The sequence below is a fragment of the Brachyhypopomus gauderio genome, chromosome 2 (genome assembly GCF_052324685.1).
Source record: "Brachyhypopomus gauderio isolate BG-103 chromosome 2, BGAUD_0.2, whole genome shotgun sequence".
In the NCBI taxonomy this organism is placed as follows: Eukaryota; Metazoa; Chordata; class Actinopteri; order Gymnotiformes; family Hypopomidae; genus Brachyhypopomus; species Brachyhypopomus gauderio.
The window spans coordinates 33,079,557-33,151,645 of record NC_135212.1 but is presented as its reverse complement, the minus strand read 5'-3'; the positions used below and the strand labels follow the sequence as shown (position 1 = coordinate 33,151,645).

Genomic DNA, 72,089 nt, shown 5'->3' with positions numbered 1-72,089 from the left:
AGAGAGAATACACTACCAAACATATTCATTAACACGTTTGCAATATAGGTAATATGTCCAATCAAATGTGTTTGTGAAAGCCTGAGGGGTGCCTGTGTTTGTGCTCTGAGCCAACTCCACCTTCATTAAACCCAAACCAGCAGCTATTTTTAAAAATGCTGCAAATTGTTGGTGGTCTGATATTGTCTGTGTGTCTCCAGTGTCAGTTGCTGGAACAGAAAATCTAGATTTCCAAAAAGTAATCAAATACAGTGTTGAGAATATAACACCAGAATAATGGGCAATTATAGGGCAATTACAGTGGGCTAAATATTGAATCATCTGTTTCATACTGTATTACTGCTTTTGTGAAATGTGAAAAATGTGGTGACAATCAAAACAATCTGGCTTTTTACCAATGATCGTGTACTCCAGCATTTCCCAACAACTGTCCTGCAGGACATAAATGTGTTTTAAGAAATCATCAGGTGTGCCTTCGCGTAGTGTCATGTGCTCGTCGTTGTTTGAGTCTGCACATTGTGTTTCTGTGCAAAGTGTTTTTCATGCGCTATATGCGCTGTATGTTAATAAAGAAGCTATGCGTCAGTGCCAGCCGGAGTGATATTTTGCCTCGTCCTTCCAGCAGCACCGAACCTCACACTTGCAATGCAATTGACACTATTTTTTCCACGAGGAGTCATGGTGCGGGAGAACCCACATGCCCAGACGGTACGTTCTCATCTGGATATGTGCATGACTCGTGGGGGACCTGGCGTAGTATGTGTCTTGCGCCTCTCTCCCTGGAAGATGTTGAGGACGTGTTCTTATTTGGAACTTTGATCGCAGTGGCTCTGCTGATTGGATTAGGCCTTGCCCTGGTGTATCGGGAAATTAAAAGAGTGGGGTCAGTTATCGAACGCCCACGCCAAGTGCCCTATATGATTGATGCGGTGGGTAGAGCTGTTGGAACACAGACTGTGACTGTTGGAAAAAGCTTGGAGACGATCGTGGATGGAAGCAATGCTCTACGTGCGAAGTTGGATCAGTTGGGAGACAGCCGAGTTTAAGAGGAGTTCGTGTGCTCAATTCCCAAGGACGAGCTCCTTGCTAAATTCTTCATCCTCGTTATCTGCATTGGCGCCCAAACAAATTTCTCCCAGAAGGTCGTCGTCTTGGTTACCTGCTCCTACCCCCACAGAGACTGTCAGAGATGGCTCTCGCCTTCCACCGCGAACTTTGACACATAAACTCTGTGCCTGGCCTCTGGCTCCCCCCCCCTCCTCTCTGAATGGATCACGCCTCTCACTGCTTACTGTCTGTGTTATTGATGCTGTATGTGCTATGGGGATTTTTTGCATGCACACAGACTGTTGTCCTGTTCGTGAGAATAATCTGTGGTCATATTTTTTTGTCTCCTCCCAATGTTATCTCTATGTTTATCCCCCAGTCTGCGTAACTGGCGGCGCACTGGTTGCAGCGGCTGCTCTGGGCTCTGGTGCTTTAACACTGGAGTTTGGGGACATGCACTTCCGTTCAGCTGTGCACTTGTGTAAAGTCTGAATGACAATAAAGTTGACTTTGACTTTGACTTGCCTTCAGAGTTGTCATGCTTAGATTAATGTTTTATATCTTTTAATAAATTAATAATTTTAACCACGTTTGAGTCTTCATCCATTTTCAGAAAATGTGCAAACACATGTTTGCCTATAATATTCTCCTGATCTCCTAATCTCCTGAGACAACCCTCTCCTTAGCTTTCTGTGGTCCATGTTCCATGTGATACACACCATGATACCAAAGAGCACAGTGATTTAAATGTCCCTATTGTCACATTTTTTTCAATCCTTTCTATGTGTACCATAATTTTTATCCATACAAGTTTCGTTAGATGTTTAAAAAATATTCTGTTGAACCACAATTCAAAAACAATGTCTGATTTTCATTGATTAGTTGAGTTGAATTGAAGTTTTTGTTTATTATTTTGTCAGTTTCAAGTTAGTTCAGTGACTCATTTTCTTTCTTTAGTGGAATGGTATCAATAATTTTGTCCACATCTAAACTGAAGTGGCTACTTGGGCTAAACATAATAAAGCCTGGACAGGATACTTTCTGGGCGGTCTAATGGAGTATGGGTTTATACTAAAAAGTATGTGTAAGATTATGTGCAACTGAAGAGTATGTGCAAATGGAAGTGTGTCAAATCTCTTTTCTATGCCTCATCTTTTATATGGATTTGTTTTTGTTACAGGGCTGCTTGCTTGGCTGGTCAAGTAGGTCTGGGTGCCAATAACCCAGTAATCTCCTGCATCAGGACAAAGAGTGTTATAAATATCAAGAGGAACAAAGACTATTAAGTAATTCTGTGGTCTCTGAGTCAGGTAATAACCCACAAAAATATCATTTTCTACCCTATGAGAATGCTTTAGGATTAAGCCTGTGTGACTCATGGAAAATTGCTTCCCAGTGGAAAGAAAGACGTAACAGGTGTCAGGACATGATTCGTCCCTGCAGTGTAGGACCCATTAAATAAATTTTCATGTCCTACAGGAAATTACTCTTTTTACAGAGTAAATGTTTAAGCATCTTGGCAATTGTAGACCCCTGATCAGTTAGGCCTACATACATCAACACATTTCGAACATATGCACATAACACAGTCTCCATGACATGAATAAAGCTATGAGTAAAGCAAAGTGATGTATTCTAAATAGAGTATTGAAGTTATTCTCAATATTATCCAGTATCACCAGACTAACCAGTAGGCTATAAAATAAATTAGTACTACAGATATTTTGTTGTATTTAGTAGCAGTTACATGTCATTATTATAAAAGTGTTGTAAAATGCGAGTTTCAGCAAAATCCAAGCCATTAGATCCCAGTGACAAACAAGATTTAATTAATTAATTAATTAATTAATTAAATCAATTTTACCATGACTTGGAAAACCAAGAGTGTAAACACATTTATAGTTTGTTTTTTGGTTCAAAGTGATACTGTAAATTTTTTGAAAAGGCTGATAATCATGATTATGAAAGTGTTTTATTTCATTAAATCAGTTCCTATGCACAGGGCATTGTATGCCTTTTACATGGCTTCAGACTAACTACTCTGTCACGGTGAGTAAGGGAGGGGAAGCTGAGAGAGGAGTGAACATGTAACATTTTATAAACATAAAGACAAATGAGACTATTCAAAACCCGGCAATGGAAGATAAAACACGGAGGTTGCCTGGTCTCTTAGACAGGGATGGCACCGACTTGCTATCATGCACCATAGCCCATAGTCTACTAGTTAGTCGACAGAGTTGTAATAGGAGCTGCTGACAATTCAGAGTCACGACCAGGCCACAGACAAACAGGTTAAACCAACTGTCAGTGAGCTGCCAAGAGGAGTCACCCAGTTCCAACAGAACTGAGACTGTGTCTGTGCCTCGGGTTAAATTCAATCATAGGAAAATTTTAATAGTCTGTTCTAAGATTTTAACTAATATTCAAACCTCACATCCGTTATTATTAGTAATATGATCGATCTGAAAATTGACATACTCAATATTCAATCGTCAATTCTATAGCAGCTATTGAAAACAAGATTATAAGTGACCAGAACATTGATGTTCTGTGTCTCACAGAAACCTGGATTCCATCCTGTGAATATTTATGTAACAGAATGGACTGTGTTCAGGGTGGGTGTAATGCCTGGGCTGGGACAATAGGGGAGCTGTGGCGCTGAGTGACAGGAAGTGCCCAGTCTGAAATGATTGCTCCCCTTTAAACAATCAGTAAGGGATGTGAGTGAGGTGTTGAGAGTGGGTTTGCAGGAGAAATAGAGCTGGGTGTCATCCGCATAACAGTGGAAACTAATGTGGTGTCTACGAAAGATATGGTCAAGGGGAAGAAGGTAAATGATAAAAAGAAGGGGCCCCAAGGCGGAGCCCTGAGGCACACCTGAAGCAACAGGAGATGGCTGAGATGTAAATGATTTAATCAGAATCAGGTTTATTGTCCAAGTGTGTTCACACACACAAGGAATTTGTTTCCGGCTGTTCGTGTCTCCTGTGCGCGAGAGTTTACAGATATTTTACATATAACTTACAATACACAATAAACAAAAGTTTACATGGTATACATAGTCTAAGGACATTAGTGGTATTTAAAGTGGTCACATAACAATGTGAAAACAGTATATATAATAACTAGTGCAACAAGCACTGTAAACATGAATGATCATGGATAAGGTGCAATAGTGCAGTGGTTTTAGAATAGAAGTGCTAATGGTTGTTTATGGTGTATATGATCTGGGTGATGGGTGTCTGGTGATCAGCTGTTGATGAAGGTGATGGCCTGTGGGTAGAAACTGTTCTTGTGTCTGACGGTCTTAGTGGACAGCGTTCTGTAGCATCTGCCAGATCGGAGGAGCTGAAACATGTGGTTACCCGGGTGTGAGGAGTCTGAGATTATTTTCTCTGCCCATTTCCTGGTTCTTGAGCAGTACAAGTCCTGAATGGAGGGCAGAGAAGCACCGATGACCTTCTCAGCAGTCCGCACTGTTCTCTGCAGTCTGTTCCTATCCTGCTTTGTGGCTGCTCCAAACCACACTGTGATGGATGTGCACAGGATGGACTCAATGACTGCAGTGTAGACCTGGATCAGCAGCTCCTGAGGCAGATCTAACTTCCTCAGCTGGCGTAGGAAGTACATCCTCTGCTGGGCCTTTTTGAGGATGGAGGTTATGTTGGGCTCCCACTTCAGGTCATGTGAGATGGTGGTGCCCAGGAACCTGAAGGTCTCTACAGTAGACACGGGGCTGTTGAAGATAGTGAGGAGCAGCAGTGTTGGGGGGTGTCTCCTGAAGTCCACTCTCATCTCTACAGTCTTGAGCGTGTTCAGCTCCAGGTTGTTTTGACTGCACCAGAACATCAGTCGTGCGACTTACTGTCTGTATGCAGACTCGTTGTTGTCCTGGATGAGTCAGATGACTGTAGTGTTGTCAGCAAACTTCAGGAGTTTAACAGATGGGTTGTTAGATGTGCAGTCATTAGTGTAGAGAGAAAAGAGAAGTGGGGAGAGCACACATCCCTGAAGAGCACCATTGCTGATAATCTGTGTGGAGGACATGACTTTTTCCAGCTGCTCCTGCTGTTTCCTGTCTGTCAGGAAGCTGGTGATCCACTGACACATGGCAGGAGAGACATTGAGCTGGGAGAGTTTTGTGGACAGAATGCCTGGGATGATGGTGTTGAACGCCGAGCTGAAATCAAGAAATAGAATTCTTGCGTACGCCCCTGAGCAGTCCAGATGTTGCAGGATGAAATGCAGACCCATGTTAATTGCATAATCCACTGACCTGTTTGCCCAGTAGGCAAACTGCAGAGGGTCCAGCAGGTGTCCTGTGCCATCTTTCAGGTGGGCCAGCACCAGCCGTTCAAAGGACGTTATGACCACAGACGTAAGAGCAACGGGCCTGTAGTCATTCAGTCCTGTGATGGAGGGTTTCTTGGGGACTGGGATGATGGTGGAGCGTTTGAAGCAGGAGGGAACTTGACACAGCTCCAACGATCTATTGAATATCTTTGTGAAGATTGGAGCCAATTGTTCAGCACAGATCTTAAGGCAGGAAGGTGATACACCATCTGGGCCAGGTGCCTTCCTGGTCTTTTGTTTCTGAAACAGTCGGCTCACGTCAGCTTCACATATTGTGAGTACAGCTTGAGTGGTGGTGAGGGGGAGAGATGGAGTAGGTATTGTAGGTGGTGGGGTGAATGTAGATGGTGCTGTAGAGGTGAGAAGAGGTGTGAATGTGTCCTGCTCGAACCTGCAATAGAAGTTGTTAAGGTCGTCAGCCAGGCCTTTGTTTGCATCTGCAGGGGGGGATGGTCTTCTGTATGTGGCCAAGTGGAACATGACTTTTATTTTCTTCCCTTCTGTGCATAAGTTAATACGGGCTTTTATTTTGACACACCTTGTTCTGTTGGTTGGAACCAGCAAGAGTAGGAAGTTGCACAGCGCGATTTGCGAGTATGGATTCAGCAGTGTGATATAGAGCTCCATTTGAACAATAATCCAGGTAAAATATTTAATAATCCTAATGGAGTATGTTCAGAAATATATATATTACAACCGGTTAAGCACGATTTTATTTCTTTGAAGATCGGATGTTATCTTAATTGCGTTGATTTTCGCGGATGATATTCGCTAAGGTTTCGCCATGTGGTGTATGTCTTAGGTGGGTAGTTACTTGTTCCCATATTAAGTTCTGGGAAGCTGATTCAGGTACGGCAGTGACGACTAAACCTGTATTTAATTTCTTTATTTTCTTCATGTGTACATGTTCTTGATGTTATCCACTGTGGTACACTTTCAGACAACGTGGTGTTGGGAGTGGCTATCCGGCAGAGGTAGAGGCCATTGGTTGTATAAGGGTAGAAGTAAGTATAGAGGCTGTATTGTGCTAATAGCTACATGAACATGTTCACTGTATTGTATTTTATGGAATAATGTTGTACAATGCTCATGGGACGGTGGTGTTCTCCTCCAGACCATTACCGTATTTCCTTTGACTGTATTTTATTTTGTTTTAGTCATTTAAAGTGTACACATCACTTTCATTTTGTAGCCCCTTCCGACCACTACTCTTACATATGTGTAGCAGTCAGAATAAACCCTCCAAATAAGGTTTGTGTGTCTGGTGTTAGTTTATAAAGCAAAGGTAGGACGCACCACATGTAGTTGGTAATGTGTTGAAGGCCTCTCCACACTGATCCTGGGTCGTTGGCTGAAAGCTGTTTTCTCAGCTTTCCAGAATAGCATTTTTTGGCCACTCTGATCTCCCTGGTTTCTGGCCTTCTTGTACAGAGCTCTGTCTAAGCCTCTGCCTTAGCCTGACAAAGCTGGCTGAGTTTGGTTGTAAACCATGGCTTGTTGTTGCTGAATGTGTGGTAGGTTTTTGTTGGAACACTGTCAAGTGCTTCCTCCTTTTTAGGTTTAAACTGCAGGTTTCCCTCACTTGAAAGGGTGGCTTGCTTCAGAAGAATTTAAACTGGACTTCACTCAATGACCAAGAATCAACTCTTTCTTTTCCTCTTTTATTTGAAAGTTGTTGAGTCACAATAGTAGCAGTGAAAAACCTTAAGCACAAACAAGAAAACACAAACCGAAATTAACTATGACCAAAATTAAATACCCAAATCAAAAATATTTATAATGCTGTCCAACGTTAATTTTTAACCTTACATTTCTAACATTTTATAAATTCCCATTTAGCAAATTTATTCATCAGCAATTTTTAAAACACACATTACTCATCAATCAATAAATATCTCAATTACACCATACATTATTTTAAATATCATGATTTTAGTCATAGACATTTAGTCTAATTGAAACAGCACTTTCAAAATTAATCAAAAGGCTTTTAAAACAATTCCTAGCTCACCGGCTCCTTCTTCCTTTTGAACCAAGTCTCTTAATCCCACAGTGTCCATTTCCCCAGCATTTCCCCACAAACATTGCTTGTTGCCCTGTGAGTGAAACTGTGAGTGAAACCTTCAGGCTAATCATTAAATCATTGTCACCTGGGACAGGACAGTCTGTTGCTTCCTGGCTGGGAGACACACCCAGGCCTAGATTCAGCCAGAGAAGGGCGGGGCCTGTGGCTCAGCTCAACAGTTCTTCACAAAAACTAATATAGGATGTGACAGTGTCAGTCATTTCATCCAGATTGTCCGTAGCACTCCAGTCAGTGCAGTCAAAGCAGTCCTGTAGGTCTTGCTTAGCCTCTCTGGTCCACTTCTTCACTGTTTTCACAACAGGCTTTACAGCTTCTGCCTGTAGGTAGGAATAAGGTGAACCAGACAATGATCCGATAGGATCGATATCGGAGCGATAGGCATTTTTCAGAACAGTGTAGCAGTGATCCAGTGTGTTATTATCCCTGGTGGCACAATTAACATGTTGTTTGTATTTTGGGAGTTCATGGTTAAGTTTTGCTCTGGTAAAGTCTCCAAGTATGACGAACAATGAATCTGGGTGATTTAATTCCAATCCAGTTATTTGCCCTGCCAGGTTTTGCAGTGTCGTTCACGCTTGCTTGGGGAGGAATGTAAATGCCGACGAGAATGAATGAAGAAAACTCCCGCGGTGAATAAAAAGGTTTGCAGTTAATAAACAGAGTCTCTAACAGGGTTCGTACGGTCATGAAAAACCTGGAAAAGTTATGGAATTTGAAAATAGCAATTTTTGAAAAAAAAATTTTGGAAAAAATAAAAATACTCAAATGTTTTGGAAAAGTCATGGAAATTTGCTTGACACAATAAATGTTTGTCGTTCTGATAACCGGAAGAAATATATATATAGCCTTTTTTTTCATTGTGCGGACCGCTAATGTAACTTCACACGTTAGTTCGTTGCGTTAGCGACGGACTCCAAACGGAGCTGTAGATTGTACTTTGACATGTAAATCTGCGTAATGCTGATAAATGCCGATTCAACAATGGCTGCTTCAGTTGGACAAATACAAGCTGTGGTTTGAGAAAGACAAGGACGCGTGCAAAATGTGCACTGTGTGGTTAACCAATCGGTTAACGATGGGGTTAGAGACTGAAAAGTCTGTCGTAAAGCAGTTTTCGTCGTTAAGCGTGACCCTAGATTTAGATACGCTTTAATCATAAATACAGTATAGAAAAAAACTGCGTGCGTACAACGCGAGAAAGAGCGATCGCGTTGTCGAGATGGGCTACGGTGGAGGCTGCGCTGCTTCAGCTTATCATACACTATACACCACTCCACTACACTCCACTGTGCTGCCACTGCACCTTCGCGCACCGCGCAAAATTACGAAAAGTCGGTCGTAACTCCAGTCTGTCGTTAACCAGACCCGTCGGTAAGCGGGGACTCACTTTTAGCCCGGATACGGCTTATAGCTACAACATTTTCCATTAAAAAAACTTTGTAGGTGCGACGTATATTGATATTGAAAATACGGTAAATGTTTATTTTTTCAATTAAACCACGTGGCTTTTCATTAATTTATGATATACTGTGGAATTTTGGCCTGGATTTTTTCTTATTTTTCATGTCTACACATATGTTTAGAGAATGTATAGTCATTGAAATTTGCCTGAAAGTCATGGAAAAGTCATGGAAAAGTCATGGAAATTAATTGTCAAAAAAGTGTATGAACCCTGCTCTAAGTTGGAGCTGCAGTGTATGTTCAGCACCGAGACATCTGAACACCATCTATCAGTGATATAGAAACATATTCCGCCGCCTCTCGCTTTCCCCGTCAGCTCCGTTACGCGGTCCGCACGGTGAAGATGAAAGCCAGGCGGATGTAGCTCGCTGTCCGGGATGGACTCACTGAGCCAGGTCTCAGTGAAGCAGAGAGCAGCCGAGCGGGTGAAACTTCTGTAGTTCTTGTTGAGGAGAAACAGTTTGTCCATTTTGTTGGCCAGAGAGCGAAGATTCGCTAGATGAATGGCCGGGAGAGCGTTTCTGAATCCCCGCTGACAGAGCTTCACATCCGCGCCAGCTCGCGTCCCCCGCCTGCATCTCCTACGCGCTCTCCACAGAGCTGCCGCTCCTCCAACTATTAACTCCAGAAAACTTTCTGCGTTATCGAGAACTGGCGAAAAACTTCCAGAAGTGGATTGTCCAATGCTCAGCAGTTGATCTCTGGTGTAGACAAGTGGGTTTGAGCTGCATAAAGCACACAAAACAGACAAAAACACACACAAAACTAGAGAGTGCTGTGACGAGGCAGCCACCCGCAGGGCCATCTTGCATCTTAAGTTGAATAAACTGTGTGTGACAGGAAAGATATGATTTGAACCAACTTCAGTTGGTCAAAAGAAAGTCTATTGAGGAGGGTGGTGTGACAGATGGTGTCAAATGCTGCACTTAGGTCTAGTAGGATAAGGATGGAGAGTGAACCGGAGTCAGCTGCCATAAGGAGGTCATTGGTGACTTTTATCATAGCAGTTTCTGTGCTATGGAAAGGGCGGAAACCAGATTGGAACTGTTCATACAGGTTGTTATATGATAAGTAAGTATGTAGTTGAGATGCTACTATTTTTTCTAAAATTTTGGAAATGAAGGGTAGATTAGAAATCGGTCGTAGATTATTAAAATTAGTTGGATCTGCACCAGGTTTTTTTTAGAATTGGAGTTATTACTGCAGTTTTTAAAGAAGCAGGAACAGTTTCAGTGGAAAGAGAGGAGTGGATAATGGAAGAAATGATAGGAACCAGTGAGGGAAGACAGGTTTTTACTAGTACTGAGGGGATGGAGTCTAACTGACAGGTAGATGGCTTAAGCTTCCGGATGATGTCTGAGATTTCAGAGATGGAAGGAAGATGAAAGAGATAGAAAGAAAGAGCAGGAGGAGAGAAATCTGAACCTGCAAAACAACGTCATCTAACTGTAACCCAGGTGTATATAAATATATATCTCCAAGGTTGTAAATATTCATTGATACTGAATATGGCTTAGTTATAACTAATGAGAAACCCCATTCTTTTACCCATATCATTATAATTATTAGATCAATTTAGATTGTAGATATTAATTAGTGGCGTATTTTAAGGTGCTTACCCCTTTAAGAGAATCCATGCGTAGTTAATAGAGTTGCACCGAGTGCGCGTGCGCAAAGCACGAGCGGGAGAAAAGACACAGATAGCGGGAGAAAGACGCAGATGGCAAGAGGAAGACGCGGATAGCGAGAGAGAAAAGCGAATAGCAAGAGATATTCTGAAATTAGACAGCACTGGAAACAAGGCAACAGTTAGAGCATACTGTAGGTTCGTTCTAACTGAAACCTTAAAATCCTGACACTGCAGACAGAATATTCTGAAACCCGAGAAGTTGGCCAGGTTTTTTGTTGTGCGATTTATTCAGTTTCCACGGGCCTCCGAGTGTAGTTTGCGGCTGCAGCTGCACCATGTGGACCGTGGATGGCGAGCCAACCCAAGAGTGATTCATGAATGTATTGTTCTAGCATTCCTATTCCTTCAACACGGTAGGAGAAGAGATTTTTCTTGATTTTGGATCATTTATTGAGATATTCGTCTCCAAGGAGTATCCAGTTTTTTTTCCTATTTTTGCTGTTTTTTGGAAAAGGACAGTTATTCTCCATATTTTTTTTTCCAATTGACTCTTGACACAAGGACTACAATTTTGACCCTCTGTTATTTTAATGGGTTCTTAATCAGTGGGAGAAAAGAAATTGTCACAGAAGACATTGCACATATTCAACTGTGAATTGTGTTGTAATTTGATTGAGGTGGAGTAGCCTACTCGTGAGGAAGCCCTCAATAACTTAAGGGGGGGAAGAGTATTACTTGTAGATTGTTGCACAAGGGTTATGTGATGGAAACATTGTGAACTATTTTTTTTCTTTCAAGGGGAATTTTCATATGTTGATGTAAAGTACCTAGTATACGGTTGCTTTAAGAGTATGCTATTAATAGCCAGTCACTTTTGAGAGGTAGCCTAATTTACCCATACCCACTAAACCGATAGACAGCCAAAATACACTATTTAATTAGATAAATAATTTTAAGTAAACATAGGATTTTAGTCCAACTAACATAAGGAGACAACTTAATGAAAGCTAGATGAAAGGACATTAATAAGAGATAAAGCAGGTAATATATATGTTAATCTAAATTGATAAGAGTCTTAATTTGAGTGGGTAACTGGAAGGAGTTTTACTCTGCAGGACAAAGGTTGGGCTAACTCAATTAGTCATCTGTTGCATCAATTGTCATTGTTGCTGTCAGTTCCTTTTCAATACAAAATTGAAGCTCACTTATTGAAGCCATTTATTTATCATCTTGGTGTTCTGAGTTTTACCACTCTACGATCCTAGAACTGGTCCTGTAGCTCACCCGCTGGTGAGGACGATAGTATATCTCGTATCTCATACATGCTACATAAAAATTGGCGAGCCAGCCAGGAGTGGTATTAGCTTAGCCAGTAGGACACCAAAAAAATTTATTTTATACCTGCCTTGAGATGGAGACTATTCAGGCTGAAAATGTGAAGATACCAAACTCACTCTTAGTGAATGGTATAACAGGCACAGTTACTGATGAGGAAGTAATTGACTTTTTGAAGCAGTATGGACAGATAGAAAGAATAATTTCAGTAACTGCTGCAGAGTTTGGCCCTGGTGGAAGCGTCGTCGTAGAATACACATATGGCACAGCCTTAGAATCCTTACTTCCGTTACTACCATTCACCCTCCTCAGTAAGACCCAGACTACCGTAACGTACCATATTAGGTCCTTGGCTGCAGTCTGCACTTGTGATGCCGGTACAACCACACAAGTCTTCCTGAGAGAGCTAAAAAAAATTGCAAAGGTGAGTGGTAAAGACTATTCATCTGTGCTGAAAGATGAACTCTTGCGTATAAGTGATACCATTGAAGAGGATTCTGAAACTGAGAATGATTTCTTGCCAAAAATTTCCAGTGATTCTGCTTCCCACACTCAAGAGGATGTGGAGCAAATCAGTCCTAAACCTAGTTCAGTACCCTTGATTGAGTCCACCGAATGCCAGCAACTCTTACCTCCATTGGATTCCAAGAGCCCAACTTATCCTGCTCTAAGTCCTAAAGAGCTTAACCCACCTGGATTACAGAAAGTTGTTGTTGAGCACGTAGTACGAAGTGAAGGGTCAGTATCGCAGACTCATGCAACCCTAAGACTTCGCCCTTTTTCTGGGCGCATCCCGCAACCAAGCCATGAAGTAGATTACGAGACTTGGCGCTCAAGTTTAGATTTTTTTTTGAGAGATTCTGAATCTTCTGACCGATACAAATCTCGTAGGTTGCTGGATAGTTTGACTTCACCTGCTGTGGACCTTGTCAGAGACCTGCCTTTTGATTCTTCTCCAGAGCTCTATCTCGAAATTTTGGATTCTGCCTATGGTACTGTGGAGAACGGTGATGACCTCTACGTAAAGTTCCTTAACACTTTCCAAGATTTTGGTGAGAAACCCTCAACTTACTCCAAAGGTTGCAAGTGATGCTGAGCACTGCCCTGAAGAGGGGGTGCATAGCGTTGAGTAATCCCAACCAACAGCTACTTAAACAGTTCTGCAGGGGGTGTTGGGATGACGGGTTGTTGTCTGAGCTACAACTCGAGAACAAAATTCAGAACCCTCCCACATTAGCACAGTTACTGCTGATGCTGCGGACTGAAGAGGATAGAAGAGCCTCAAAAGCAGGTCGAATGAAGCAGCACTTGGGTGCCACAAAGCAGAAAGTGTCTTCACATTTCCAGTTTGTCCACACAGAGGATGACAACATTAGCACACCAATAGCTGTGGATGTGAGTACTGACACAAAAACAGAGGTACAGGATTTGAAGAAGCAAGTAGCTGATCTGAAATTGCAGCTTGCCCAGATGATTCAGAGAACCAAAGAGAAAGGGTCCAAGAAACCAGCTATCAGATCAGATCCTAATGAGTCCTCAAGTCTGCCACAGAGGACTCAAGTAATGTTGCCAACTAGCAATAGTGTAGCCACCCAAAGTAATAGACCCAAGCCTTGGTATTGCTTTAATTGCGGTGAGGATGGCCATGTTAAGACGCAATGTAGCAATGACCCAAATCCTTCTCTGGTAGCTGCTAAGCGAAACTTGCTAAAAGAAAAGCAGGCTGCATGGGACAAGCAAACAGGGGCGGTGAGTCAGACCAGAACACCTCAAAAGGTTTACGCTTCACTTGGATGCTCTACAGCTAATCAGACAGCCACCTTGCCAAAAGGGTTGGTTGGAGCTAAATGCACTGCAGAAATCTGTATAGCCCAGAGAGAATGCAATTGTCTGCTAGACACTGGATCCCAGGTGACTACTATTCCGCATTCCTTCTATGAACAGAATTTATCTCACATAGCCATTAAACCCCTGAGTGTATTGCTTGAAGTGGAAGGGGCAAATGGTCAGACAGTTCCTTACTTGGGGTATGTTGACATTGATGTCAAGTTCCCTAAGAGAGTTTTGGGACAGGAAATAGAAGTGTCAACACTAGCTCTCATTGTCCCTGACCTAAGATCTGGATTGTCTTCAGTCCTGATAGGGACAAACACTCTGGATATCCTTTATGAACGGTATTCTGCTTTGAACGTCCCAGAACTCCAACTACTGCCTTATGGTTATAGGGTAGTCTTGAAGACTCTTGAAATTCGAATGAAGAAGAAGGTTCAACTCAACTCTAGGGTAGTGAGGTTACATAGTGATGAGCCTCATGTAATTCCAGCTGGCCAGTCCAGTGTTGTGGAAGGAAGCATCAGGTGTAGCGCAATTGATGAGAGCACACAGGTGATTATAGAGACACCCAGGTGGTCCTCCTTGCCTGGTGGTGTCCTAGTTCAGAGTGGACTAGTAGACCTTTCACCTATGACACCTGTTTATGTCCCTGTAATCCTTTCAAATGAAACAGGACACAATGTTGTTATTGCACCCAAGGCTGTAATAGCTGAGATAAACTCTATCCAAAGTGTCAAAGCTCTTGCGTCCCAAACATCTGAGACCTTGAATTCAGACTGTAAAACCAACCTTGAATTTGATTTTGGGGAATCTCCTGCACCAGTTGAGTGGAAACAGCGGATAATTGAAAAGTTAAATTCCATGCCAGAAGTGTTCGCTCAGCATGATTTGGATTTTGGATGTACTGACAAAGTGAAACATCACATAAAGCTAAGTGATGAGACGCCTGTGAAGCATAGACCGAGGCCTATACATCCGCAAGATATTGAGGCTGTAAGGAAGCACTTACAAGAGCTTCTCAGTGCTGGAGTCATTAGAGAATTCGAGTCGCCTTTCTCGTCCCCCATCGTGGTTGTGAGAAAGAAGAATGGTGATGTACGACTTTGTATCGACTATAGGAAACTCAACCTCCAAACTGTGAAGGATTCATACGCCTTACCTAATCTAGAAGATTCGTTTTCTGCATTGACTGGTTCCAAATGGTTCTCAGTCTTGGACCTCAAATCGGGGTATTATCAAATTGAAATGGAGGAATCAGATAAGCAAAAGACTGCATTTGTATGCCCATTGGGTTTTTTCGAATTTCACAGGATGCCACAAGGGATCACAAATGCCCCTAGTACCTTTCAAAGACTCATGGAGCGTTGCATGGGTGACTTGAATTTGAAACAAGTCTTGGTTTTTCTGGATGACCTCATTGTTTTCTCATCAACCCTGGAGGAACATGAAGAAAGGTTGTTGCGTGTGCTGAATTGTCTAAAGGAATATGGTCTGAAACTTTCTCCCCACAAATGCAAATTCCTCCAGACATCAGTTAGGTATCTAGGCCATATAGTGTCTAGTGAAGGAGTTGAAACTGACCCAGAGAAAACATCCGCCCTTAAAACCTGGCCAAAACCCACAAACCTGAAGGAACTCCGATCCTTCTTAGGATTTTGTGGTTACTACCGCAGATTCATTAAGGATTTCTCCAAGTTGGTCAAGCCCCTTAATGAGCTCACAGCTGGATACCCTCCCGTGAGGAGGCAGAATAAAGTTCAAGTGGAGCCAAAGACTTATCACAACCCCAAAGTGCCTTTTGGTGATAGGTGGACTTCAGATTGTCAGGTAGCTTTTGACACTATAATCGAGAAACTGACGACTGCTCCTGTGCTTGGGTTTGCTGACCCCAAAATACCCTACATTCTGCATACTGATGCAAGCACAATAGGGTTGGGTGCTGCTCTTTATCAGGAACAGGAAGGGTTTAAACGAGTCATTGCATATGCAAGCCGTGGATTGTCCAAGTGTGAAGCTAGGTACCCAGCGCACAAGCTGGAGTTTCTTGCTCTCAAATGGGCAGTAACAGAGAAGTTTCAAGACTATCTGTACGGTGCAACATTCCTAGTTGTTACCGACAGCAATCCACTCACCTATTTGCTCACCTCTGCAAAGCTTGATGCCACAAGCTACAGATGGTTATCTTCACTGTCCACATTTAATTTCCAGTTACAGTACAGAGCAGGAACCCAAAATAAGGATGCGGACGGATTGTCCAGACGACCTAATGGCTCATTACCAATGGATTTCACTTCACAGAAGGAAGTTGAAAGAATCCAGCAATTTGCAAAACGACATTTGGAAGAGCCTGAGATTGAGTGGCTAAATGAAGGTACAATCCGAGCCATCTGTGAGAAACACTTGGTCCATTCTATAAACAATACTGAATCTGGGTCTACATCTTCAGGTGTTCCCTTGGTTTTGTCACTTGCTCATCATCCTAGATCTATACCAAAGAGTTTTGAGGAAGAGAGTTGTTTGGACGGGGTTCCAGTTGTTCCTCAAGTCTCAGTTGAAGAACTATGCGAAAAGCAAAGAACTGATCCTTGTCTCCGAGAACTGATCTCCCAGATGGACTCTGGAGAGAGACCCCCTCCATCAATCAGACAGGAACTTCCAGAATTCCACCTGCTGATAAGGGAATGGAACAGATTAGAATTAATAGATAATATTCTCTATAGAAGAAGACAGGACGGAGCACATACCTCTTACCAACTCGTGTTGCCTGAGGAGTTCAGAGTCATAGCTTTGAGGAGTCTACATGATGAAATGGGACACATGGGCATTGAACGTACCTTAGATTTGGTGCGGTCCAGATTTTATTGGCCCAGGATGTCTGCCGATGTGGAAAAACACATTAAGACCTGTGACCGTTGCGTTAGGCGGAAAACCCCACCGGAGAAAGCCGCTCCCTTGGTAAATATTGAAGCCAAGAGACCACTTGAGCTTGTATGTATAGACTTCCTCAGCCTGGAGCCAGACTCAAGCAACACGAAAGACATACTCGTGATAACAGACTTCTTCACGAAATACGCGGTGGCAGTTCCTACACCGAACCAAAAAGCTGTGACAGTTGCCAAGAGCCTATGGGACCATTTCATTGTTCATTATGGTATACCTGAGAAGATCCATAGCGATCAAGGACCTGATTTTGAGTCCCGTCTAATAAAAGAACTCTGTGAACTTGCTGGTATCCAAAAGACCCGAACAACTCCTTACCACCCCAGGGCTAATCCTGTGGAACGCTTCAACAGGACCCTCCTGAGTATGATGGGAACCTTGGAGAACCACAAGAAAAGTCACTGGCGGAACTTCGTTAAGCCACTGGTGCATGCCTACAATTGCACCAAGAATGAGGTGACAGGATTCTCGCCCTACGAACTTATGTTTGGAAGACAGCCAAGACTTCCCATTGATCTAGCTTTCGGCATACCAGTCAACTGCCAGCCAGAGTCACATTCTCAGTATGTGAAGATGTTGAAGTCAACTATGGAAGCGAGCTACAAGGTGGCAGTTGAGAATGCGAAAAAGACGGCACATCGTAACAAAGTTCGGTTCTATAAGCATGTTGTTGCCTCATCTCTAAGCAAAGGTGACAGGGTCTTGGTCAGGAATGTGCGTTTACGAGGCAAACACAAGTTAGCAGATAAATGGGAACCAACTGTACATGTAGTTGTAGATCAAGCTGGAACTCTACCTGTGTACACAGTGCAGCCTGAATTTGGAAATGGGCCAATGAGAACACTCCATCGTGATCTTTTACTGCCTTGCGGGTTTCTTGCCTCCACTTCCGATTAAGCTGAAGTAAAGAGAAAACCCGGCAGGCCAAGGACTCGTCAAAGTTCCAGGAACACACTTCCAGTTGAATACAGTGAGCCAGATTCACTGTCTGCATCGGATGAGTATGACTTGGCCGAGGTCTACAACCCCGGCGAATTCACAGTGGAGAGAATGAGAATTGAGTGCGGTTCTGGTAATTCGGAATCTGAGCCTCATACTTTCTCTACTGTGATTAGTCAGGAATTGCCTGTACGAGATACCAGGGAAGAAACCCCAGTTGCTGTTCAAACTGAGAGTGATTTACCTGGGTTGAGAGAGCCTGAATACCCACCTATAGGAGACCCTGTTGAGGAGCTCTCAGTTGATGAAGTAACTGAGAGGCCTGAACCTGAGATAGGAGAAAGTAGACGCTTGCATGTGGAAGGGCATGCCGATGAAATCTTACCTATCCAAGATGATGTTGCACGACTCCAAGATCAACCCTCCTCTGATCGAGAAGAGACAGATGATGACCCAAACAAGGATAGATCAGAACCCAGACCTTGTATTAGAACCTCCTCAAGAAACAGAGAGCCCCCTAGGCGACTTACTTACCCAACATTAGGGAATCCTCTGATTACTGTAGTCCAATCTCTGTTGCAGAGTTTGAGTACAGCCCTTACAGATGCACTCATAGAATTTTCTCAGGATTATACAATACAGAGCTATGATAATGTTGCACAGGGACGTGCACAGAGAAAAGGGGGGAGGGTGTAACCCAGGTGTATATAAATATATATCTCCAAGGTTGTAAATATTCATTGATACTGAATATGGCTTAGTTATAACTAATGAGAAACCCCATTCTTTTACCCATATCATTATAATTATTAGATCAATTTAGATTGTAGATATTAATTAGTGGCGTATTTTAAGGTGCTTACCCCTTTAAGAGAATCCATGCGTAGTTAATAGAGTTGCACCGAGTGCGCGTGCGCAAAGCACGAGCGGGAGAAAAGACACAGATAGCGGGAGAAAGACGCAGATGGCAAGAGGAAGACGCGGATAGCGAGAGAGAAAAGCGAATAGCAAGAGATATTCTGAAATTAGACAGCACTGGAAACAAGGCAACAGTTAGAGCATACTGTAGGTTCGTTCTAACTGAAACCTTAAAATCCTGACACTGCAGACAGAATATTCTGAAACCCGAGAAGTTGGCCAGGTTTTTTGTTGTGCGATTTATTCAGTTTCCACGGGCCTTCGAGTGTAGTTTGCGGCTGCAGCTGCACCATGTGGACCGTGGATGGCGAGCCAACCCAAGAGTGATTCATGAATGTATTGTTCTAGCATTCCTATTCCTTCAACACGGTAGGAGAAGAGATTTTTCTTGATTTTGGATCATTTATTGAGATATTCGTCTCCAAGGAGTATCCAGTTTTTTTTCCTATTTTTGCTGTTTTTTGGAAAAGGACAGTTATTCTCCATATTTTTTTTTCCAATTGACTCTTGACACAAGGACTACAATTTTGACCCTCTGTTATTTTAATGGGTTCTTAATCAGTGGGAGAAAAGAAATTGTCACAGAAGACATTGCACATATTCAACTGTGAATTGTGTTGTAATTTGATTGAGGTGGAGTAGCCTACTCGTGAGGAAGCCCTCAATAACTTAAGGGGGGGAAGAGTATTACTTGTAGATTGTTGCACAAGGGTTATGTGATGGAAACATTGTGAACTATTTTTTTTCTTTCAAGGGGAATTTTCATATGTTGATGTAAAGTACCTAGTATACGGTTGCTTTAAGAGTATGCTATTAATAGCCAGTCACTTTTGAGAGGTAGCCTAATTTACCCATACCCACTAAACCGATAGACAGCCAAAATACACTATTTAATTAGATAAATAATTTTAAGTAAACATAGGATTTTAGTCCAACTAACATAAGGAGGCAACTTAATGAAAGCTAGATGAAAGGACATTAATAAGAGATAAAGCAGGTAATATATATGTTAATCTAAATTGATAAGAGTCTTAATTTGAGTGGGTAACTGGAAGGAGTTTTACTCTGCAGGACAAAGGTTGGGCTAACTCAATTAGTCATCTGTTGCATCAATTGTCATTGTTGCTGTCAGTTCCTTTTCAATACAAAATTGAAGCTCACTTATTGAAGCCATTTATTTATCATCTTGGTGTTCTGAGTTTTACTACTCTACGATCCTAGAACTGGTCCTGTAGCTCACCCGCTGGTGAGGACGATAGTATATCTCGTATCTCATACATGCTACATAACTCTCTCCAGAATTTTTCTTTCTCTTCCACATCACAACCTACCTGAGGAGCATAAGCACTGATGACATTCATCATCACCCCATCAATCTCAAACTTTACACAGATCACCCTGTCACTTACTCTCTTTACCTCCACTACACTCTTACTAAACTCATCCTTCAGGATTACCCCTACTCCATTTCTCTTCCTGTCTACACCATGATAGAAGTGTTTGAAGCCACCACCAATGCTCCTGACCTTGCTCCCCTTCCACTTGGTCTCCTGTACACACAGTATATCTATCTTCCTCCTCTCCATCGCATCAGCTAACTCTCACCCTCCTGCTCTGCCTCCTCTCCTTCAGCTTCAGAACCCTCTTACCCCCTCTCCTCCTCCTCCTTGTCCCAACAGTAGTCCAATTTCCACTAATGCCCTGTTGGACAACAGCACCAGTGGCGGTCGTTGTTAACCCGGGCCTCGACCGATCCGGTATGGAATTTCTGTTTTTGATCTGCATCATTTGATTTGGCACAGTTTTTACACCGGATGCCCTTCCTGACGCAACTCTCCCTATTTATCCGGGCTTGAGACAGGCACTAAAATACACTGGTGTGTGCACCCTAGTGGCTAGGTTCTTAGCAGGTTATTACAAACAGTTTTCAAGTCAAAACATTATTCTAGGTGATGTTACATTTGCACATAGGACCCCTTGTTCGAAAGGAGCTTCTGAACTCTCTCATCCATTGAATTTGTCAGGTTTTGGATGGTATCTGCTTCTATTTTTTTTGCATAAGGATAGAATACTCTCCTAGAGCTGTTGCTTAGATGTGAAATACCTCCCGCCATCATAGACACTCCTTTTGATGATGGTCCAGAGGTTTTCAATGGGGTTGAGGTCAGGGGAGCATGGGGGACACACCATAAGTTTGTCCCCTTTTATGCCCATAGCAGCCAGAGATGCAATTGTGTTCTTTGCAGCATGAGACGGTGCGTTATCATGCATGAAAATGATCTTGCTGCAGAATGCACAGTTCTTCTTGACCATGGCAGGAAGTGCTGTTTGAGAAACTCCACATACATTATGGAGGTCATCTTTACCTTAGATCCTAAAGGTAATCTCTCTCCCCATGATTCCAGCCCAAAACATTACTCCACCTCCTCCTTGTTGGCGCTGTTGCCTTGTTTGCATGGGGTGTCCATCAACCAGCCATCCTCCACTCCATCCATCTGGACCATCGAGCATTGCACAGCACTCATCGGTGAACAAAACAGTTTGGAAGTCAGTCTTCAGGTATCGTTTTGCCCACTGGAGCCAGATCTGCTTGTGTGCTGTGGATAGAGAAGGTCGACATGATGGCACACCTGCAAACCTCTAAAGGACCCTGCATCTTGTTGATCGGGGGACATTGGACGCACCAGCAGCTTCAAAAACTTGTCTGTTGCTATGATAAGGCATTTTTGCAGCTGCTCTTTTAACCTGATGTAATTGCCTGTTGGAAAGAGTCCTCAATTTTTCCTTATCAGCACGCACGTGTGCTCTGAATCAGCTACATACTTTTTGATTGTGCGATGATCACGATGAAGTGTCTTGGCAATGTTGATTGTAGTCATGCCTTGACCTAAACATTTCCCATTTTGGCTGAAAATGTAGGCTGCTTAATAATCTTAATCTTAACTATCCTTGCCTTTAATTGGATACACCTGCCAAACTAATTAGCATAGGTGTCTGCAATTGCTTTCAGTGATATAAAGAGCCCAAATACACATCACCATCAATGGGTTTAATTGAGAAACTCTTACCTTATCACTCCTAAATAATTTTTGAATAATAATTTGGAACGCAGTGTATGTGGTGAGCAGCAAAATACCGTTAAATGAAGCATATAGGCTATTTAAATTGAGGATGACATGACAGTGAATCACTAAAGTGCGGATAGCTTGAACGTGGTTCAAATTTGACAGTGAATTCTTAAATGCCATGAGCTCTTGCTTCTTTGGCCGACACAAAAGGCATCTCATTCGCCAAGATGTGTTTGTAGACCCAACAAAGTCAAATCATTCTTTTAAATAAGGCCATGGATGATGTTTTTCAGACGATGGATTGACACCATCTATAGCGTCAGACTCCATTTTCTCATCTACTTTCTCTTTTGTCGTGTAGTCTTTGCCTGTTGGTCATGAAAGTATCATATCACTCCGCTACCCCTCCCACGTTTCACCTCCAGTAGGATTTGCACTTCATTAGACGCATAAGCAGATTAAAAAAGCACATATGTCAATAAAGCGATAAAATGGACTAATAACTATAGTTAAAATTACAGTAACAAACCTGTTTTGGAAGTGTAGTGACTAAAAAGTACAGGTATTTCTTATGAAATGAAAGGAGTAGAAGTAAAAAATATGTATTGACAGAAATTCTCGAGTAAAGTAGATACTTCGTTACATACTACCTCTGAGTTTTAATGTGCCTATAGTCCCATTTATATGCAGCGGTGCAATCCATTTTTCTTCCTTTACAGCATTTATTTTCTCTCCTGCTTCGTTATCACAATTCACCATGCCAACAAAAAATGTGTCACCCAAATCAGTGTCCTCCACAATCGCACATGTGCTTACATGGATGCAGCCACGAAGTCGCCAGGTTTAAGAAACGTCCTAATGGAAACATTGACAAGTTTAAAGTTGTTTGCACCTTATGTAATGCGGAATTAGTTAATTGTAGGAGTTCTACCAGTCTGAAGTACCATTTAAACACAAAGCACCCGTTTGCTGCTGACGCTGGGTCAAGCACTGATGCAGCCCAGGGGAAGAGTCAAACTACTCAACCGAGGCAAGGTCAGCGCAGCTCTATCAGACAAGTTGACTGATCTCTTCGCTCAGTGGATTGCCACTAGCTGCCGGCCCATAAGCATGGTTAGAAACCCTATCCCAGGGTAGCACGCATATTCTGAATGAGCCATTTTAATCTAGATTAATTTCAAGATTTCAGTAAGATTTATCTAGATTTTAAAAATGTATCTATACCCACCCCTAATATATATACAGACCATATACTTTAAGTGGACTAGAAAGTATACCAATTTAATACTTTTTCGGACTAAATTGGAACATTTCTAGTAAAAAAAAAAAAGTATAGGCCTACTCATAGTACACTTGAATAAACTTCTTTTTGCTAAGGGGAGCGCTTTACTGCTTCCTAAGTAGTGAATGAAGCATGAGATAGCAGCAAAACTTTGAACTAGTCCCGCCCATTTCCAGTGGATCATTGACGCATTCGAAGTTTCATACGTCATAGTCACGTGATAGTAGCGACTTCAATACAAACTCTGTGTCGAATCAGCAAGTGTCGGGAAAAGTGATATATGTTTTGAAGCCTCGGTGTCAAACTGCCCATCCCTATTAAATATGAATGACTCATGGATTTAACTGTTTATACAACCCTGATTTTGAATTACCCTTCAAAACACCTCGCTGTGCTCAGCACATGCGTCCACCTCATCGTTCCCAGATACCACGATCGTTACACATCTGTAGGGGTGACCTGCAATAGTCGCTGATTCGACTATAGTCGACTATACCCCCTAGTCGACTATGAACGTCATAGTCGAATGTACCATTCTAACTGCATGGGGGTGCCCAAGGATGCAGCTAAGCATTAGTTGTTACATAAAATGTCTTTGTTTTTGTTATATATAGCCTTTTGTCAAATAAAATCCTCCTAATTTCTGTTAATAAATATTTAAAAATGATGTTTGTGCATTAACAATAGGCACCTTCCTTACTACACATTAATAAATCACACCCTGCTGTTGCACAATCCAAACGAGCAGAGCTGAACACGCTACAGAATACGCGCAGCATCTGCCGAGATTATAATGGCTACTAAAAAACTTCAAAAGTATTTTGAAAAACATAAAGATAAATCAAACAAAGTAAAATGCAAGTTATGTCATCAACGCATTTCATTTCGCACAACAACAACCAACATGGCACACCATTTAAAACACGTAAGGCGAAAAAAAACGTTTGTTGTGTCAGTCGTGTCGTCTCGTCTCATCGCGATGCGTCTCGACAAGTAGGCCTATAAACATTTTTTGTTGTTGTTTGCTTTTAAACCCCGTTACTTGAACCTTTCCTTGTATTTTTTGCTGTTGTGTGGCAATTTTTTCATATTTTCAGGCAGGCATATTTTGCACAGTGCCTGTCTGACAGTTCGATATGCGCAATGCGCACTGACGGTTAATGTTCTCTAACGTTTCATAAAAAAATTAATCAGTAAATAAATAAAAGCTGAATAAAGCCAACCTACTGTGTTTATTCATTTATCTGATGTAACGCTGGGTGTGGGCGGAAGGACGAGACACGGATCCTTTCTGCAGCAGCCAATGTAACTCGCTTTATTTGCACAATTAACATACACACACACACAACGAGCAAACTAAGACAACGACAAGCACACGACACTGCGTGAACGCACATTAAATAGACAGACTACATGAGCCCCGAGTGATTACGAGACGGGCCACAGGTGGGACGAATGAACACATGCGGACACAACCACACCCACGAGGATCCACAGACGCAGACGGCAAGACGCAGACGACGTAGACACACGCCCACAGGGAAGGGTCCGGAGCTGTTCCGTGACATCTGAGTGTTTTAGGTTTTTACTTTGAAGAGGAAAAAAGTCCTGAATGAGATCCCGTTTAAGGTAGGCTACTCTAAATAAAAATAAAAATAAACCAGATTCGACTATTAGTGTGACGGGCGGGGGTGAGCAACTAAAAGGAAGCGATCACGCCAAGTCTCAGGGAAAAAGGATGGTTTAATAGAAAGTGTGCAAACCAAAAACCCGTGCAATATCTCCAAATTAAGAATATAATGACCAGCGGTCAACTGGTACAAAGACAAGACATATATAGGCAAACAAACGACCCTCAAGTGAGACGGATCACGGGCTCCGCCCACCTGAGGGACGCACATGATGTCACCAAACAACAACAACAACAGCCGCTGTGGACGGAGGCGGCCGGTAGGGGGCCGCCTCACCGTGACAATTAGTCCACTAAAGCTGACGAATCAGATTCGACTATGAAAATCCTTAGTTGAATACACCCCTACACATCTGCCCTGTAATTTTTTTGTGAATTGCTACATGTCAACTAAGGCCTAGTCTGAGGCCTGGTCTGTGGCCTCCCCTCTTGTTGAGGCAAATCTGTAGACCAGGAATCTACTGCAGTGTGGTTAGTCTATTGCCTAGATCTGCAACAGTATTATGAACCAGGGCCCGTATTTATCAAACTTCTTAGAGTGGAATTTTGGACTTAAGTGCTGAAAAATTCTTAGATTTGCTCCTACTCACAGAGTTAAGTGTAAGTGCCAGTTATCAAAACTCTCAAGTATAAGAATCACTCTTACTCTCCCGAAAAGTTAAGACTGCTCCAGAGGACTCATAAGTCGTTAAGAGTTGCCACTAGGGGGCTGAGATGGCACTGAGAAGACAGAGACGCGTGCGAACCTTCATTTTAGGTACACATTTCAATTTTATAGATATATAAATATGCACACAAATATGCACAATGCACAAATATGCACAATGCACAAATATGCACAATAATTAGGCATTAAGATAAGCATGGGTTAAATTTTTTTTTCTTTTTTTCGTGCAAGAGTGTAATATTCATGCTGCGATTTTCATACTTTAATTTTAAGCTTTGACTTCTGCCTTGTCAGTTATTGTATGTCATTTGGGAGTGAGTCCTCTGCCAGACTTCCTTCAGACGCTCACTTTTCCTCCGGCCATTCATGACTGGTGGTGTTGGGAAGCGCTGTCAGAGAGGGAGGGGCAGATGGAGAATCTGCGCTCAAGCCAGCAGGGTCGGGAGCACGAGCTTTAATACTGACAGATGCAATTATTTTATTAGCATCACAGTGTTTGTGTGCAAATCTAAATAAATTTTAAAAACATTGTCTTTGAGATATACTTTAGAATTTCATTAATGCAGGATCCATTCCACATATCACCACAATGTCTTCCCCCATGATACGCTGCACCACCTCACAAACTGCGCTAAGAGGCTTTCCCAGTGGTCCTCCGCCTGAATGTGATTCAGTTAGAATGTATGCAGTATCCAAAATAAATCAGAGAAAACATATGTATAACAAAAGAAAGAAGGAAACAAATTTTTTATAAAGATTATTTATTAACTACGTAAATACGCTGTGTTATTTTACAAAAATCATGACTGCAACATTATTAAGTTAAATGTGAAGGTATTTCAACATTTTCTGAATTTTATCTTGACATTTCTCAGGAAATATTCTTGAACATGAAATCCGATCCAGTGATTGGTTCTTGCAGGGAGTTTTGAAACGACGTCATCCAGGATCAGCTTTGCGGTACAGCCAGGTGTCGTAAATCAGCTCTGAGACTGACACTTACGAATTGCTCCTACACTTCGCTTAAAGTGAGACTGAGAGGCTTGATAACTAACTTTTAGTCTCAGCTTTTAACTAAGAATTATTTTAGACATAAGTCAATTCTTAGCAGCATTCTTAGGAGTAATTCTAAGAAGTTTCATAAATACGGGCCCAGGACTCTTATCAAAATAGAATACCAGAGACTCAGAAGTTTGTATTGCTTGCTGTTACCACACTACATAGAGGCCTGTACTCCTTGCTGTTTGATGCTGAAATACTACTATACTGTTAAGATGGCAGCAGTGGGTTAGTCTACCTGTTTATTTGTCTGTCTTTATGCAATTTTTATGCAAAACTTTCAGGTTTGAATGAGTATTCTCCATACTTCAGTTCTTCAGTTCGGGCTTCAGTCCGGCCAAAAATACATCCGTGAGAGCAGCTTCGTTCCATTCTGTCCACGCGGCCAAAGTGCGAAACTCCAGGGCATAGTCCGCCGTGCTACGGGCCGCCTGCCTTAGCTGCAGCAGGCTCTGTCCGCAGGCTCTTCCCTTACGTGGGTGATTAAACACCGCCTTGAACTCGAACTCGCGGATGAACGCAACAAAGTCAGTAGTACAGGACGCCCCAGTCTAGGGCTTTTTCTTTAAGGCGTGACACCATGAACCCCACCTTCTCCCGATCCCCGAGCTGTGGTTGGCTGGTGTAGTACAGCTGACACTGCACCAGGAACCCCTCGCACCTCTCGGGATCCCCTCCATAAGGTTCGGGAGTGGGGAAATGGGAGCTCTGGCTGGAGCTGGCCTCGCTGCAGGGACCTACACAGATAGGCTCGGTAGACAGGTAGTAACTGTGGATAACAGGGATCTGAGCTCCTAAAGCTCTTGTTGCTGCTTACCCAGGGCCCTCCCTTGGTGAGCAAGTATCTCCAGAGGAGAGGGCTCCTCGCCTCCGGCGGCTACAGGCTGCAGATTCTGTGATGTGGGGACAGAGGCGGCCGAAGGCGAGGGTTGCAACACATTATCTTTATTCTCCATGAATAATCAATCAAAAGAGAGACTGCAAAGCAGTCAGCTTAGCAACTTCCAAATAACGGTAAGTATAGGCAGCAGAGGCTAAGTGAGGTCCAGCAATGAGCTTCCAGCGAGGCAATGTGCAGCACTGGACCGAACGACCTGTGGGAAACAAAAAGGTGCAAAACCTAATGGGGAACAGGTGTTAGTACTCTGGTGAACGGGACGGTAGGAGTGGTTTAGTGCTTGTGGCATGTGTTGTGAAGTAGTGTGAGAGGCTACACGCGCCCTCTGGCGGCAACCCAGCCTCCCCACCGTGACACTCAATAGTAATAGTAGTGCATTTAAAAACAACTGCTAAACCTCCCCCTTGTTTGGGAAACCATGGAGAGAGAGTCAGGAGAGTCAATGGGATAGCTTTTCTACATCTCCGCAACATTGATAAGTTAAGAAATGCATTATCACAGCATGATGCAGAAAAATTGGTGCACGCCTTTGTTAGCTCCAGATTAGCTCCAGATTACTGTCAGGATGCTCACATAAGAATCTAAATAAACTTCAAATAGTTCAAAATGCTGCAGCCAGGTTAACTAGAACTGGAAAAATAGATCATATCAGACCAGTCCTATCAGCCCTATACTGGCTTTCAGTTAAATTCTGTATTGATTTTTAAATTATTTTATTGACTTATAAAGCACTACATGGGCTTGCTCCTGATTACCTCCTGGAACTTATTTCCTATTATGAACCCCCACGTCCACTAAGATCACAAGATGCTGGCCTCTTATTAGTTCCAACAATTAATAAGGAACATTGGGGGGAAGAGCCTTTTCTTATAAGGCCCCCCAGCTTTGGAATAATCTTCCAGAATGCGTCCAACTCTGACACAGTCTCAATCTTTAAGTCTAGGTTGAAAACCTACTTATTTAGTTTAGCGTTTGATAACTAATATGCCCACTTAGATAAAGGTACAGATCCAGGGGTTCATAGGCAAATGGTTTTATGGTAGACTGGGGTGCTGGTGCTGTCATCTGTCACTGCACATGGTCAGTCAAGTTTGTTGACAGTACAGTAGATGGATGACAATGTCTCAGAATGCTCCCAAGCCTATGGCTGTGTTCGAAATAGCCTACTACATACTACTGGCGTACTGATCGAGCCCCAAATCAGTATGCCGTATGCAGTATGTGACCAAAATGAAATTTTCCAGTACGTGAAACATACCCGGATGACCTACTACTTCCGCAAAATATTCCAGTACGCAAACAGAGCTATCTTCGTGGTGTACTGCATCCCATCATGCAACGCTCGATCACGTGACCCCGTAGTATGCTTTGCTTTTGTCGCATACTGGAAACTGTACTGCATACTACTACGAGGACCAGTATGCAGTATCCAGTATATACTGAGTCCAGTATGTAGTAATCTATTTCGAACACAGCCCTTGTTACCTTCTGGTTCTGCCTTTTTCAGCTATGCTGTAATAATTTAATTTACTGCCTGAGTTGCTGCCACACTCCAGAAATGTTTATAATTTCATCTGTCCCGTATATGTCCTCATACAGAGCTAATTTTCCCTGTTTTATCTTCTCCACATGGCTGCCCGCCTACTCGAGGAACACTGAGATGAGGAGAGATGAGCCTTTCCAGAGATATATCCTAGGCCAGCCACATCCTGCCTAACCAGATATGATGGAGGATCAACCCACTGCCCTGACTAACCAGTGTGGATGAGGGTTAAACCCACTACCCTGGGCCCTCTCACTGCCCTGAATTCTCCTCTGGTATGACTATTACTACCAACCATCAAGACATTTAGGACTGAACAGGAATTACATAAAGAACTCATGTATAACATTACCAACCATCAAAACGTTTGGGACTGAACAGGAATTACATAAAGAACTCATGTATAGAAATACACACCAAGATGGACTTTATTTATCTCTCACATCTTTTCTTTGTTTCTCCATTTTTAAATTGTTGTCACGGTCACTGGCTTCGGTCAGAGGAGGATGGGCTCCTTCCCCCCAGAGTCTTGGTTCCTTTCAAGGTTTCTTCCTCATGCCCTTAAGGAGTTTTTCCTTGCCACTGTCGCCTTTGGCTTACTCACTGGGGGCCAAATCCTGGTGAGGACTTTTAATTTCTGAACCTGGAATTGACACCTCTGCTGGGGGCTTGGACTCGGACATTTGTAAAGCTGCTTTGTGACAACAGTCAATATAAAATAATAAATTTTGATTTGGTTTAATTTGAATAGGACAAATATTTGAGAAATGGCTTAGGTCATCAACCTGCAGCCACGTTTCAGACAGAAATAAAAAGTCCAGGTTCTTGGATGTAAAAAAAAAAAAAGTCCTTTATGATAAAAGACTTAAAACAAATTTTACTCTGCAACCGGATGATGATTTAAAACATACTTTAAAACCGTTTAGACAGGAGAGAACCACAAGGTAAAATCAGAAATAGGTCTATTGCTCACAGGCACCAGGTGTGTCAGCACAGGATGGTGTGTAAACACAAAATGTGTGTAAAAACATTTTTAAAACCTTTTATGCCATACACAATTTTTTAAAAATAAACATGTGTAGAACTTTTCATAACATTATAGTGCCTTACATACATGGTATTTACATATTAAACTAAATGTATATAAGAGCTGTATGTGTCAAATACAAAGTTATGTGTAATAATATTTAAGAATGTGTTAAAAGCTAACAATTATGTAAAAAAACATATATAAGTAAATGTGACAAAGATACCAAAGATACAACTTCTATTGTAGATTTATATGACAACACAGACATTTTATTTGAATGGGAAAAAGACAGGAAAATGAGCCTCTATGAAAAGTTTCACATACTGTTTAGTTAACAAGCTAAAAATGTACCTCCATGTGAACCTATGCTAGAACTTTATTGTAGCTAAAATGACATACACTGCTTGCTTTCAATTCTACCAAGAACAAAAAGTTAATTAAACATGGTATCTCTTTCTGAATATTTCCATGTAAGATGATATAGCTTCAACCAACAAAAATGGGGAAAACAGCATGGCTAGCTACATAAAGGTGGTCGGGCTTGTCATGGTATAGAATGTGGGTTGGTGTATGCAAATTTTAGAGCCATAAGTTTAAATCAGCTACAACTTTTAGGTCTGGGGTTTTTGGATTTGGTCTGTTTTACGGCCCATATTTGCTTATGCTGGATTTACATTTGAAGAAAGTGACAACAGTTCTCTTGTTATTTAGCTATCCCTAGGTAATTGCAGTTTTACATTCTATGGTTCCATTAACTCATTATGTATTATATTTACAGACATTTTGCATTTATCAGTGTTGAATTTAAGCAAAAAGTAAATAATCAGTCAAAAAATGTTTGTCATCTCTTAACATACATTTCTGTTTTTACATGTTCGTTATCCAAACCTTTGGACTGTAATACTAGTTGTTTATTAACGGCCTTTGCTGTTGCAATCACCTAGACTGGCCAGTTGATCGCAGCATTGCTTAATCCACTGAGCCATCGTGTCAGATTAGTGATTGTACTGCCTGCTGAGCGTTTGTCCCAATCTCCTGATTAGTGCTGCCAGTTGTTCTGTGTCACGTGATTTCTCCTCCAAGAGTTCATAACGTAAACTCGAGATATCTTGTTTAATCTCCTTCAGTTCACCTGTGGAGTAAGAAACATATTTATACCTGTGGACACCCCCTTTTAATTTTTCCATCAGACAGCAGTTCTCATACTACACAATTCTTGAACTTTTAATCCAATATTTTAAACGTTATCGGAGAGTTGAAGCTGTTCTAGCTGCAAAGGGTCGACCAACGTCATATTAAACCCTATGGAATAGGAATGGGATGTCACTTAAGCTCATATGTGAATCAAGGAAGGCGAGCGAATACTTTTGGCAATAACACACACACAAAAAATCAATAGCCCAATCTATTTAAAATTCACATCCATTAACTGAATTGCAATCTTTCTTCCCAATTTCAAAAGGTACTCTAGAGAATACCAAGCAGAGATGCTCACAAGTCATTTTTTGCAAGTCCAAGTCAAGTCTCAAGTCTTTGATCTCAAGTCCAAGTCAAGTCTCAAGTCTTTGATCTCAAGTCCAAGTCTCAAGTCTTTGTTCTCAAGTCCAAGTCAAGTCCCAAATATTTGAGTGACACTGTAGTCGCAAATCACTGTATAGTTGTAATGGTCTGTTATGACACTTCTGATGTATAATAGCTTAAACTGGTAAATGAAGAAATACAATTTTTAAAAGTGTGCACGCACACACAAATGTTTTCCAGATAAATTTTGTATCCGTATTTTTCTCCAAAAAGTATTTTTCTTACAAAACTGACATTTTTCTGGATACAATATTCTCTTCTTTCAGTAGAACATCTGCTATATTTTGTTCTAAAAGATAAAGGAGGGCTGTGAAATAAAAAAAATCACATTTTTAATTATATATATGAAAGGTCTGCATATAAAGAAAATAGCAACCAAATTATTCATTCATTCATTCATTATCCGAACCACTTAATCCCGCTAGTCGGGGTCACGGGGGGGCTGGAGCCAATCCCAGCATCTCCGGGCAAAGGCAGGGTACACCATGGGCAGGTCGCCAGTCCACCGCATGGCCAACACACACGCACACACTCACACCTATGGGCAATTTAGAATGATCAATCAACCTAACACGCATGTCTTTGGACCGTGGGAGGAAACCGGAGTACCCGGAGAAAACCCACACAGGCACAGGGAGAACATGCAAACTCCACACAGAGCAGCCCAGACCGAGAATCGAACCCAGACTGCCTTGCTGTGAGGTGACAGCGCTAACCACCACAACTAGCAACCAAATTAGTGATTATTAAAAAACAATTAAAAACAGAATTCAAATTTTACAATAATGATTCTGACATAAAAAGCCCTGCAGCAACAACTATTTGTCTCCTAATGAACTGGATCAAACACAATCTATTTGAACTTCAAGGTGTCTTTCAGTGTCCAATACAAGGAAAATGTTTATGCAACTAACACATTCCATTTTTTAAATATAAGGATTGACAGGGTACTTGCACTTAGCCTGGCTCGGTGAGGGCGCATTATGAGGCCTCCATGACTGAACACCCTCTCTACTGCTGCACTGGTGGCAAGTCAATACCAATATTGCAATATTGCTAATGGGTTTTCAGGTGGCGAATAAAAGTAGATGTGGTGGAACCAGCGTCCTGTATTTTTATGCCACACACGCTGCAGTTTGCTGCTCTTCTATTTGCTACTTGTACTTGTTTTGTACCCAAAACTTATTATGAATGGTGGAACAGAAGCGAGCGTCCTCACCAGCGCCGCCATGATCGCGATGTTTTGCGGCGCGCGCAGCGCCAGGTTCGCGTGAGGTGTGTGGAGTCGCATGCAACGGTCACTTGAGAAATACTTGACACGTCGCGACCGGCGCGAGGGTCCGCGCGCCGAAAATGTTACGTCAGCGGGAAGTAAAAAGCATACAGACAGGCGGAGAAAAGGTTGTCAAATGAAACACAAAAGAACATTACAAATAAAAGATTGCTCACGAGTCTCAAATCACGAGTCCAAGTCGAGTTGCAAGTCTTTTGAATGCAAGTCTAAGTCGAGTCTTAAGTCACTGTATATGCAACTTAAGTGCGACTCGAGTCCGAGTCCCAAACTCGAGTCCCCATCTCTGATACCAAGATACAGTCTATTTTTCCACCAGTGAAAACAAATAATGCATTAAAGTCAAGACACATCCATTAAATAGCACATACTTCAAGTGCTATTGAGTGCACACTAAAATGTAAAGTTAAATGTAAACTTAACTTCCGCCAAGCTTTATTTGTTCCTGTCACCATTCAGTATTAGAAACATATCTGCAACTTCATCATACCATGCATCCAGACTCCATCAGTGTCTTAAATCCCACACAGAACATAGCTTTAGGCATGAGAGGATCCTGGGGTTAGTCTCCGTAGCACACACAAAAAACAGACATCTTCAAACACAAACCAAAACCAAAACACAAAGAACAATGACATCAGACATAAAAGACTATATAAACAGAGGGCAGATAGCACTTAACAAGGCAGGTACACTAGCATAAAGCACAGCATGCAGCACATACCTGTAACGTTTGCTAGAGACAGGGGTGACGCAAATGCAAAGTGAGGAATGTTTATAAACACCGAACAGAACTACACTACACAATGAAGGGCTAATCCAACTAAACGAGTCAACGAAACAAAATGGCAGAGTTAACTCACTGGGGAAACCAAACATAACGCACGCTACATAAACATAAAAGGGGGGAGACCAAACCAGACTACAACTAAAAAGAGACTTAAGAAAACAATACCCCTTGAGTCTGCGAGAGCTGGGGTGGAAGATGACTCACAGGATGGTCACATGGCTACGAACTCTGGAATGGAATCGACAATGAGAAAAAGCTCCAGCACAAAGGTATCCGCCGTGATTGGAGGTGAAATGCAGGAATGTGTCTGTGGATGGAAGAAGGTTACGTCACTTAGAGGGCTGAGGATTCATCAAAGTAAGAAGAGATGTTTGGAGGTGGTAGTGCAGGGGCACCGCATTGAACATTACTTCTTATGGAGTAGTTCGAATCAGTCGGTTGAAGTCCAGCGGCAGGTTGTACACCACAGCCCGCAGGATATCAGTACCTCTGTTACTAAGGAAGTGAACTGCAGTAAAGACATACAGGATAATGAGCCTGAGGTTCAACAGAGGAGAAGCGGAAGGCTGGCGAATGAGAAGGGTCTTGTCCAGAGAAATAAGGTAAGATGGCCCGCAGCAGTAGATAAAGCAGGCTGGAGGAGCGTAAATGATGATCTTAGAGGTTTACTGGCTAGTCTGAGAGGTTCAGCAGAGAGTAAATTGAATAGATTAGGTGGAGTCATTTATGAGTATGGATTGGCTAGGTTTAGGAAAGTACAGGTGAGGGAAAAAAGGCAAGATTCTGTGAAATCTAGGCGACAGGTAGAAATAGCTGGGCTTGTCCAGGAGTTGAGAGCTCTGAGAAAACAGTGGAAGAGGGCAATGGATGAGGATAAAGAGGGTATCAATTGGCTACAGAGAGATCTGAAGAGTAGGTTAGCAACTTTAAGGAGGGCAGAGGTGTTAAGGAAAAGGAGAAGGAAGAAGGAACATGCTAGGGCAGCCTTCTTCAGAAATCCTTTTGGGTTTGTGAAGACTTTATTTAGCAAAGAGAAGTCTGGTAGACTAAATGTGGAAAGAAAGGTATTAGAAGAGTACTTTGAAAGTATGTATAGCGATAAGGATAAGGACAAGGAGTTGGAGCTCCCAGCAGACATTCCACCAGTGAGCACAATAGGGGGCTGCATGGATGTCAGCCTCCCAAAGTGGAAGGAGGTGCAAAACGTGGTTCGCCATGCAAAGGCTGGATCTGCGCCAGGGCCTAATGGTGTGACGTATCAAGTGTATAAGAATGCACCTGATGTCCTGAAGTTTTTGTGGAGAATGATGGTCGTAATGTGGAAAAAAGGGACTATCCCAAAAGAGTGGAGGAGAGCGGTGGGCATCCTGATTCCAAAAGAAAAGGATTCCAAGGAGATAGAGCAGTTTCGACCAATAAGTCTCCTTAATGTAGAGGGTAAAATCTTCTTTAGTGTAGGAGATTAGTAGAGTACCTAAAAGTAAATAAATTAATTGACACCTCAGTACAAAAGGCAGGGATTCCTGGTTTTGCAGGTTGTTTGGAACATAGTAGTATGATCTGGAGTCAGATCCAGGCAGCGAGGAGAGAGGGTAGGGATTTACATGTGGTGTTTTTAGACCTAGCTAATGCTTTTGGGTCCGTGCCGCATAGCCTAATATGGAAGGTGTTTGAATATTTTCAGGTGCCAGCAAATATTACTAAGCTGGTTAAGGCATACTTTGAGGATATTCAGTTATGTTTTAATACAGGAGAATTTGTTACAGCATGGCAAAGGTTGGAAATGGGTATAATGGCCGGATGCACCATTTCGCCTTTGGTATTTACTATGGCCATGGAGGTGATAATTAGGGCCTCAAAGTGGGTTGTAGGCGGTGAAAGACTGCGAGATGGGTTACGGCTACCTCCAATTAGGGCATACATGGATGACATGACAACAATGACAGTACCTTGCACTCGGCGGCTATTGGAAAAAATACAGGGAAATCTTAGGTGGGCTAGGATGAAGGTAAAGCCTAATAAATCTAGAAGTATATCAATAGTTAAAGGCAAGTTGGTGCAGGAGAGCTTTTGTATGGAAGGTGAGTGTATACCATCGGTACAGGAGAAGCCAGTTTTTGGCAGATGGTATAGTGTAGCATTAAATGATAAGGAGCAGGTGGCGATTCTTAAAGACAGAATTGGTGCAGGCAATTAATAGTATAGAGAAGTCGCTGTTACCAGGAAAATTAAAATTATGGTGTATCCAGTTTGGCTTGCTTCCTTGTATTAGATGGCCACTGACAATTTATGAGGTACCTATCACAGAGGTTGAGAGGTTGGAAAGGATTTTGAATAAAACAATAAGGAAATGGTTAGGTTTGCCACGTTGTTTAAGTAGTGTAGCATTATATGGAAAATGCATACTAGAACTACCTATGACTAGCTTAGTTGAGGAATTAAAATGTGCGAGGGTGAGTCTAGAGTTGATTCTATTAGGATCTAAGGATAATGTCGTAAGAACAGCAGCATCAGTGGCTAAGGTAGGGAGGAAGTGGAATCCACAAGTAGCGGCGCAAGCGGCCGAAAGCGCGTTAGTGTTGCGCGATATAGTAGGCTATGTCCAATGTGGAAAAGCGGGCTTTGGATCAGGTGACTCATGGAAAACATTTAATAAGGCCACATCACCAGAGAGAAGGCAAATGGTAGTGAGTTTTATAAGGGAACAGGAAGAAGAAGCTTGACGTGCAGTAGCAGCGTCTCAGGCAAAACAAGGCCAATGGCTTCGTTGGCAGAGCGTAGAAAATAGGCGGCTCACCTGGCAGGAAATTTGGGCAATGGATGCTGGGCGCATCAAGTTTCTACTTGGAACAACATATGACGTCCTTCCAACTCCTCAAAACCTCGCACAGTGGGTAGGTGAAGATCCTAAATGTAAGTTGTGCACGGGAGTTGGCTCGCTAAAGCACATTTTGTCCGCATGCCATGTTAGTTTGTCACAGGGGCGATATACATGGAGGCATAATCAAGTTCTAAGTGTGCTAGCGTGTTTATTTGATAAGAAGTGCTTAGAGGTTAATGCATTGACTAGTGTTGGTAATCGATACGCAAGTAGGTTTGTGAGGGAGGGTCAATGTGCAGGAGAACGCGATTGTGCCGTTAATGTTGGCAGGTGGGGTAAAGCGTGAGATTGGAAACTTCTAGTAGATGTAGGGAGAAAACTTCCGGATAGCAGTAACTTCACTGAGGCCCGATATGGTGTTGTACTCAGAAAGTAAACGGATTGTTTACTTTATCAAATTAACGGTTCCGTTTGAAGATGCGGTTGATGAAGCATTTGAGAGAAAAAAGTTGAAATACGCTGACTTGGTGGCCAATGTGCGAGAACATGGATGGCAGGCACACATAAGACCAGTAGAGGTAGGTGCTAGGGGTTTTGTGGCTAAATCTATGACATCGTTGTTAACGCAATTCTGCCTTAGAGGGAGAAAGTTAAGATCAGCTGTGAAGGAGCTGTCGGTGGTAGCTGAAAGAGCTAGCCAATGGCTGTGGACTAAGAGGGCACGGACTACTTGGGGTCATGTCCCATAAATGTGGCTTGACTGGTCTTATGGGTGAGACGTTGGGAAGGTGAACTGTGTAACATAAAAGGTGTTTGAACACCAAGCTTTGAGGGGGGTGAGGCTGGGACACCAGCCCTCACCGTTGAGCCTCCTGGAGGTGTTGTGGGCTCGAAGGGAGGTGCCCACCTGATGACCCCAGAGCTTGCAAGTGGATGTGGGCGTCGTTGTTACTTTGCTTGAAGGTCTGTCCAGGGCTGTGTTGTGGTCTGAGTACTTGGCAGTCGAGGCAATGGACCATGAACATAGTACGCTGTGATTCTGGATCCTTGCCGAGCCAGTACCAGATTGTAGCTGTTGCTGTGTTCTGCTCAAGCAACTGGTGTGTGTATAGGGTGTGTCATTGTTGCTTTGGTTGAAGGTCAGTCCAGGTTGATGTGGTGATCTGAATACTTGGCAGTTGAAGCAATGGACCATGAACATAGTACGCTGTGCTTCTGGATCCTTGCCGAGCCAGTATCAGTTTGTAGATGTTGCGGTGTTCTAATAATGGTTGGTTGGTTAATAACATGCACTGATATGGTTGTTGGAGAGAAGATGGGCGGTAGAGCCTTGTGAGGGGTATGGGAGTGGCATAGGATATTTCACCATCTTATCCTGTGTTTAAGTATAATCAAAGACAACGAAAGAAGGACTACTACTGACTATTGTTATGGTAGTGACCATTCAATGTTCATATAGCACCCTCTTGTGGTTGAACCAGGTTAGATGAGGAGTGAAGACAATAAAGGGTAACCGCCACGTTTACAAAGCAGTCCGAGTCTGGCTCTTATTGCCGTAATATTAGCTAAATGTAACTACCAGAACATGGTGTCAGAAGTTCTCTGGAAGGAGGAAGGACAACAGGAAAGGGAAAAACTTACTCACCAGAGAGAGAACTCGCGCCGCGCGCCAGAATCAAAAGTCCGTGGGAGCAAAGCTAAGCTAACACATTAGCCAGCGCTAGCTAGCATCCCAGGAGGGGAGATTGACAGCATGGCAGCCATACCGACTGCATTTCAAGTGTCACCACCGCCAAAGTTTGACTTCTCCAAGCCAGAAGAGTGGCCGAAATGGATCCGACGCTTCAAACGATTCAGGATAGCATCAGGACTGGAGCTGCAGCCGGACGAAAACCAGGTTAACACTCTCATATATACAATGGGCGATGAAGCAGAGGACGTGATTACTGCACTGAACCTGACCGAAGAGGATGCGAGTGAGTATCACACTCTCAAAGAGAAACTGGAGGAACACTTTGTTGTTAGAAGAAATGTAATTTTTGAACGTGCAAAGTTTAACCAAAGGCAGCAAGAAATAGGGGAGACCGCAGATGGTTTTATTACATCCCTGTATGCCTTGGCAGAACACTGTGGCTATGGGGCACTGCACAAAGAAATGATAAGGGACAGACTCGTCGTCGGAATAAGAGACAAGCGGCTCTCGGAGCAACTGCAAATGGATGCTGAGCTCACATTAGAAAAGGCAGTGATACGTATCCGCCAAAGTGAGCTTGTTAAGAAGCAGCAGGATCTTCTCAAAAACAACTTCAAACAGGAAAATCTGGGTAATGTGGACAGTGTCAATACCAAAACAAAATGGTTCAAACAAAAAAAAGACTGTGCCACAAAACACAGAGAGAAATGTGAAAAGTGACACAAAACAGTGCAACAGATGTGGAAAGAGACCTCCTCACAGCAAAAACATGTGCCCAGCCAGAGAGGTACTTTGCAATCAGTGTAAAAAGAAGGGACACTATGCAAGAGTATGCAGGTCGGGAGCTGTAAGAGAAATACAGGCAGCAGGTAATGACAGTGAGGAAGGATAAGTTGCATTTTTAGGCTCAGTTGCATCAGATGGCACGGATGATGCTTGGATCACTACGGTAAAAGTGAACAATTTGGACTGTTTGCTCAAAATAGACACGGGAGCGGATGTAACAGTGTTGCCAGAAAAAGTGTATGACTCTCTAACACAAAGGCCACAGCTGCAACCCACAAAACTGAAACTCTATGGTGCAGGTATGTCTCCACTAGCAGTTAGAGGGAAGTTTACAGCTAACATAAGCACTCCCAGCAAAACTACAGTACAGTCTGTGTATGTAGTAGCAGATCTGATACAAGGGTTACTTAGCCACCCAGCAAGTGTAGCTCTTGGGTTGGTGGCTAGAGTAGAAGCAGTGTCGCTCACTTCAGTAGGAGCAGTGAAGCAGCAGTTCCCAAAACTATTCAGTGGTTTAGGACGAATGGAGGGAGAATACAAAATTGAGATTAAAGCAGGTGCAAAGCCATTTGCCCTGTCAACCCCAAGACGGGTCCCACTTCCCCTGCTACCCAGAGTCAAAAAGGAGCTAGCTCATATGGAAGAGTTAGGGGTAATCTCCAGAGTAGAGCAGCCTACTGATTGGTGTGCAGGAATGGTCCCAGTACCTAAACCAAACAGAGAGGAAGTACGTGTGTGCGTTGACTTAACCAAACTGAACAATTCTGTCAAAAGAGAACGGCACATGTTACCATCAGTGGAGCACACCCTAGGACAGGACCATAGACATAGTCCTGCAGAGCTCCTGATGGGGAGGAAACTTCGTACCACAGTACCTATCCTTCCGTCCTGCCTCATCCCTGGCCAGATTAACATCACCACACTGAGAGAGAGAAAAAGGAAAGAGAGAGAGAAACAATGGAAATGGTTCAACAAAAGACACAGAGCACATGACCTTGCTGGACTACACCCAGGAGATCAAGTCTGGATCACGGACATGAAAGAAAATGGGACTATATCAGGCAGAGCAGAGTCAAAAAGGAGCTAGCTCGTATGGAAGAGTTAGGGGTAATCTCCAGAGTAGAGCAGCCTACTGATTGGTGTGCAGGAATGGTCCCAGTACCTAAACCAAACAGAGAGGAAGTACGTGTGTGCGTTGACTTAACCAAACTGAACAATTCTGTCAAAAGAGAACGGCACATGTTACCATCAGTGGAGCACACCCTAGGACAGGACCATAGACATAGTCCTGCAGAGCTCCTGATGGGGAGGAAACTTCGTACCACAGTACCTATCCTTCCGTCCTGCCTCATCCCTGGCCAGATTAACATCACCACACTGAGAGAGAGAGAAAGGAAAGAGAGAGAGAAACAATGGAAATGGTTCAACAAAAGACACAGAGCACATGACCTTGCTGGACTACACCCAGGAGATCAAGTCTGGATCACGGACATGAAAGAAAATGGGACTATATCAGGCAGAGCAGAGTCAAAAAGGAGCTAGCTCGTATGGAAGAGTTAGGGGTAATCTCCAGAGTAGAGCAGCCTACTGATTGGTGTGCAGGAATGGTCCCAGTACCTAAACCAAACAGAGAGGAAGTACGTGTGTGCGTTGACTTAAACAAACTGAACAATTCTGTCAAAAGAGAACGGCACATGTTACCATCAGTGGAGCACACCCTAGGACAGCTAGAGGGCGCAAAGTTATTCTCAAAACTTGATGCAAACTCAGGATTTTGGCAGATACCTTTGTCCAGGGACTCAGCTGTTCTCACAACCTTCATCACACCATTCGGGAGATATTGTTTCAATAAACTTTGTTTCGGAATCTCCTCAGCTCCCGAGCATTTCCAGAAACGGATGTCTCAGCTCTTGGAGGGGCTGGATGGAGTTGTCTGCCAAATGGACGATATTTTGGTGTATGCAGACACACAGGCCCAGCATGACAAGCGACTGGTGGCAGTTCTAGAGCGGCTTACAAAAGCAGGGGTGACATTAAACAGCGAGAAATGTGAATTTGCAAAAACCTCCATCAAGTTTCTGGGACAAATCATTGACAGTACAGGGGTCAAAGCCGACCCAGAAAAAGTGAAAGCTGTCAGCAACATGGAGGCCCCCACCGATGTAAGTGGAGTGAGGCGATTCTTAGGAATGGTAAATCACTTGGGAAAGTACCTTCCTCACCTAGCAGAGAAAACACAGCCACTGAGAGAACTACTCAGTACCAAAAACATGTGGTGCTGGAGTGAAGTGCAACAAACGGCATTCGACAACATTAAGTCAGAGCTGAGTAAACCACCACACTTGGCACTTTACAACCCCAAAATACAGACAACAGTGTCAGCTGATGCATCTTCATATGGACTGGGAGCAGTGCTACTTCAGAAACAAGAGGACGGCACGACCAAGCCAGTCGCATTTGCTTCTAACCCCCACTAAACAAAGATATGCTCAAATAGAGAAGGAGGCATTAGCCATAACCTGGGCATGCGAGCGGTTTTCTGACTTTCTTATAGGCATCGAGTTTCATGTTGAGACAGATCACAAACCCTTAGTACCACTTTTGGGCTCAAAGAATTTGGATGAACTGCCACCACGGGTACAAAGACTGAGAATGAGGTTGATGAGGTACTCTTTCACCATCTCACATGTCCCAGGCAAACACATAGCAATGGCAGATGTCCTATCCAGAGCACCAGAAAAGACTGTTTGTGACAACACACTGAGGGAAGAGATTGACTTGTATGCACACCAAGTGATCTCAGCTCTTCCGGCAACAGAAGAGAAACTACTACAGATAAGAGAGCAACAAGAAAAAGATGAAACACTGAAACAAGTCAAACAATACTGTACAAAGGGCTGGCCAGACAAGCACAAAATACCAGGTCCATGTTTCCCATACCACCAACATGCAGGGGACCTGACAGTGGAAAATGGACTTCTGCTAAAAGGTATGCGCATTGTTATTCCAAAAACATTACAAAAAGATGTTTTGACACGACTGCACACAGGTCACCAGGGCATTGCGAAGTCCAGGGAACTAGCTAAGCAGTCAGTATGGTGGCCAGGACTGAGCTCTCAACTACAACAGCTAGTGGCTGAATGTGAGACATGTGCAAAGGTGAGACAGCAACACAGAGAAACACTCATGCCAACGGAGTTTCCTACACGACCATGGGAGTTGGTTGGTGCAGACCTTTTCGACTGGAGTCACAGCCAATATTTGGTTGTAGTGGACTATTTCTCAAGATACATAGAAATAGCTTAGCTGTCGTCTACTACATCAGCAGCAGTGATTGATCACTTAAAGTCCATATTTGCGCGCCATGGCATACCAGCAGAGTTTAGATCAGATAATGGCCCTCAGTTCTCCTCAGAGCACTTTCGCCAGTTTGCTTCAGAGTGGTGCTTTGCTCACACCACCTCCAGCCCGAAATTTCCCCAGAGCAATGGTGAGGCTGAAAGAGCAGTCAGGACAGTAAAGAGTTTCCTACAAAAGGAAGGAGATCCATATCTTGCTCTCATGGCATATCGGGCCACACCACTTGCCAATGGACATAGTCCTGCAGAGCTCCTGATGGGGAGGAAACTTCGTACCACAGTACCTATCCTTCTGTCCTGCCTCATCCCTGGCCAGATTAACATCACCACACTGAGAGAGAGAGAGAAAGGAAAGAGAGAGAGAAAAAATGGAAATGGTTCAACAAAAGACACAGAGCACATGACCTTGCTGGACTACACCCAGGAGATCAAGTCTGGATCACGGACATGAAAGAAAATGGGACTATATCAGGCAGAGCAGAGACACCCCGGTCTTACCTTGTTGAGACCCCCAGGGGGCTCCTACGTAGAAACAGGAGCCATCTCATCACACTACAAGGGACTAAAACTGAATCTATGGAACAACCAAGCCCTACCCTGCCTGAGAATACCAACCCTGTTCCGGAACAGACTCAGCAGTCTCCTGTATCACCAGACAACCAAACTACTGCAAGAAGATACCCAACAAGGGACAGAAACCCACCGAGGTACCTTAAGTACTTTGAGATAGGCAGAAAGTACTCTTGGACATCTGAGTGACCAGCCTGGGGCAGAATAATCCCCTCACTCAGTTGAAGGATCGGGTTGTCTACCCCACCTTCATAGTTAGTTGGAATAAGTTCACAATTTAATTAGATAATAGATAAAGTAATGAATACTTTATTATATAGTTGAGTTCAAGTAACAGCCTTTGAATATATTGCCTTTAGTTTAACTGGAATGGTTCTGTCGCTGCTAAGAGAGAAGGGAATTTGCAATTATAACATTATTGCTTATAATGTACTCAGAAGGGGGGATGTTATGGTAGTGACCATTCAATGTTCATATAGCACCCTCTTGTGGTTGAACCAGGTTAGATGAGGAGTGAAGACAATAAAGGGTAACCGCCACGTTTACAAAGCAGTCCGAGTCTGGCTCTTATTGCCGTAATATTAGCTAAATGTAACTACCAGAACAACTATGACGAGGTAAACACCAAAGGCTAAGCAAACGAGAATACATGAGCAACAGGGAACACTAACAACAGTATAATCAATAAATAAGGCAGTAAACGCACAACGGATCAGAAGGGCAACAAGAGAACCTACACAAATCAGATACATAGAGCAAACACTAGAAACAAGGGGAACCTATGAACAGGGAACATGAGAGAGTAGGAAGGCAAAGGAAGACTTGCGCACAGACAATGACCGACACAGGAGTGTAGAACAGAAGGGTTTAAATATACTGACAACATGACGGTGAAACGAGACGCAGGTGGGAAAAATGAGGAAAGGGGCGTGGCAAACAGAGGGAGAAACATGGAATGGGGAAGCTAGGCAGGACCAGGGAGGAGGGAGGGGCTGGACGTGACAATACCCTGGATCTAACACCAAGAAATGACTATTACAAAACAGGGGCTTAAATATACACATTCACGAGACCTAGAATTAAGGACAGGTGTAACAAAAGACCAACTAACAAAGGGAGGGACGTAGACACAAGACACACTCACATGAAAGCCATGTGACGAGAGGTAAAGTGGACTTGTGGGGGGTATCGAGGAGAGGGCCATTACAGGCTCTCTGTCCTTAGCTAGAGGGAAGATGACTGCTTCAGTCACCTCTTTTCCATCCTTTACTTTAGGAGCTCTACACCAGCAGAGTAAGGAAGCATGCTGGCAAAATTACTACTGACCCCTCACCAGAGATGGGGACTCGAGTTTGGGACTCGGACTCGAGTCGCACTTAAGTCGCATATACAGTGACTTCAGACTCGACTTAGACTTGCATTCAAAAGACTTGCGACTCGACTTGGACTCGTGATTTGAGACTCGTGAACAATCTTTTATTTGTAATGTTCTTTTGTGTTTCATTTGACAACCTTTCCTCCGCCTGTCTGTATGCTTTTTACTTCCCGCTGACGTAACATTCTCGGAGCGCGGACCCTCGCGCCGGTCGCGACGCGTCAAGTATTTCGCAAGTGACAGTTGCGCGCGACTCCGCACACGCGTACCCTGCGCTCGCCGCAAAACATCGCGATCATGGCGGCGCTGGTGAGGACGCTCGCTTCTGTACCACCATTCATAATAAGTTTTGGGTACAAAACAAGTACAAGTAGCAAATAGAAGAGCAGCAAACTGCAGCGTGTGTGGCATAAAAATACTGGACGCTGGTTCCACCACATCTAATTTTATTCGCCACCTGAAAACCCACCCGGAAAGGTTAGTCGCTGCCTGAAAGGTTATTAGCAATATTGCAATATTGGTATTGACTTGCCAACAGTGCATCAGTAGAGAGGGTGTTCAGTCATGGAGGCCTCATAATGCGCCCTCACCGAGCCAGGCTAGGTGCAAGTACCCTGTCAATCCTGATCTTTTAAAAATGTAATGCGTTAGTTGCATAAAAAGTTTCCTTGTATTAGACACTGAAAGACACCTTGAAGTTCAAATATATTGTGTTTGATCCAGTTCATTAGGAGACAAATAGTTGTTGCTGCAGGGCTTTTTATGTCAGAATCATTATTATTGTAAAATTTGAATTCTGTTTTTAATTTTTATTTTATAATCACTAATTTGGTTGCTATTTTCTTTATATGCAGACCTTTCATATATATGTGATTTTTTTATTTCACAGCCCTCCTTTATCTTTTAGAACAAAATATAGCAGATGTTCAACTGAAAGAAAAGAATATTGTATCCAGAAAAATGTCAGTTTTGTAAGAAAAATACTTTTTGGAGAAAAATACGGATACAAAATTTATCTGGAAAACATTTGTGTGTGCATGCGCACTTTTAAAAATTGTATTTCTTCATTTACCAGTTTAAGCTATTATACATCAGAAGTGTCATAACAGACCATTACAACTATACAGTGATTTGCGACTACAGTCAGTGGCGGAGCTAGACTTTTATCCTTGGGGTGGCCAGAGGGTGGCCAAAGCTATTTTAGGGGGTCCATAGACTATGACAATGTATATTTAAGAAAAGCATTCATTTGCAACCAAAATCTGTAAATGTTATACTTTTCATATCAAGTACATCTTAAGCACGCAGGAGATCAGATTTGTGTATGAAATTTGCAGTTTTTTTAACAATGTGCAAAATGTACATGTCAAAGTAAAAACACAGATGTGCTACTTCTGGCATATCTGGCAGTTAAATGTGTTCAGTTCAGTCCAAATATACGAAATAGGAAAGTTGCTTTCAGCATTCCCTCGATCAGTGAGTGACTGTTTTTGAAATAATTTATTGCACTTGAGTACATATTTTCAGTAACTTACATCACTGATACGGTTACACAAACTTAAGTCGGGGCAAAGAAACCACTGTTGATGTAATGTGTAGTATATTATTTTTCCTAGAAAATGGTCTTTTTTTACTATTTATTTATTTGCAATATGTAAAATTATAATATAATTCATTCATAATATTACCTGCACCTACAAAGTTTTAAAAAAATGGAAAATGTTTTATAAGCTGCACCGGGCTAAAAGCCGCATATATCTACTGAACTGAAGACATTTAACTGAACTGAACCTGATCAGTTTCTGAACCTGTAGCATTTCACGTGCGACAGTTTTTGCTTAGAGCTGGTGTTGTGGGGCATTCCGACAACCCTCGTTTATCCGCATAAAGACGCTACAGATTATATTGTCGATTTATACATAAATAAGAGCTAGACTTTAATTATCCATCACAGCAAATGGCATTATCTATGTCCAAAGACACACTGGCTCAAGGGTGTTGATTATTTAAAATAAAATACACACTGGCTATACCGAAGTTCACCTCTGACCACGACATCGCAGTATTACGTCTAAATATCTAGTTAGGACAAAACAAGTGTGCTCAATGAACTAAGTTAGTCACTGTAACTCCCGAATATCATCTGTAGCGTCTTTATGCGTGTGCAAACGAGGGGACTTGGAATTTGTCACAACACGTTCGTTTGAAAAAAATTCTCCGTCGTGCCTGCTGCTTGCATGTGCTAAATGAAATTGAGCATTGAGTATTATTACCGATTACAAAACGCAACAGGCTCTCAACAAGATGTTCGATGCGGTGACATGTCAGTCATCTGGGGGGGCACTTGGGGTGGCCAATCAGAATTCAGGGGGGTCCAGTGCCACCCCGGCCCCTGCTTTGGCTCCGCCTATGACTACAGTGTCACTCAAATATTTGGGACTTGACTTGGACTTGAGAACAAAGACTTGAGACTTGACTTGGACTTGAGGTCAAAGACTTGAGACTTGACTTGGACTTGCAAAAAATGACTTGTGAGCATCTCTGCCCCTCACATCCTTGGCATCATCTCTTCCAGACTCTCCCCTCTGGTAGGAGACTTAGGACCATCAAAACCAGCACAAAACGACTTCTTCTTTCCCAGAGCTATAGTGCTGCTCAACAACAGTGGACACCTCCCACTGTAAACTTCAAACCAACCTAGAACTGGTCTGAACTGGAATTAACAGTACTGCACAGTACATGTATCTCACTTGCACTATGCTCATTTGCACAGCTGTAACGTGTCCTTTCCTGTACATTAACACAATCAAGTTTCTTTAAGCAATATTGTGAACATGAATATATGATATACAGTACATTATATATGCAATCATATTCATATGTGCAAGGTGCAGCTTTTTTGATCTGTGAGCTATTTCAGCTCTTCGTCACTTATTACCTTAATACTTAGTACTTCTATATTCTTATTCTATTTACTTCTCCCCTAGTAAAATGCTTTTCAGTATTCTGTGTAATTGTTACATGTCATACATGTGTTGCTGTCACCAAGCCAAATTCCTTGTACGTGTAACATACTTGGTGAAATAAAGAGATTCTGAAACTAATCCATAGCTTCGTGAGGTACAGATGTTTGTGCAACCTGAGTGAAACACACTCAGCATGTTCCTTCAGAGGTATTATTCTACACCCACCAAAGTTTACAGATGACATTGATTTGAGAAAAAATAAGAGACTCCGCATAGCCATTACTTTTGGCACCAGCTCTTTGTCCAACGTGCTAGATCATGTCAAATTTTTTTTATGCATCACACGACAGAAGACACATGGTGGAGATGCATGGTACAGTATGCCAGTCAGCACATTCATCTTGTAAGCTATCTTTCTGCTGGTTTGTGAATGTAGCGTGGGTCTGCATTATTCCAGTACATGGACGTTTATGTGAACTTTTGAAAAATTAGTAGAACATAAAATGTCACAATCTCTGCGATTCGCTCAAAGAGATCATGCACATATTCAAGATAAATCAATAAAATCATCAGGTCATCCACACCTAAGGTATAGCATGTCAGCCTTGGAATAAAAATATCAATGCATGAATAAATAACACACATACTATACCTTCATTCACCTCATCACTCTCTTTGTCCATTTGGGCTTTAATGATGTATCTTTTGATGAGTCGTTTCATTATTCTCTGTTATGGGTACAGGAAATTGCATGCATTCAAACAGCCATAGTTTATCCACAGGTTTTTACTTCATCAGTTGTATAAATACAGTATATACATATATACACACCCACATATCCATTTGTTTACCTGATAATGACTCGACTGAGGTGATCCTCTGTAATTTGAGTCTTTTTGGCTACCTAGCTGAAATGAAAACAAACATGATATTTTTTTCTCCTCATATTGGGACTGCACTTACAAAACAGAAGAGGTTCTCATATACCTATGATCAATTTTAGTGGTTGAGGTTTTAGACAGGGGCTCTTTTAAAATTTGTACTTTTACTTGACTGGTGCGTTAAAGGGCTGGACTCATTCCCTGCCTGTCTTACCTCATCAAGCTCTGTGTCATCTTTCAGGGCAGTTTTGTGCCTACGCAGAGGTGACAGCAGCAGGCGCCTGGTCCTCAGGGCCAGCCGGACCACAGATTTTGGACTGGGGATAAGATTAAAAGGAACAGGCAAAGTTCCGCCCTCCTCAAAGTAGGAGAACCACAACTTGGCCCTAGCAAACTTCCACTCCACATCTGCATCATCCTGTCAGCCAATCAGAGGACAGAACTTGGTCAGAGAGTTTCCACACTGCTATGTGTATAGCTATATGCAAATGATTTAAGTGCAGTACATCAATAATGATGATAAAGGTAATGGAAATTAGTAGAATGAATGTTACCTGAATGTATGTAACAGAGACTGGGCATTCTCATTGGGATCAGACTCTGTGCTACTATTCAGTGCTCTAACTTATCCACCCATTTTGGGTAACAACATTCTATGCTCACAATTTCTCTCACAAGCTCACTTGGTCACATTTAACAGTATAATACTTCATTCTAAGAAAATCTATTAGTATAAAAATATTTAGTAGTATATACGTAAGCATACAAACTAAGCTGTTTATTTTAGTCTGTATGCTAAATTTAGGACCTAATATAATGTGAGATTAAGATATAAGATAGCTATTAAATACATCGGATTTCAAAGGAACTGGACTGTATGCATTAGAGCTGAAACGATTCTTCGAGTAACTCGAGTAATTCGATTACAAAAATTACTCGAGGCAAATTCTTTGCCTCGAGGCTTCGTTTAATTTATGTCACCATCTATTTTAAATGTTTCTACTGTCGTATCAATCCCGCTTTGTACTACTGCGCAGCTCCGGTATCATTGTTTTACACGGACTGTTATAACTGACGCACAGGTTTAAAGCGGCGTGATTTGTTTTGATGGAAATGGCGGAAAATGAAGATAGCGGTGTCCGTAAAAAGGCAAAAATGTCAAGTGTGAGACCATTTCTTCGCTGCGCAAGGAGGACAACGTAGTGCAGTGTATTTACTGTAAAACAGACCTGGCCTACCATAACCATCCTCAATACTTCAGCACCTAAACCGAAAGCCATCCGCACGTGAACTGCGCTTCTCCAGCGGTTTAGGAGCCTCTCCAAGTTATGTTATGATTATAACTGATATAAAAGACTAGTGCTTGTTATAATGTACAGTAGTTATAATTATATATAGCACGTGTTATGAGTCCGATAGTGACTAGACATAATAAGTAGCAAGACAGCAAATGATCTCACTCATGTAATTTATCATCTCTCCCTCCAAACAACACACACACACACGGACATAATTGGGGGGGGGGGGGGGGGGGGGGGGGGGGGGGGGGGGGGGGGGGGGGACATGTCCCCCCCACTTTTTCAAAAGCCGGTTTTGGTGTCCCCCCCCCGCCCCACCCCCCAGTACAACTGTTTTACAGTTAAAACCAAATATTTAAATAGCGACGAAGCCATGTCCCCCCACTTTTTAACGGTTAAAAAACAAATATTTAAATAGCGACGAATCTAGCGCTAGGACCATGCAGAAAACGACCTCTCCGAGCTCCGCTCCGGTATGCCCCCCCCCCCCCCCCCCCCAAAAAAAAACACAAAAGTGGTGATTTTATCCGATTAATCGATGGAAAAATCGACAGAATACTCGATTTCAAAAATATTCGATAGTTGCAGCCCTAGTATGCATATAGTAAAGCGGTCTTTTAAGGTTGATTATTAATTCCTAATATGCTTTTCAATAATAAGATCAAAAAGTATTACTGTGTAGCATCTATATAATATACACAAGCAAACATTTTAGTAACACATAGTATACATAGTGTAACATTTTAGAAAGGACAACCATCATATGTGCAAAGAAAGAAAGTGCATGTGATGAACATGATGGTGGCTGTTATTCAGTTTATTCAATATCAAGGCAGAGTTACTACCATCATACCATCTTATTGACATTTACCAGGATTCTTCAGTCTTGCCTTGGTCTGAGTGTGTGTGTGTGTGTGTGTGTATGTGTGTGTGTGTGTGTGTTACCTCAATTTCCTGAAATGAGCTGTTGATCATAGCAATAAGCATGTTGAGCAGAACAATAACCACGGTAACGTTGTAAACTCCATAAAGGACATAGCCAATGTTTTCAATGAATTTATGTCCATTGTTAATGACGACTGATTTGACCTCAGATAGTCCAAAAATAGCCCAGAATAATGTTTTAAAGCTCTCTTCAACACTAGGGAAAAAGAACAGTTTATAAGACATATGGCATCAAAGCATTCATGAAAGCAAACATTTACAATTAAATTAAATTAATTTAAAACTAAACAAAAGTAAAACAATTAAACTAAAGAGGACCCCTAAACAGTTTTGCTATTTATCTCTAAGTTTGATATCAAAGTATCTAAGTTTATCTCTTAAGATTTTCTCTCAAGCACAAACTAACAGCGCAAAGTAAGTTAGGTGAAACCTCCAAAATTGACAATCAACCACAAACATTTTGCTTCAGAAATGGAAGTCGAGTCATTGAAATGTAAGCAAGAGAAAAGTCATTGAGAATCAGCTGCAATATGTCTTAAATTGCTAGCGATGTAAATAAAATTATTTTACAAATCCAAGAGACTTTTGAAAACTTCTCTATATTCATTATGCTATAATGTGCTATTCATTATGCCTGCATTCTCTGGCATGCCTGCTTGCCCACTTTGTATGCAAGTCACTCAATTTGCCAAACGCCTACTGGCAGTATGGCGACAACTGTTTTCTGCCAGTGCCTTTGTATCTTCTGTACCCATATACAATATGAATATGCTAGGCAATTGTAAGGGAAATGTCTGAAAACATTTGTTAAAGATATGGCATTTTAAAATACAAGCTTCTAATTATGGCGATGAGATATTATACTTTTTGAATATGAGAGAAAAACACAAGAAAGGTGTTTGACAAAAATCAAGCGTGTCATAATTATGTGCTTAACTGGTGTGCAGTTACATGCAAGTGTCTTCGTAATAACTATTTGAAATCAGCAATCGTTACTGGATACATGTCTTTTACTTAGCCTGTTATACCTTTATTTTTTGATTAATTAGTCAAAATTCAATTCTGTTCTTGTACAAGAACTGTCTCTGCAGTATATCACACTGCCTGGCGATGTTCTCAGAAATCTAAGTTTAATTCATATTGCTTGTTAAACAGATTCTTTTTTTATTCTCAAAACAGTGAATTCTAATCCAAAGACAACACTCAAATTAAATCTTATGTGCTGGTCTTAATATTTAAACTAATCTCCACGGACAATTCTAATCCCAAACGTGAAAAGCCTTAAACCCAGCAGAATACTTACGTTGTGAAGGCATTGTTCTGCTTTGCTCCGAGGTAGTAGGAGTAGAGATTGAACATGCCAATCATGAAGGCCACGAATACCATGATGAAGATTACCATAAACTTAAATATGTCTTTAACGGTCCTCCCCAGAGATATCTGCAGTGGACCAAAGCTCTCATTGGCTGGCAGGATATAGGCGATTCTAGAGAAGCTTAGCACCACGGCAATGGCATAGAGACCCTCAGAAATCAGCTGTGGGTCAGAGGGCACCCAGTAGATACGTGCTACAAAAAAAAAATGGTAAGTCAGATCTAAACAGACTTTTGTTTTCACTCTGACCTTTTCACAAGAAGTGCAGAATCTGAAACATATTGTCTGAATATCTGAATGTATGGAAACTTCACTGACAAACTCACCCAGGCGGTAATACTCAATCTCGAAGGGCAACGTTATGTTTGACAGGTCCGTGTAGCGCTCGTTAACATAGCACTGTGCAACATAAGCATGCCAGAAGGCCATGAATCTCGCAATGAACGACGTCACAAAGATGGCCAGCATACCGAAGTCCAGCAGATTCCAAGGTTCCAACAGGTACTCCCGTGGGCCTTGGGACCAGATCTCTTTGCATTCAGCCCAGATCATTCCTTTAAATTGGAGAAGGGAGGCATAATAACAAGTAAGACATTAACTTTATATAAAAGATATAAAAAAGCTCAGACAGTACACATTCTTTCCTCTCAGAAAATGTCCATGTCTATATTTATATGTCTATATACAAAATTTGTGCTTGGTAACAATGTAGCTGCTGCATTACTAATCGGTCTAGTAATATAAGGACATGACAGCATACATAAAATAAGATTCTTGACTTTCTCCAATGTTTCCAAATTTGATATAAACTGCACATATTAATAAGAGCTTTAACTTGAAGCTTGTCATGTAACATACTGGTAAGACATGTATTCAACATTTTGATGCTTTACAATCTAAACTATGACAACATGCATGAAGTGAGGGCGAATTCAGGATCTAGGAGCTCATGAGCACATGTGTCTACGTTTGCCTTAATTTGTTTCATAAAGACTATGATAAACAGAATAAATATGTGTTGTTTTACCTTTTCTTTATTGCTACACTTTATTGCTACACTCAGTCCTGAACTAAGCATGTTTAGAGATTAGAGATTATACATTATAGCTGACCTATGACCCAGGAAATGATTAGCATCTCCATCCAGGTGAAAGGGGTGGTCTTCATTCGGAAAAGCTGGGCAGGGTGATCGTGGACAGTCATGTTAGGGAGGAGAGTGGTCCCCTCAAACCGGTCTGCTGCGTTAACGATCAGGAGACCCAGAAAGATGGTGAACGAAGCCGCATGGGCCACAAACTTCAGGAAAGGACCACGGATGACTTTCCCTAACTGTAAGGCACGCGGACAGTGATAAAAGTGATGCAGGAAATTCACAGACATACTTACTGACATTCAGAATATTCAAATAATGCACTGGAAAGCATCTTTATGATCGCGACATCACACAGCTCTCTGGATGGGCAGTAGGATAATCTTAGGGATATTCTTAAACCTGAATAAGAGGGTGGTAAAAGAGAGTCTACTACACTACACTCCGACAGGTGGAACCCATGCTCAACACATCTGACCCAGCCATGACTGACCTTGCTTGAGGGTGCGATCCAGTACAGTATGGCCAGAGCAGGCAGCCCCACCGCCACCCCCGAACACCACCAGAAACTTCACGGCCGTTGGCTGCTGCCTCAGTCCCGACAGATTCTCGTACCAAATGGACAGGAGCTTCTGCTGGCAGTTCGGATGCGCCACAAACTGCAGAGGAGGCATTGGCACAGACAGAGGTGCGTCAGGAGGGGGCCATGGAGCCCGTCCCACGCACCGCGAGACCGGCTTCAAACTCGTGCGGTTGGGCAGAAAGAATTGGATCCAGTCCATAAAAAAGTCCCCTCCATGAACTGAAACTCACCTTTTTAAGCTCATATTTGATGGCCAGTTTTAACCGAATCAAACTCGGTCTGCCGGTGGAGTCGAAGCTGTTAATTTCTGTGTCTCCGTTCAATATGGCCTCCACCTCTTCTGTGTTCCGACACAAGTCCAAAAGCCCAACTACAAAGTCCTTGCACTGCATTGAAAGTTTCCTGTAATCATTCTGTGAGCAAAGACGAACATGATCTTAACATAACAGCACTGGTATTATAATGGCTTAATTTGCTACATCATATATGTTGCATACTGTATATTTTTGAGCATCAAAAAGTAACGTTTTAATAATGGTTCAATAATGCAAATTCTATTGTGCATTTTGTGAAGTCACACACTAACTTGATAGTTTAAACAAGTAGCTTTTGTATTAACCTGCATTTGAAATAAAGCCTGTACCTATAACAAGGACTGGATCTATCTGGCTCATCAGGATCTAAATACGCTGTAATTCCACATGATTTATCTATGTGACAGATGAAATTAATAACCCCAAAGAAATTCAGCGTGCCAAAAACAATCTTTTACTACCTGTTTAACATAGAAAAACTAAAAGATAAATCTCAGCTATGCAAATGTATACAAGCAGAGACAAAATCCTCACATTCGGTCAAAGGACACAGGTCAGCTGAATGTTGGCAAACGCTGCATCCACCCACAACTCTTACCACCAACCACAACAACTCCCAGAGTTCCAGGCATTAACAATTTCCGCATGTCTGGGAGCACTGCTATCATCCCCACCACAGCCTCTCAAAAGGAACAGCAACAGCAACAAACTCTTCATTGTGAATATTCTACAGGGTCATAAAATAAATATGGAGAAGAAAAAGTATAAGTTGACTACACAAGATTTAAGAAAAATAAAATGTGATGTTACCAAGATTCTGTTAGCCTCTTGTGTTGCCATACTTCAGAACTGCAACTTTCTAGGAGTGTCCAGAAATATGAGGCATGAAGTGCTCAGAGACATGGCTAAAATAAGGAAGCCTGGAACATGGCCACTGCTGCAGGAGACTCACAAGCTGGAGTATCATGACTGGGCCAGAAATACCTAAAGACTAAAGATTTCTCCAAGGTTTTAGGGACAGATGAGACAGATGAAATTTTGAAATTACTGTAGATGGACCAGATGAGGGGGTCTGTGGGTGGATCACTGACAGGTTGGTGGATCGCTAACAGGTGGGTGGATCACTAATGGGCACACAGCACTAGCAAGGTGTGATGAGGGGTACTGCTATCGGTGGGCATCATTAACGATGAGCTAGCTGGACCTTTTCAGGTTCCCAAACCTAACGCGAAGACACTTTCTTCAAGCACTGTGCAGCCACATTCAAGAAGGCCATGATCTTAATGCAAGATTAATGGATGGTGCCCCTTTCCATCCAGGTAGACCACTGCTTGGGTAACCAAGCAGAAAGTGATGGATGGAAATCTCACTGTGCTTACTGGAAACAAGGGTGGATATACTCATTACTGAATAGTTCTGATGACCCCAATTTATTTATTTTTTTTTAGTAATTGTTTTTTTATTATTACCTTAATACTTATATGAAGTCTGGTTGCATAGTAAATGGTATGCATAGTAAATGCTGCTACGTTGTGCATGATTCTTTGCCATGGGAGATGTTGTTGTTGTTGATAATCTGAGATAACTGTTAGAAACAGCACATGATCTACCCTGAAAGATTCAGTTCACCTGCTACTCGTTACCCCACCCCTATTTAATCTTTCACGTCACACTTCCGGGTTGCGAAGTATTGTTGCTATGCCACATACCGAGCGTTCTTTCCAAGTGATTGTCTTCCCGTGTACTGACCTCTGTTCTCCTTCTAGACTTCATTCCCTGCCTAGTCCCACTGAACCTTCTGGCTTCTGTCTTCCCGGCGTGACCCTGGACCGTCCTGACCTCGTTTACAGCACCCCTGTGCATCATACTCTGAACTGAGGTTTTCGTCAGTTCAAGTGCTCTGTATTTGCTCTATCAATAAAAGTGGCTATTCTCCGCATTTGGATCCTTGTCTGCCTGGTCAATATGTTACAATAACATTTGTTCACCAGTAAAATTAAGATGAGAAAACAAATAACCTAATTGTAGATGCAGTGTAGATGATTTGTAGCATTCCTGTTATTTCAGGAATCTGTGATGCTCAATTTACATTTTTCATTTATAACTTTGTAGGATATTCACTGAGATTAGAGCAGTAGTATTGACAAGCTCAACATTACCACCTGATTTTGCTAATAAGGGGAACTTAATTTTTTACAATAGTGGTCTTTATGTAGGATTTTTAGTTTTCGGTCCAAAATTCAAAGTGTAAAATTTCTTTTACATAGAAAATCAGCATCAGTGAAAGGATGAAATCTGAAATCATTTGGCTGGCTCAAGCTAACGCCTTCCAATGGGTTGAGGTTAAAAGTTCAGGTTGACAAATTAGCAGTCTCCCAGTTTGTTTAATTAATTAATTTTACTTGCTGTCTGAACCTAATAAGCTGGGACAAAATCCTGGGCAGGTTTTACTGTTTGCACCTGAATCATATATGTCTGCCCATGGATGTGCAGCATGTGTGGAGGACCCTTACCTTAAATTCTTTTTCTATATTGGCCAGCACTGCTAGCTCATTGCTTAGTTCGAGGGCAGTCAGCACAGGGTCTTCACTGGAGAGGGACAGGTATGCTGGACTGGCCAAGCCTTTGTAGGCATTGATCCTGGACCGCGAATGACTGAAGGAGTCATGCCTCTGGTGGTAGACGCAAGCATTGCACTTGCAGAAGTAATCGTGTGGCCGTTCAATACAGGCACCTTTCCTCAGCAGGATATGTACAATCTCGTACTCGTGGCAGTGAGAGGCCAAGATGATGGGCGTGATGTCATGCGAGAACCGTGTGCCGTCCTCGTCATAGGCAAATAAGTCGTCATTCGTTTCTGCTTGAAGGGGGCTGCTGGTTAACTTCGAAGTGTCAACGAAGGTCTTGTGTGCCAGGATGGCTTCCACTATACGAATGTAGCCTTTGCTGATGGCTAGAAGAAGTGCGTCACCTATCCTGGCCAGCTTCTCCTTCTTCAGCAAGAGCTCTGTCACCTCTAGGTGTTCATTGGTCACTGCCAGCTGTAAAGCATTCTGGTCCATGTAGTCCACACAATTAACATTAAGGTCAGGCAGCTCCTCCAGCATCTTACGGACAACAGGGATGTTTCCATACTCGGCTGCCTCGAGGAATCGCTCTTCAGCAGGGGACAAGCTATTGTAACGAGCGCTGAACATGTAGGAGGGCCCGCGCATGGCCATGCGGCGACTCTTCGTAATCGCACGTCTCTGAAAAGCCTGACCATCTGCATTGCTCCTCCCACAAGGACAGAGACAAAGAAAATCAATTAGGCCAATTACAGCAAAGGTCACAGTCTAAAAACAAACCCCTCCGCTTGAATCAAGGCAGCTGTCACAAATTTAATACTTTACCAAAGTGCTGAAGTTCAAAAGTCTCCAGGGTGCCTCTATTAACTCAGTTAATTTTTGACTACACAGTGTCAACTTAATACATTAAGTAGTTCATTTTTATCATCAGATTAACATTATCTTCACAACAAAATTATTTTAGTTATTCCCGAATGGTGACAAGTTGCATAGTGTCCACATCTCTGTAAATGATCTGCTGTAATTGTATATAGTGCCCATATCTCTGTAGATAATCTGTTGGAATCTGTGTCCTAATGTAAGATGCTGGTGGCATGACATCATGATTCTATAGTTGTTTATGAATGTAAATGTAACTAATGACATTAAGTAATTCATTTTATGAATGAAGCTTTCATGCCATTAGCCTATAGACTGTATATATAAAAACAACACAGCCATTTACCTAGGAAATCAATAAATAGCAATAAAACTAATTGATTTAATTGATTTTTTGTTTGTCCCTTACAAGCCTATGCATCAACCAACAACAGCAGTGGATTGTTATACTGTTAAGTGGGAGCAGACCCACAGTACAAATGTGCTTCTTCAGAATCATCTGCACCAGCTCTTAGAGCCATCTGGATTGAGTTGGGTAACAGGTCCAACGTCCTCAGAGCCACTTCCCTTGAGCTCATGGATAGGCTGATGACACAGACACTAAGATATCCACAGGAGAGGCAGAGCAGTGAAGCAGACTGAGTCAGAGACCACAGCTTTCAGGGCCTGATGGCAGAGAATGAAAATATTCCCACTGTTTGACTCACTGCTAATAACCTGTCCTGGGTCCAATTATGGATGTGATATTTCGAGAGAGGCTAATGGCATGAAAGCTTGTGCTTCCATCACAGCATGAGTGTGGCATCTTGGTCTCTAAAGCATTCTTACTGGGGTATTGATTCAATAAAGATTTGAAAGGCACTGTGCATGGGGCTTTCTGGTATACCCATTTTATGCAAATAAATGCCCTAATTCAGTCTGACAATAAGGAAGTAGTACTATTGCTTCTGTTGAAGCACTGATGATGAAGCCATGCTTGATGAATGCTTCCACCCAAGTGATGTTGTTAATGTTAATGAAAACCATGAACCCTGACAAAATCTTGGCACCTTCCAATAGTTTAAAACCACATCACTCCAAAACAAATTATGTCAACAGTGATAGATATTGCTTGACACTTACATCTCAAGAATATGGCAGGTAAACAGGCTAAGCAATGGACAGTTTGAAAAGTATTAAAGCCAAGGCAGAACACCTCTGTTACACAGCCAGCGGGTTCCAGGCAAACCTGGGTGAAGTCAGCACCTGACTAGAGAAATGGGGAATGAGTTTGGCCTTGGGGCAGGGAAATGGCAAAGAAAAGAGAGGGTGAGGATTTAGTGCAGAACAACAAACTGAAAACAACAACAAAAACACACTCACTCTCCCCAACACACACAAAACGTACCTTGTGAGACTTTACTTTACACAACTTTACACTCAATGAAATATAAAAGAACTAGGACTATCATCGTTCCTTTTGTTCAACCAGTATCCAACTCAACGAGTGATGTAGTGATACAGTGATGTAGTGATGTAGTGATACAGTGATACAGTGATGTAGTGATGTAGTGATACAGTGATGTAGTGATGTAGTGATACAGTGATACAGTGATGTAGTGATGTAGTGATACAGTGAAATTTGTAGGAGTGTCAACAGTTTACAGCTTGATGACGTTTAAAGATAACAGCTACAGTGAAAAGCCGTAACAGCCACATTCGTGTTAAAAAAAAAGTAACAGATCAAAATAACAGATCTTCACCCGCGACAAAATTGGCTGCTGTCCTACTGAACTACACCCTAAAGCAAAAGAAGAATAAAACGGGTACCTCAAGTAATACCCTTGGTAAACTGTGCTCCCTCCTTCACATTCAGCGCTCGTCCGTCGACATGCGCCAATCTCCCGATTTACATCGTCCGAACTTTCTTCTGAAGGAAAGTGCTCAGGAACTATCGGTCTTCTCATGACTTAAAAATCGTCTTCAGCGAGCGCAAAAGCGCAAAACGTAGCATAGCGTCCAAAATGGAATGTATGTGTGTTTCATTTAAAGTTTTTTTTCTCTTCCTAGCGTAGTTTGGTACTGGTGACGTTTAAGCATGCGATAGCCTAACAGTTTCTCTTGATGTCGATCGAAATTTACAAACGCAGCCCACAATCTCCGCATTCATGTCTCTTCGACAGAAATCGCAATGAACTCCCACCTATAACGCAATTGTTTTCACTAATGTGGGAGGATTTCGAATAACTAATCGTATAGGGTCTTAAGCACACGTGCTTGGTATAAATAAATGTACAAAATCATTTACCCTTAAACTCCAATGTTTATTTTTACTCATTTGAAGCAATATGTTCTGGAAGCACAAACTAGCAGCAAATTATGATTAGCTATGTGTTATTAATATTATTGTATTATTTATTATTGTTGTTAATAAGATGTAGAACTGTATATTGTAAAAGCTCTGATGTAAAACTTTAAAATAAGCCTAATTTTCCAGGAGGATTGTAATATTGTATAGCCTACTATTGAAATATTTAAATTACTTGAGTTGGCTTTCTGACACATGCTATGTCAGTGCAATTATATCAGATTCAGATGCTTTTGCACAACTCTTGAATATAACATCCATGTTATATGATTGGATAGTACTGAAACTTAATATCTAAGGTTATATGTTAGAACATAAACGAACCATATGTTTAAGTGTGTGTTGGATTCTTAGTACCATGCACCTTGATATAAGCAGTTATCTTTGTTACCAAAATTCAGCCCCTAAAATAAGATCCTGCAGCACGCAGTGTAATTTAATGGTCAGAATAAGAAGCTTTTTATCCCAACAATTAACGTAAAAATATATTAACATTATATACTTAACTAACTAGGATTTATTTGGCCCCGTCTTATGAACCTGAGGACATCCTGACATTTCTGATGTATGTCAGAATTGTTTTGTTTGTTCAAAAGATTAATTGACGTTGATGATTTCTAAAAGAGGTATACTTCACTTGTTTACCAGTTGGTTATGATAAAAGCTTTATCACCAGGCATGAAACAAAAAGCCAATTTGTTTTGCTCTGGGGAACCATTTCACATATACATGAATCTCCATCTGATGTGCTTCCTCTTAAGTGCCTGTGATCCATTGGAAAGATATGATGGATATCCCTTCAAGAATTATAGGGGATTCAGTAGGCTATCCATTTTCCATGTATCACCTAGAATTTAGTGATAGGCCTACATGGCATCATAAAGATGCATAATGATGACCAATGTAATCTTAATGTAGTCATGACTGTAATGAACCTGACGCAGCAGCCCAGCAGGAAGTTTTTATATGAACCCTAGCGCTCCCTCGCCAAAATGGCTCGCCAGACATTTCTGGTTCCCGCTCTCCCAGGGCACACCCACCACACAGGTGAACTCCCCTTCATACCCTCTATGACTCCCCGTGTCATACAAATGCACACTGTGATATCAGTACAATGACGTTGTGACATCTATGGCTATATTAAATGAACAACACACTATGAGTGCACTCATATTGATTTTCTGGGAATGGCGACCAGGTAATCAGCCTGTTTTATTAAAGGTTTGAATTAACAGTGTCGTCATGACCCTCATTTGTTTTCTATGAACTGTTCTCTTGTTGACATTCAAGGGCCCACTCATTATTCGATTTCAATTAATTTCAGTTTTATTTTTGAAGCACATTTTACAAACAACAAATGTTGACCATCATCCATCCATCCATCCTTCCATTATCTTTACCGCTTATGTAAGCGATGCATAGGGCCTACATAAAATTAACAGAACCAACAATCATAACATTAACTCTCAAACTACATTAAAAGCCAGAGAATAAAAATAAGATTTAAGGTGGGATTGTCTGGGCTATGACTCCAAAGGCATGATCACCCCAGTGCTTCAGCCTGGACTTAGTGACCACCAAAAGAAGCTGATCAGAAGATCTGAGTGAGACATGTTCTCGTTTATGTGTAGGCCTACTTGTTACCAGACCAGCTGCGACATTTTGAACTACAGCCGGGAAATGGGAACCTGACAAACACCAGTTATAATGATCAAGCCTGGAAAAAATAAAAGCATGTAACCCTCTCAAAATCCTTGAAGGATAAAAATGCATGCAACTGAAAGAAACTGGATTTAATGACATAACTTATTTATATCTACTGTAGCTTAAAGTCTAATATCACGGCAAGATTTTTGACAAAAGATACTAGGTATCCATAGGTATTAAGTCCTTATTCACCGTATTTTCGCCACGCCCACTTTCAAGTGTGTTTCTTCCGCCTTTGTGTTAGAACTTCCGGTCAGCTATTTTCGCGTTAGTGTACACTACTACATTTTAATGATTTTTTTCATAAAATAGGCATTCTTGTCTATTTACTTCTTTACTTAATTACTTAAAATTACAAAATGAATGCAAGGAAAAGATGTGGCCACTGATTATAATATAGTTACTTATCTGATAGCCTCACAAGCACCCAACGCGTTTGCTTAATCGGAGCTTCATAACCGAGCCATTTCTCGGGATAAGGATGATCTGGTGTTGGTTTCCCCTCCACAAAATGATAAGAGCAGACTAATGGACGTTTGGGTGGATATTTTAAATTTAGCGCCTTCAGCCTTAGACGCAGGTCCTCGTCTTTGGAAGGCGGTGGATATAAGTTATAAGGTGCCCCACAACACTCAGATCTTTTCGAGCTGTGTTCGTAACACTGTTGGTCAAGCCAAGTTTTCCTCTTCTTCCATTTATTGTGACACCCTCTAACTCAGGAGTGGCCAACCTGAGGCTCTTTGCCTGGTTTCATGGGTCTCCCCAGCCGGTCCGCTCTCACCTGCACTAACGGTCTGTGCCGTGGCCCGGTTACCTCATCAGCTCTGAGGGCGACACACCGCTACACCTTCGTGGTGCGCGGTTTGTTTACAAGCCTAGCGACCCGCTAATACTTTTAAAACCTGGAAAACGGGAGACTCAGTGGCGTTGTAACGAGTGTTGATAAGAGTTTATCCACTTTTTACCTAGAAAACAACAGTTGCGTACATAACAGAGCTCGTAGTGTGCTCCAAACGTGACAAAGTCCTGAAGCACATCACGCCTTATGTTTATATCGAAGTTTGTGTTCGTTTTTTTACTTAATTTGTGTCCATTTTATATCCCCCCCGCTAATAATTTACACTCGCCACCCCTCTTGGTCTCTGACGGGTTGGCCACCTCTGCTCTAACTGAACATATTATGCTAGTCATTTTGTGTTTGTTGTCGTTTTGCTTGTAATCGGTATCAGCGTATCCGTAGCACCGGAAGTTCTAACACAAAGTCAACCAAGATGGCCCTGCCCAGCGTTGTCATGGAAAATAGCGTGAATAGGGAGCCTCGGTGACACCACCAGGTCCAAAAACACTGCAGTCTTTCTCTCATTGAAATGTAAATAAAATAGGTTAGGCCTACATGTAGTAGCCTATGAATGAAATACAGATCACTGCAATAAGAACAGTTGAAAGGCTCTCCGTGTGATTAAATCCTGTAAAATCAAATACATTCATGGCACATTGAGCAAGTGTAGGCCTACTAAAAATGAAAGAAATAGATTAAGTAAAATTAATGAATGAATGAATTCGATTTAAGCCGAATAGCTAAAAGCCTATATCTACAGAGAATAACCCCTCATCAGTTTTGGCACTGGTTATTATTTAATAATGAACGTTGAATTAACAGTAAATACAATCAAACCTATACACCGCACGCTTAAAAATATGTTAATCCCTTATTCCTTATTTTCTTCTCTCGCCAACTGGAAATATGCAAGTTGCATTTTTCCGCTGATCTGTGACCGGTTCACCGCTTCTCTTAAGTTATCCCAAAAGCCCGTTTGGTGTACGGTAGCTGATTGGGGATCAGTTTCGAACGTAGCGCACGAGGACGGTCTCCCAAATCGGCCATTTTGTCGATGCCCTTTTATGCCATGGCGGAGATGGATGACGGCGACGAGCCGGGTTTGGTGCACACGCAGAGCTGCTCATCGGGTCCCAAGTCAGGGGGAGACAAAATGTTCTCTCTCAAGAAGTGGAATGCCGTGGCAATGTGGAGCTGGGATGTCGAGTGTGACACGTGCGCCATTTGCCGGGTCCAAGTAATGGGTGAGTGTTGTTAATCTAGCCGGTTAGCTAGACAAAGGTACCAGCTAACAACCCCAGTCACGCTAGCTAGTTAGCTGGTTAGCTGGCTGTATGGCGAAGGCTCCTCTTCCTCGCCAGCTGGCATGTCAGATGTAGCTAAAGTTAGATAATGACGAGCATTTGATGAGCAGCTCGGATGACCGGCTAGCATGTAGCTAAGCTCATGCGTCTGCTGCTGGCAAAACGCCGTCGCGTTACCAATGAAGCCGTTACAGGCTAATAACGACAGGTGAGGTGCCATGGGGTTGTTGACATGTTCAGCTCTTATAACCGCCTAGCCATCCGACAGCCTTTTAGCCTACCTTCACTCTTTTGCGCTGGTAAAGGCGGCTAGATAACAGATCGGTTTCATACATAGTTTTATTAGCTAGATACAGATTCTTGAAATGTTAGTTACTGCCCACAAACCAGTGAACAGAACCAGTGAACCACACCACACAGCTGACTAAAAAAGTGACTGATGAAATGCCTTTAACCACTATCTGAGCAAGTGACATTTTTAAAGGTGTTTGGCATAACTGCATAATTCTTCCTAAGTTTGATAACCATTAAAATGTATTACTTGTGTAGTTACTAAGTCTGTCCATCTTCCAGATGCATGTTTGAGGTGTCAGGCAGAAAATAAACAGGAGGACTGTGTTGGTGAGTAAACCGCTTGCTCGATCTAACAGCACGGCCATGGCGCTGCGGCAGATAGCAGTAGCATTCTGAGCAGCACAAACAGCATCTTTGTGAATAGCCTACGGCTGTATGAGGGGAATGCTGAGGACCTTTTTAGTGCACCACCAGCACCCGTACACACATCTTTATTACATTCTTTGTATTTCTCTCCCACCCTGTCCATTTCTGTGTTCTCTCTCTCTCTTTCTCCCTCACCTATATATCTGACAGCGTGTACCTCATTATCCAGGATTTATTTATGCCTTATTGTGCGAGAGAATGGGCTCTTTTTTTGTGTTTAGTGAGTGAAGCACTGTCTCTCTCCCTTTTCTAGTTGTATGGGGAGAGTGCAACCACTCCTTTCACAACTGCTGCATGTCCCTGTGGGTAAAACAGAACAACCGTTGCCCGCTCTGCCAACAAGACTGGGTCGTTCAGAGGATCGGCAAGTGACGACGCCCATGTCCACCCACCCAGTCGTGCAACTTCTCAGCTGGTGCCTAGCTTTAAGGCTCAGGACTGTGAACACTTCCTCAGCTGCTCAACATAAACCACGGTGTGCATGTTTGTGACTGTCAGACGGAGCACGCAGGCATTGTAATGGAACTGTATGACACTGGCTGCCTGTGTGCTCTGTCGCCGTGCTCGATAATGGGGCATGAGGTGTAGCAGCAACCTTACTGGACTGCCTCTGCAAGAGTGGATGGTGATTGTGTGTTTTATTTGTATAATAATAAAAAATTAAAGACTGTTTAATCTGTCTCTGCTGTTGGCTGTGGATTAAAGACACAGCAGGTTGTCTGGAATATGGAGGATGTGCATGTGCAATGTTTTTAACTCAACAGAACTTTGCTATTACTTTAATGTTACACTAAACATTTGACACACTGAAAATGTCCAATGAAAATCCTCTTTTTGCCCAATACGCAGTATTGTCACCATTGGGTAACTAGTGATAAAGATGAATAGGTTGGTGCAGATCAGAAGGCAATTAAGAAGTGCAGTATAGACAGTAGCAGTAAGACCTTGTGACTTAAGATGCTGTTACTATTTATGTTTTTGTAGGTTGGTTTACCAAAAATTATATTTATAGTATTGTAAGATCTTGTAAGTAAAACCTGCATGTTCTTTATTTTGGGGGTTAACAGGTTTAGGTGGTTCAGGTTAGCTGCATGCCTTTTTCCATCCTTGGTTAAGGGTGACGTGCCCTCGGTCCTAATTGGTTACTGTACATTTGTAATATGTAGACTGTAACCACTGAGTTCTAATACGTGCACAATAGCATTTGTATGAAATAATGACATTGCTGTAACATCCTAAGATTCCTGTTTGTAAATAATGGAGGTACTTATATTCCCACTTTGAGTGACCAATTGCAGAACACCTGGTGTCTGTTTCAGAAAACTGGATTAGTGTAACTCATCGTTGACTCACTGAGTTGAAGGAAACCCAGTTAGAGCTAACCTGCTTTCTGATGGGTTTTGTTTAGGTAACCTTGAGTTTTTCCTCTACCCGAACCCTGACTGCAGGATGTGTCAGAAACTGCATCCCTTTCTTAAAGAACCAGTTGATGCTGAAACACTAATACTCTGCAGAATTCTTAATCAGGGAGAGCGTGGTCAGACCATGCTTTCATTTTATTAGACCCTGCTTGGCTGTTTAATTTTTCCTTGGTGACCATCTGTTTGAGTATTACCGCTTTTCTGTACAATCAGTCATTTATCTGAATAATGTTCAGTCCTCGTATTGTTCGTATGATACGTTGTGGACACGCTGCCAGTTTGGGAACAAACACTTCATTTATTTTACCAACTGCACATATTGCCAAGGCAACCATTTGTAAGGCTGTCAGAAATGTTACTGTTGTACTGAATTTTTACTGTCCACTTCTGTGGTGTTCCAGATATTCTCATAAAAGGAGAAGTACACACAATTGCAGGTATTAGTATAAGCAATTATTTAATTTTACTGCTTAGAATCTCAAAAATCATACTAATCAGTTAATTTGATACACTTTAGGGTTTCCAGGTGTGATTAGATGGCACAATCATTCCCATCACAGCTCTGTCAGTAAATAAAGTAGATTGTGAATAGGAAGTATTGCCAAAGAAGTAATGTGCCTTTAGCAACACTACAGCTACTGTACAGGACATGAGCCAGTGTAGAGAAGACCACCAGATTCACTACAGGACAATCCAGGTTAGAGGGATCCATGGGGCTGATATGGTTCCTTTGACTTCAGACACAAGGCAAGTTTATTTCTATAGCAGCTTTCATACACACTGGCAATTCAAAGTGCTTTTGAATTTGAATTTTGAAGAGGCACAGGTTCAGCCCAAAAAGGTCATGTGGTAACATTGCTACAATTACAGGACAACAGTGTCCAACACAAGCAGGGAAGGATCCTGATATGCATCTTATCCACCCTGCTGACGCACGGAATGGAAGAGCAGTCAGAGGATCACTCTGTTACCATCATTTCTGATTATCCCATCTGATGAATCCCAGCTGTACACACAGTACAGCCATTACATAGGAAGCTACTGGAACATGATGCCTTCAGAAACAGTCACTCTCTATGTTGTATCAACGGTTCAGGCTGGTGGTGGTGGTGCAATGGTGTGGAGGATATTTTCCTGGTACACTTTGGGCCCATTAATACCAATTGAACATTGTGTCAAAGCCACAGCCAATCTGAGTATTGTTGCAGACCATATACATCCCTTTATGACCACAGTGTACCCACCTTCTGATGATGCCCCATGTCAAAAGCGCGAATCATCTCAGACTGGTTTCTTGAATATGACAATGAGTTCACGCGAATAGCCTTTGAGGAATATTTCCTGTACCTTGAATCTATGCCATGAAGGATTAAGGCAGTTCTGAAGGCAAAATGGGGTCTAACCCAGTGCTAGCAAGGTGTACCTAATAAGGTGGCCGGTGAGTGTATTTGTGCTAGTTAAGGATACTTGGAGACAAGTAAAGCACTTTAGTAAGTTGGTCTGAATGAAAGCCACTGCTAAATCATGTAAATGCAAAATGTGCTTTGTAGTGCAATCAGTGCACTTTCAAGTGCACAAGACAATGTCTCAAATGAAAAAATTACAAGCTGCAGTCTTTTGCTCAGACAATTCAACCACAGCCTGCATTTGTAAGTATGCATCGCAATAATCAAAGAGCATTAAAATCTCACCAGGTTACCAAATAAGACCCTGTTAGATGCTCTGGAGGTTTTTTAATCTGATGAGGTCTGGGGAAGCTGGAGGAAGAAAGCATCAATGAGGATGATTAGAAAATGCTGGTCACTGATTAGGAAATGAGTGAGAGTGAACCCTCCCACCCTCTCTTTCTCTCTGTTCCACCACCTTATCTATGACATGCAGATTACCAAAAATTATAGGCTGTGCTTTGATCTATGGTACAATTGAACATTTTTGAGCCTTTTCACAAAGTTTTTGTTTTTTTTTTCAAAGTGTTTTTTCACAAAGGTTTTGACAAAGTTTTTATCTTCATGAGAAAATAATTATCTAGCACTTTAATTCTCATAAACATGATACATAGAGACATCAAAAACTGTCAGATCAACTATCTGGAGTATTGATTCAATCAAAACCCTGAAGCAGCCAAAGAAATAGACGAATTTCAGGTTTCAGTTAAACTCTTGGTATCCTTAGAAATAAAACCGACCTGTATAGTGTATTTAATCTGCATGGCAATGTGAAAATGTTTTTCAGATAAGTTAAAGATGGCTAAATCGGTAGCATACCTGTTGCTTCTAAAAACACACCCAGTGACATCTGATCTGAGGCAATAACAGTGACGTCTTTAAATCACTTCAATCTATGTATATTAAGTTGTTAACTACTGCCTATCATATCAAATTACGTTTTCGATACTGTATATAAACATTAAATGTTTACTCTGTGGATGAGGTATTTGCTCAGCCAATGAACCGGAACTTATGTGGTCATTCAAAATAAACATTTTAAATGATCATTTATTCATCAATCAGATGGGTTCTGTTCTGTTGTTCTGCACAGAGACAGTGCTAGTGATTAAATGGCAAAAGGAGACGATTCACAACAGACGAACCCAATGATCCAAATAAGAGGATTAATCTGAGAGTCTTTAAAATCTCTCATTTGCGATCTCCAAAAAATAATTATGTCAGCATCATAGCACTGGTGTTTCCCATTCACTTCTTAATCTAACTATATTGTTTGTATTGTGTTGTTCATACATAACGAGCCAGTGACGTTTTTTTCGCTTTTCTACATTGATTATGGAATTAAACGATTATGTTTAAGTTGAAATTTAGAATCAGGTTTAAGTCGTGACTTTCAAGTTAAGATTCTTATGGACTGCACTGTACGCATGTCTGATGTCTGCATTTCAAGGTTAAATTTGTGTTAAAAAACGCAATGAGGTGTAGTTACACACTATCTACCAGACGGTGTCAGTAAATACCCACCTAGAGGGTCTTTCAAAATCGAGTCATATATACATTTAGCCTTCTATATGGAATGCTCCTGGCTACAAACTCAGTGTGTAAGCTTAATCACTGTAAATCTGCGGTTATGACCAGTGAATGAAGAAGTACGTTAAGTATGCAAACACATTTCAGCACGGAAAGATATCTACAGAGAGTGTATTCAAAGGACAGTTTAACCGATGGAGTGTTTCGTAATGTTTCTTAAAAAAAAAAACGGCACGTTTCACAAAAGTGATTTGAATGTGTAGTGTAAGCAAAAGGGACGATGGTGAAGTTTGGTAATCGCTTGCAAGACGTGTCAATAACAGTTTGAAAATATCTATATATTTCACGAGTGTGTTAATGGCTGAGTTAACCATCGTAAATTCCTCATAAGCTACCAGTCTTGATCTTCGCAATTTTTAATGTTAAAGCCCTGGAATTTCTTACTTCTCATCGGCAAATGTTTTTTAAAACACAAGTATCTGATAGGAATGCGCATTTTAATTAATTGCCTGTACCCAAACAGCAGAGGGTGCTGTTTGGATCGAAATTCTTCTCGTGCTTGGCTGAATGAGTGAACGAGTGACCAAGTGTTCGCTCGTGTCAATAGTTTTTGCCAGTTCTGAAAACAAGTAATTTTACTGGAATATCTTACTAGCTTAGCCCCATTGTGAAAACAGAAGTCGGAGGTGGAAAGAGGGGAGAGAACCCGTGGTTTTGGACGCCGAGCAGGTATTTGTCCTCCCGCGTGTTCTTGGATGACACCTCGGCGTGCCATAAACAGGCCCTCCAGAGGCTCGTGGAAAGCTCGGGGCGCGGCGCGGTCTCGCTGAACTTTCCGGAATCTACGATCGAGCTCCCTTCGGCTCGACCACTCGTTCTGTTATTCTGTCCTAGCACGAGAGGACACGGACCGAAATAGCCCGTGGTTTCATTAGAAAAATAAGGCTTGTCTATTCGCGTAGGATGGATGTGGCCGGTGTTCTTATATGATTTTTTTTTTCATTTCTTCATGCACTCCTAAACTGCGCTCATGTGATGGAATCAGTTGAATATTTTAAACATTAACTTAAACTATTGGTGTTTGGGCAGCAGTATGGTGTTGGACACGAGTATGGTGTTGTTCTCTAATTTGCAGCTTAGACGCGGTTTTAATGTAAGCTAAACTTAAAAAGGAAACCTATTTCCATAAAATATTATGTCCAGTATTATTTCCACAGATAAGGCATACATTCATACTAATCCTATAATTTTATTATACCAGGTAAATTAAGAGACACATATCCTTTGGAGAAAGGAGTTTTCTTAACATCCTCAAAGTAAATGCACATTGAATTACTGACACATGCTACCGCTCTAAGATGTTTCACTGTGGTGTCAGCACCAGAAACGATCGTGTTGTGTGCAGCCCTAATTAAGTGAGGAAAACGAACGTTGCATTCGGAGAGCTGATCCTTCTGTGGATGACATTGAACATTGAGTAAACCCAGACCGCAGGCTGCTGCTCGCCACGATTCCAGAGTCAGGTTTCATCTCAGCCACACGGCCAGTGTTCCGTAATCTCATTTAACAAGCTGACATGTGGCTGCTAACACAGGCCTAACATGAAACCCCCTATCACCAACTGCCAGCCTCGTGGTGTGACACGCCGCTAGCATGTTTTTCAGGGTTCGCGTGAACTCGTGTACATGCACGCTTAGGTAAGGTGGATATTTCTTGCTGTTGTATGTAGCCCCCCCCCCCCCCCCGACAGACAGACATACACACACACACACACACACATGTATCAAGCTTAGGCTCTCAGCACAGCTTTAGGGTGATCGAGATAAACATTCGCCAGTATTTCCTTGAGGAGCAGGCGGAACGCACACGTACACACTCATTTTTTGCCAGCTTGAATGATAAAGGAGTGTTTGGAGTCCTTTGAGAGGGAAGGACAGTGAGGATTCTCACACATACTGGCATGCTCACACACATTACCCACACAGAGATGGGAAATTATAATGCAGGCATGTTGCATTGCAGCGCATGTGTGTGTGAGAGAGAGAAAGAGAATGCATTTAGATTTTGCTCTTTTTGGAACTAACCATCATGATAGATAAACGTAAAATATTACTGGGAGTTTTGTTGTTGCTGAGGCTGAAGTGTTAAGGTTAGGGGTACAGACAAAGCATTAAGTAGCTACAGTAACACAAGTCAATAGAAATACCCCTGAGAGACAGTAACATAAGCCAGTGTGTGTGTGAAAGTGGAAGGATGGTAAGTAGGTTTCACGCCTGTGCTGAAGAGGTTCAGCTCTGGGCCCTGATGGAAATCTAAGACCGAGAACACGAAGGAGGCTTCACCAGCAGGGAGACATCTGTGGCTGCCGCGACGACAGCTAAACTCCCACCAAGACATCTCAGAACATGTTTTTTCCAGGTGTGCGTCTGTGTGTGTGTGTTTGAGAGAGTGGCGGGGGGAGAGTGAGGGGGGTTGGTTGAGATGACATGGACAGTTTAAGGCTTCACCCGAAATACTCAAATGAGAGGAAAATAGCTTCTTCAGCACACACACATTCACATGGCTGATTCAGTGCATACTCTGACATGTGCACCAAAACACTGACCACACACACACACATACCAAAACTCTGGTACACATGCACACACACACACGTGTAATATATTTTGGTGTAATATATACAACTCTGAACTCTGATCACACACATACACACACCACCTGCCTCTGAGTGACAGCAGTTGGTGGGTGAGATCAAAGCCATGGTGAGAGTAATTTAGGAGTCGTGTTTGCGACATGATCTGGCTTCACTTCAAAGCCATGCTGAGGAGCAACGCTACATGGGCAACTTCAGGATGTTATCAGCAACCCTTACAGTGACACACTTCGTTTGGAGTGTGTGTGTAGGTGTTCAACATTTGTTTGCATCTTGTCATTTCTAGGTTTGTACTTGCAATAGAGGCTATCAAAGTACACCTAGCATTCCCCATTCCCTCATAGCACCCTATTATACACAAGAAGTGTGTGTGTGTGTGTGTGTGTGTGTGTGCGTGCGCGTGTTTCTACGTGCATATGCCCACGTCTGTGCATGCATGTAGTTGACTCATGAGGCACATGTGCACTGGAGTGTTTATGTGAGAGTGTTCTGGCAGGTGTGTTTGGATGCATCTACGTGTGTTTTGTGTTAATGGTACTGGTGTAAAGGCAAGTGGTGTGTCAGATATAGTCCTCAGCATCAATCGGGGCTTTGAGTAAGCCTGGATTAACACCATGAACCCCAGCTGACTAGATCTTCAACCTGCTTTCTGTTATTGCCTAAGATCAGAGACTGCATCAAAGGCAAAGCGGGAGACACAAATATAGAGCTTAAGGAAGTGTAGTAATCACCCCAGAACTACAGGCTGGGGACTGACACCTTCTACAGCACAGTTCAGGACAGGATAGGACAGAAGATGAAATTAGGCTGAGTGTAAAGATAGAAGTTAAAAGACCTATGACAGAGATCTCGGGTTTTAAATGAATGTGCACAGACAGCAGGAACAGAGTGATAAATCGTGCTTAGGAATGGAGATGAGATTCTTTTAAACTGGTCTGTGCAAAGTTTCTGTGTGTCCATCAAAATTAGAAACCTGTGAAGACATGTGTTAGTAGCGCTGTTTACAGGTCTGGTTGCCATGGTCCTCACTTGACCATGCTCATCAGTTTACACAGCCACCGAGGCCTGCGTTTATTTTCTCGTTTACATTTGGTTTTGTTGGGCCCCTTGCTTGAATTCTTGACATTTCCACATATAAGTGAATTCCAGGTCCAAATCAAAAGAAACAACCTCCAACCTCAT

The 72,089-nt window shown here is 42.2% G+C and overlaps 2 protein-coding genes across 2 annotated transcripts; one reads left to right on the top strand and one right to left on the bottom strand.

The window, feature by feature from the left end:
- Positions 1-29,595: 29,595 nt before the first annotated feature.
- Positions 29,596-59,119, bottom strand: trpc6b (transient receptor potential cation channel, subfamily C, member 6b). The gene is given in 13 exon segments (XM_076994464.1): positions 29,596-30,911; positions 47,664-47,739; positions 47,863-47,919; positions 48,107-48,310; positions 50,136-50,331; positions 51,439-51,703; positions 51,836-52,063; positions 52,622-52,838; positions 53,093-53,152; positions 53,154-53,258; positions 53,413-53,595; positions 56,010-56,769; positions 58,752-59,119. Coding segments are annotated over 13 exon segments (2,625 nt in total). The 5' UTR covers positions 58,889-59,119; the 3' UTR covers positions 29,596-30,774.
- Positions 59,120-62,860: 3,741 nt separating this feature from the next.
- rnf7 (ring finger protein 7) lies at positions 62,861-64,537 on the top strand. Its single transcript, XM_076994458.1, has 3 exons — positions 62,861-63,078; positions 63,712-63,759; positions 64,112-64,537. The coding sequence occupies exons 1-3, from the start codon at positions 62,889-62,891 to the stop codon at positions 64,228-64,230; spliced, it is 357 nt and encodes a 118-aa protein (XP_076850573.1). The 5' UTR covers positions 62,861-62,888; the 3' UTR covers positions 64,231-64,537.
- Positions 64,538-72,089: the final 7,552 nt, after the last annotated feature.

What these genes read in the sequence shown, in the direction of transcription:
- rnf7 (XM_076994458.1), top strand. Translation starts at nt 62,889, where the DNA reads ATGCCCTTTTATGCCATGGCGGAGATGGATGACGGCGACGAGCCGGGT. An exon ending in TTGCCGGGTCCAAGTAATGG is followed by an intron (nt 63,079 to 63,711) that starts GTGAGTGTTGTT and finishes TCCATCTTCCAG; the next exon opens with ATGCATGTTTGAGGTGTCAG. An exon ending in TAAACAGGAGGACTGTGTTG is followed by an intron (nt 63,760 to 64,111) that starts GTGAGTAAACCG and finishes TCCCTTTTCTAG; the next exon opens with TTGTATGGGGAGAGTGCAAC.